The sequence below is a fragment of the Nerophis ophidion genome, linkage group LG22 (genome assembly GCF_033978795.1).
Source record: "Nerophis ophidion isolate RoL-2023_Sa linkage group LG22, RoL_Noph_v1.0, whole genome shotgun sequence".
In the NCBI taxonomy this organism is placed as follows: Eukaryota; Metazoa; Chordata; class Actinopteri; order Syngnathiformes; family Syngnathidae; genus Nerophis; species Nerophis ophidion.
The window spans coordinates 43,759,661-43,831,749 of NC_084632.1; the positions used below are offsets into that span (position 1 = coordinate 43,759,661).

The 72,089-nt window shown below is 40.0% G+C and overlaps 5 protein-coding genes across 10 annotated transcripts in view; 3 read left to right on the plus strand and 2 right to left on the minus strand.

Annotated features, from left to right (window-relative positions):
* The window catches only part of ptger3 (prostaglandin E receptor 3 (subtype EP3)), an 11,567-nt gene extending 342 nt beyond the window's left edge, over nt 1–11,225 (minus strand). The window contains exons 1-2 of the mRNA XM_061882880.1: nt 10,307–11,225; nt 1–86 (exon numbers count right to left, since the gene is read on the minus strand). The exon at nt 1–86 is cut by the window's left edge and continues 342 nt beyond it. Coding sequence (XP_061738864.1) covers nt 1–86; nt 10,307–11,161 — 941 coding nt within the window. The 5' untranslated portion in view covers nt 11,162–11,225. The remainder of the gene's footprint in view (nt 87–10,306) is intronic.
* Nucleotides 11,226–15,056: 3,831 nt separating this feature from the next.
* Nucleotides 15,057–28,345, minus strand: zranb2 (zinc finger, RAN-binding domain containing 2). The gene is made up of 10 exons (XM_061883969.1): nt 28,190–28,345; nt 24,857–24,909; nt 24,667–24,775; nt 23,902–23,984; nt 23,751–23,827; nt 20,726–20,875; nt 20,449–20,603; nt 16,094–16,153; nt 15,734–15,883; nt 15,057–15,576 (listed from the first exon to the last, which is right to left on the minus strand). The coding sequence occupies exons 1-10, from the start codon at nt 28,243–28,245 to the stop codon at nt 15,519–15,521; spliced, it is 951 nt and encodes a 316-aa protein (XP_061739953.1). The 5' UTR covers nt 28,246–28,345; the 3' UTR covers nt 15,057–15,518.
* A 6,888-nt stretch (nt 28,346–35,233) lies between these two features.
* Nucleotides 35,234–53,282, plus strand: LOC133540905 (hydroxylysine kinase-like). 4 transcript variants are annotated; one of them, XM_061883970.1, is made up of 6 exons: nt 35,261–35,407; nt 35,744–35,960; nt 36,037–36,344; nt 40,924–41,066; nt 47,723–47,903; nt 51,975–53,282. In XM_061883970.1, the coding sequence occupies exons 2-6, from the start codon at nt 35,821–35,823 to the stop codon at nt 52,436–52,438; spliced, it is 1,236 nt and encodes a 411-aa protein (XP_061739954.1). In that variant the 5' UTR covers nt 35,261–35,407; nt 35,744–35,820; the 3' UTR covers nt 52,439–53,282. The 4 variants fall into 4 exon arrangements, with proteins under 4 accessions (XP_061739957.1, XP_061739956.1, XP_061739954.1 ...); XM_061883971.1 differs by having other exon boundaries at nt 35,273–35,407; nt 35,754–35,960; XM_061883973.1 differs by lacking the exon at nt 35,744–35,960 and having other exon boundaries at nt 35,234–35,369.
* Nucleotides 53,283–59,709: 6,427 nt separating this feature from the next.
* The window catches only part of LOC133540906 (hydroxylysine kinase-like), a 14,374-nt gene continuing 1,994 nt past the window's right edge, over nt 59,710–72,089 (plus strand). For 2 of the 3 annotated variants that reach the window (XM_061883974.1, XM_061883975.1), the window contains exons 1-4: nt 59,710–59,816; nt 62,943–63,246; nt 64,712–64,854; nt 68,397–68,577. In XM_061883974.1, coding sequence (XP_061739958.1) covers nt 59,814–59,816; nt 62,943–63,246; nt 64,712–64,854; nt 68,397–68,577 — 631 coding nt within the window. In that variant the 5' untranslated portion in view covers nt 59,710–59,813. The remainder of the gene's footprint in view (nt 59,817–62,942; nt 63,247–64,711; nt 64,855–68,396; nt 68,578–72,089) is intronic. The other variant, XM_061883976.1, reaches the window with a different exon arrangement.
* The window catches only part of LOC133540908 (uncharacterized), a 3,945-nt gene continuing 1,222 nt past the window's right edge, over nt 69,367–72,089 (plus strand). The window contains exons 1-2 of the mRNA XM_061883977.1: nt 69,367–70,961; nt 71,014–72,089. The exon at nt 71,014–72,089 is cut by the window's right edge and continues 1,222 nt beyond it. Coding sequence (XP_061739961.1) covers nt 71,252–71,854 — 603 coding nt within the window. The 5' untranslated portion in view covers nt 69,367–70,961; nt 71,014–71,251 and the 3' untranslated portion in view covers nt 71,855–72,089. The remainder of the gene's footprint in view (nt 70,962–71,013) is intronic.

A 72,089-nucleotide genomic window follows, 5' to 3' on the forward strand; every position in this document is an offset into this window, starting at 1 on the left:
ACGTCTCGCATGGAGGACGACTCGGACGATGCTGAGTTGCACTCGTGAGAGGACACCTGGCTGGAGATCATCCTCAGCATCAGCACCTGGGGAGACACGTTTAGAGGAGTCAGTGTGAAGCTGAGGAGACACTATTAGAGTAGTCAGTGTGCAGCTGAGGAGGCACGTTTAGAGGAGTCAGTGTGCAGCTGAGGAGACACATTTAGAGGAGTCAGTGTGAAGCTGAGGAGGCACGTTTAGAGGAGTCAGTGTGCAGCTGAGGAGGCACGTTTAGAGTAGTCAGTGTGCAGCTGAGGAGACACTATTAGAGGAGTCAGTGTGCAGCTGAGGAGACACGTTTATAGTAGTCAGTGTGCAGCTGAGGAGACACTATTAGAGTAGTCAGTGTGCAGCTGAGGAGGCACGTTTAGAGGAGTCAGTGTGCAGCTGAGGAGGCACGTTTAGAGGAGTCAGTGTGAAGCTGAGGAGGCACGTTTAGAGGAGTCAGTGTGCAGCTGAGGAGACACATTTAGAGGAGTCAGTGTGAAGCTGAGGAGGCACGTTTAGAGGAGTCAGTGTGCAGCTGAGGAGACACTATTAGAGTAGTCAGTGTGCAGCTGAGGAGACACTATTAGAGTAGTCAGTGTGCAGCTGAGGAGGCACGTTTAGAGGAGTCAGTGTGCAGCTGAGGAGACACATTTAGAGGAGTCAGTGTGAAGCTGAGGAGGCACGTTTAGAGGAGTCAGTGTGCAGCTGAGGAGACACTATTAGAGTAGTCAGTGTGCAGCTGAGGAGACACTATTAGAGTAGTCAGTGTGCAGCTGAGGAGACACTATTAGAGGAGTCAGTGTGAAGCTGAGGAGACACTATTAGAGGAGTCAGTGTGCAGCTGAGGAGACACATTTAGAGGAGTCAGTGTGAAGCTGAGGAGGCACGTTTAGAGGAGTCAGTGTGAAGCTGAGGAGACACGTTTAGAGGAGTCAGTGTGCAGCTGAGGAGACACATTTAGAGGAGTCAGTGTGAAGCTGAGGAGGCACGTTTAGAGGAGTCAGTGTGAAGCTGAGGAGACACGTTTAGAGGAGTCAGTGTGCAGCTGAGGAGACACATTTAGAGGAGTCAGTGTGAAGCTGAGGAGGCACGTTTAGAGGAGTCAGTGTGAAGCTGAGGAGACACGTTTAGAGGAGTCAGTGTGCAGCTGAGGAGACACATTTAGAGGAGTCAGTGTGAAGCTGAGGAGGCACGTTTAGAGGAGTCAGTGTGCAGCTGAGGAGACACGTTTAGAGGAGTCAGTGTGAAGCTGAGGAGACACGTTTAGAGGAGTCAGTGTGCAGCTGAGGAGACACATTTAGAGGAGTCAGTGTGCAGCTGAGGAGACACTATTAGAGTAGTCAGTGTGCAGCTGAGGAGACACGTTTAGAGGAGTCAGTGTGCAGCTGAGGAGACACCATTAGAGTAGTCAGTGTGCAGCTGAGGAGACACTATTAGAGTAGTCAGTGTGCAGCTGAGGAGACACCATTAGAGTAGTCAGTGTGCAGCTGAGGAGACACTATTAGAGGAGTCAGTGTGCAGCTGAGGAGACACGTTTAGAGGAGTCAGTGTGAAGCTGAGGAGACACGTTTAGAGGAGTCAGTGTGCAGCTGAGGAGACACGTTTAGAGGAGTCAGTGTGAAGCTGAGGAGACACGTTTAGAGGAGTCAGTGTGCAGCTGAGGAGACACATTTAGAGGAGTCAGTGTGCAGCTGAGGAGACACTATTAGAGTAGTCAGTGTGCAGCTGAGGAGACACGTTTAGAGGAGTCAGTGTGCAGCTGAGGAGACACCATTAGAGTAGTCAGTGTGCAGCTGAGGAGACACTATTAGAGTAGTCAGTGTGCAGCTGAGGAGACACTATTAGAGGAGTCAGTGTGCAGCTGAGGAGACACAATTAGAGTAGTCAGTGTGCAGCTGAGGAGACACGTTTAGAGGAGTCAGTGTGCAGCTGAGGAGACACGTTTAGAGGAGTCAGTGTGCAGCTGAGGAGACACTATTAGAGTAGTCAGTGTGCAGCTGAGGAGACACAATTAGAGTAGTCAGTGTGCAGCTGAGGAGACACTATTCGAGTAGTCAGTGTGCAGCTGAGGAGACACGTTTAGAGGAGTCAGTGTGCAGCTGAGGAGACACATTTAGAGTAGTCAGTGTGCAGCTGAGGAGACACATTTAGAGTAGTCAGTGTGCAGCTGAAGAGACACTATTAGAATAGTCAGTGTGCAGCTGAGGAGACACTATTAGAGTAGTCAGTGTGCAGCTGAGGAGACACGTTTAGAGGAGTCAGTGTGCAGCTGAGGAGACACTATTAGAGTAGTCAGTGTGCAGCTGAGGAGACACTATTAGAGTAGTCAGTGTGCAGCTGAGGAGACACGTTTAGAGGAGTCAGTGTGCAGCTGAGGAGACACTATTAGAGTAGTCAGTGTGCAGCTGAGGAGACACTATTAGAGGAGTCAGTGTGCAGCTGAGGAGACACTATTAGAGTAGTCAGTGTGCAGCTGAGGAGACACGTTTAGAGGAGTCAGTGTGCAGCTGAGGAGACACTATTAGAGTAGTCAGTGTGCAGCTGAGGAGACACGTTTAGAGGAGTCAGTGTGCAGCTGAGGAGACACTATTAGAGTAGTCAGTGTGCAGCTGAGGAGACACTATTAGAGGAGTCAGTGTGCAGCTGAGGAGACACTATTAGAGTAGTCAGTGTGCAGCTGAGGAGACACTATTAGAGTAGTCAGTGTGCAGCTGAGGAGACACTATTAGAGTAGTCAGTGTGCAGCTGAGGAGACACGTTTAGAGGAGTCAGTGTGCAGCTGAGGAGACACTATTAGAGTAGTCAGTGTGCAGCTGAGGAGACACGTTTAGAGGAGTCAGTGTGCAGCTGAGGAGACACTATTAGAGTAGTCAGTGTGCAGCTGAGGAGACACTATTAGAGGAGTCAGTGTGCAGCTGAGGAGACACTATTAGAGTAGTCAGTGTGCAGCTGAGGAGACACGTTTAGAGGAGTCAGTGTGCAGCTGAGGAGACACTATTAGAGTAGTCAGTGTGCAGCTGAGGAGACACGTTTAGAGTAGTCAGTGTGCAGCTGAGGAGACACTATTAGAGTAGTCAGTGTGCAGCTGAGGAGACACTATTAGAGTAGTCAGTGTGCAGCTGAGGAGACACGTTTAGAGTAGTCAGTGTGCAGCTGAGGAGACACTATTAGAGTAGTCAGTGTGCAGCTAAGGAGACACTATTAGAGTAGTCAGTGTGCAGCCGAGGAGACACTATTAGAGTAGTCAGTGTGCAGCTGAGGAGACACTATTAGAGTAGTCAGTGTGCAGCTGAGGAGACACTATTAGAGGAGTCAGTGTGCAGTAGTCACTGATCAGATCAATGATTTAGAATATTACTACAATATCACCAAAAATTTAGAAACATCACTAAAATATTACAACAATATCACAAAAATGTAGAAAAATCACTAAAATATTACAACAATATCACAAAAATGTAGAAAAATCACTAAAATATGACTACATTATCACTAAAAATATAGAAAAATCACAAAAATATTACTACAATATCACTAAAAATATAGACACATCACTAAAATATTACTAAAATGTAGAAACGTCACAAGAAATATCACTAAAAATTACTACGTTATCACTAAAATGTAGAAACATTACTAAAATATTACTACAATATCACAAAAAATATAGAAACATCACTAAAATATTTCTTAAATATCACAAAAAATATAGACACATCACTAAAATATTAATAAAATGTAGAAACATTACTAAAACATTACTTTAATATCACTGAAAAAGTAAAAACATCACTAAAATCATCACAAAATATTACTACAATATCACACAAAAATGTACAAACATCACTAAAAAACATCACAAAAAATGTAGAAACGTCACTAAAAGCATCACTAAAATGTTACTAAAATATCACAAAAATTGGAGAAACATCACTTAAAGTATTACTAAAATATTACTACAATATCACAAAAAATGGAGAAACATCACAAAAAATATCACGAAAAATGTAGAAACGCCACTAAAACTATCACTAAAATATTACAACAATATCACTAAAATGTGGAAACATCACTAAACTATTACTACAATATCCCTGAAATGTGGAAATATTAAAATATCACTAAAACATTACTACAATATCACTAAAAATGTAGAAACATGACTAAAACTAAAACGAGTAAAACATCAATACAGTATGTGTATTACAATATTATATTTATAATTAAGATCAACAACTGTACTTCCTGAGGATAAAGTTGCAACATGGATAAAACATTCATAAACTCCCAAGTTGATGCAATGCAAGACACAAACGTCCACTGCAGAGGACATTGCTTCTGTTTGATTCCCGACGCGGTGGATAAGGTGCACATTTCTCAGCTCGTCTTGTGAACAATCTTTGTTTTTTACACACACATGGAGGCCTTTATTTGGGACTGTGTTGGATCAAGGAGGATTGTCTGCTCTTGTTACACACACACACACACACACACACACACACACACACACACACACACACACACACACACACACACACACACACACACACACACACACACACACACACACACACACACACACACACACACACACACACACACACACACACACACACACACACACACACACACACTATGTGTGTCTGGCTGTCATATTGTAACATTAGCATAATGAAACGTTACAGCAGATTTAGTACCTGGGACTAATTGAGCATCCGTCTTCCAAAATAGTCTACATTATTGTTGGTCCTCAAAATTCTACACACAATACCCCAGAATGACAATGTAAATATGTTTGCAAAGTTATTACAAATACAAAAGTAAGACATTATGTACACAAAAAGACCTATAGGGCCAAAATGAGCTGAGGAGCATCCTGTTTCCACTGATCATCCTTGAGATGTTCTTACAGCTTCATTGGAGTCCACCTGTGGTGAATTCAGTTGGTTGGACATACCTTGGAAAGGCCCACACCTGACTATAGATAAAGTCCACACCTGACAGTGCATGGCAGAGCACAAACCAAGAACGAAGTCCAAGGAATTGTCTGTAGACCTCCGACACAAGATGGTCTCCCGAGTCAGGGAGGTGACCAAGACCAATGGTCACTCCGTCAGAGCTACAGCATTCCTTTGTGGAGAGAGGAAAAACTTCCAGAAGGACAATCCACCAACAGGCCTGCGTGGTAGAGTGGCCAGACGGAAGCTAGTCTTAGGGAGCAGACTGGCCAACAGGCCCTAGTGAAACCCGTAGGACAGGCTAATCCCACACTAGCTACGCCAACATAGTTGTACACGTAACAATCTCAAGTTCCCCAACATATCTATTCCTCGATGTGAAGGAAATTATATAAGGCGCACTACACAAAACAAACGTAGCGTTAAATAATATTGCTACTACGGATGCCATTAACAAAAGTGGCGTGTGCATATAATATAATTATAATGGGGGATTTTAATATCCATATGTTTTGCATCGCATCAACTTGGGAGTTTATGAATGTTTTATCCATGTTGCAACTTTATCCTCAGAAAGTACAGTTGTTGTTTTTAATTATATATATAATATTGTAAAACAAATACTGTATTGATGTTTTACTCGTTTTAGTTTCAGTGATGTTTTTAGTGATGTTTCTACATTTTTAGTGATATTGTAATAATGTTTTAGTGATATTTTAGTGATATTTCCAAATTTTCGGGATATTGTAGTAATAGTTTAGTGATGTTTCTACATTTTAGTGATATTGTTGTAATATTTTAATGATACTTTTAGTGGCGTTTCTACATTTTTTAGTAATACTTTAAGTGATGTTTCTACATTTTTGTGATATTTCAGTAACATTTTAGTGATACTTTTAGTGACGTTTTTACATTTTTTGTGATGTTTTTTGTGATGTTTCTACATTTTTGTGTGGTATTGTAGTAATATTTTAGTGATACTTCTAGTGATGTTTGTACATTTTATGTGATTTTAGTTATTTTTAGTGATACTTTTAGTGATGTTTCTACATTTTTAGTGATATTACAGTAACATTTTAGTGATGTTTTTACATTTTAGTAAAATTTTAGTAACATTTTAGTGATGTGTCTATATTTTTAGTGATATTGATGTAAAATTTTAGTGATGTTTCTATATTTTTAGTGATATTGTAGTAATATTTTAGGAATGTTTCTCCATTTTAGTGATATTGTAGTAATTTTTTGTGATATTTTTTGTGATTTTTTTACATTTTAGTAATATTTTAGTGATGTGTTTATATTTTTAGTGATATTGTAGTAATATTTTAGTGATTTTTCTACATTTTTGGTGATATTGTAGTAATATTGTAGTAATATTTTAGTGATTTTTCCCAAAAATTTTGTGATATTGTATTAATATTTCAGCAATATTTTAGTTATACTTCCAGTGATTTTAAGTGATATTTTAGTAATATCTTTGTGATACTTTTAGTGATGTTTCTACATATGTATAATTGAAAGCTGTGGTCTTACACAAATAATAAATGAACCCACGCATCACAACGGTAATATGCTAGCTCTGTGTCTCCACCTCTAAAGTTACGGTACTCCCACATGTCTGATCAGTACCTTGTAAAAGTTGTAATTCATTGTCAACAAGCTAATAATAGTAACTGCTTTAGCATCGCTAACCCAACAAGGGACTCCTCCCAGTAGCTCCTCCTGCTCGGCAGATGACTTTCTGAATTTCTTTAATATGAAAATTGAAGTTATTAGGAAGGAGATTAAAGCTACAACTGAGTTCTATGAACACAGATAAGAATGTATGTACGACGGGTATTGCCCTCCGAAATAGTCTCTCTCTTTTTGATGAAATAACATTAGAAGAATTGTTCGATCCTGACCTTATGATAAACTACCGGCCAATGCTGCACCTTCCCTTTATCTCGAAAATCTTTGAAAAAAAATAGTTGCACAGCAGCTAAATGAACACTTAGCGTCTAACAATCTCTGAAGCCTTTCAGCTAATGACTCCACGGAGACAGCCCTCGTTAAAAATGACTAATGATCTTAACGACATTAAACAATGGATGTCCAGCAACTTCCTGCTTCTTAACGCTAAGAAAACGGAAATGTTGATTATCGGTCCTGTTAGACACCGACACCTGTTTCATAATACCACCTTAACAAAGTAAAGGAGTGATGTCATTGTTTACAAAGTTAGATGGTAATGTTATTGTTCATAAAGTGAGGGAGTGATGTTATACAGCAAATATTCATTCATACACCAAACATTCATTCATACAGAAAATATTCATTCATACACCAAACATTCATTTGTACACCAAAAAGTTGTTCATTCATAAACCAAACATTCATTCATACACCAAATTGGTATTCATTCAAACAGCAAACATTAATTCATACACCAAACATTTATTCATTTATACACATAAGAATAATTCATACACCAAATGTTCATTCATACAACACATGTTCATACATACACCAAACATTCACTCATACACCAAATATGCATTCATTCTTACGCCAAATGTTCATTCATACGCCAAACATTAATTCATACACCAAACATTTATTCATTCATACACATAAGACTCATTCATACACCAAACATGCATTCATTCATACACCAAATGTTCATTCATACAACAAATGTTCATTCATACACCAAACATTCATTCATACAGAAAATATTCATTCATACACCAAACATTCATTTGTACACCAAAAAGTCGTTCATTCATAAACCAAACATTCATTCATACACCAAATTGGTATTCATTCAAACAGCAAACATTAATTCATACACCAAACATTTATTCATTTATACACATAAGAATAATTCATACACTAAATGTTCATTCATACACCAAATGTTCATTCATACAACACATGTTCATACATACACCAAACATTCACTCATACACCAAATATGCATCCATTCTTACACCAAATGTTCATTCATACGCCAAACATTAATTCATACACCAAACATGTATTTATTCAAACACCAAACATTTATTCATTCATACACGTAAGACTCATTCATACACCAAACATGCATTCATTCATACACCAAATGTTCATTCATACAACAAATGTTCATTCATACACCAAACATTCACTAATACACCAAATATTTATTAATCCATACAGCAAACATTCATTCATACACCAAACATGCATTCATTCATACACCAAATGTTCATTCACACAACAAATGTTCATTCATACACCAAACATTCATTAATTCATACACCAAACATTCACTAATACACCAAATATTTATTAATCCATACAGCAAACATTCATTCATACACCAAACATGCATTCATTCATACACCAAATGTTCATTCACACAACAAATGTTCATTCATACACCAAACATTCATTCATTCATACACCAAACATTCACTAATACACCAAATATTTATTAATCCATACAGCAAACATTAATTCATACACCAAACATGCATTCATTCATACACCAAACATGCATTCATTCATACACCCGACAATCATTCATACACCAAAAATGCATTTATTCATACACCAAATGTTCATTTATGCACTAAACATTTTGTTAATTCCTTCTATAAAGTAATAATTCATGCATTCATCCAGCAGTGTGGGCTGCAATGGATGAGACGTGGGCATACTATCTTGCCAAGGACACAAGAGCAATGAATAGGACAGATGAGGTGGGATTCGAACCTGCGGTTATTGATCCACCTGAGTCACTGCTGCCCAAAGGTTGGATGGACATTTAATCAGCACGTCCATTATTCAAGCGATATAATGTGGCCAATTGCTTAGATTGGTTGTACTGTACATGTATTTACAGTTGGACTCAATGGATGATGTCATATTGTACTGGTAGCAGTACTACATGATGATGTCATATTGTACTGGTAGAAGTACTACATGATGATGTCATATTGTACTAGTAGCAGTACTACATGATGATGTCATATTGTACTGGTAGCAGTACTGCATGAAGATGACGTCATATTGAACTAGTAGCAGTAGTGCGTGACGATGTCATGATGCACTGGTAGCAGCACTGCATGAGGATGATGTCATATTGTACTAGTAGCAGTAGTGCGGGATGATGACGCCATCGTGTACTTGTGCAGTAGTGCATGAGGTCATAATGTACTTGTAGCAGTAATGCGTGATGTCACATTGTGGTTATGGCAGTGGTGCGTGCTGATGACGTCATATTGTACTGGTAGCAGTAGTGAGTGATGATGTCATAATATACTAGTAGCAGTACTGCATGAGGATGATGTCATATTGTACTAGTAGCAGTAGTGCGGGATGATGACGCCATCGTGTACTTGTGCAGTAGTGCATGAGGTCATAATGTACTTGTAGCAGTAATGCGTGATGTCACATTGTGGTTATGGCAGTGGTGCGTGCTGATGACGTCATATTGTACTGGTAGCAGTAGTGAGTGATGATGTCATAATATACTAGTAGCAGTACTGCATGAGGATGATGTCATATTGTACTAGTAGCAGTAGTGAGTGATGATGACGTCATATTGTACTAGTAACAGTACTGCATATTGATGTCGTATTCTACTAGTAGCAGTAGTGAATGATGATGTCATAATGTATTGGTAGCACTGCATGACGATGATGTCATATTGAACTAGTAGCGGTACTGCATGATGATGATGTCATATTGAACTAGTAGCAGTAGTGCGTGATGATGACGCCATCGTGTACTTGTGCAGTAGTGCATGACGTCATAATGTACTTGTAGCAGTAATGCGTGATGTCACATTGTGGTTATGGCAGTGGTGCGTGATGATGACGGTATAATGTACTTGTGCATGACGTCATAATGTACTAGTAGCAGTAGTGAGTGATGATGTCATACTGTATTGGTAGCAGCACTGCATGATGATGATGTCATATTGAACTAGTAGCAGTAGTGCGTGATGATGTCATAATGCACTGGTAGCAGTAATGCGTGCTGATGACAGTATAATGTACTTGTGCATGACGTCATAATGTACTAGTAGCAGTAGTGCGTGATGATGACGGTATAATGTACTTGTGCATGACGTCATAATGTACTTGTAGCAGTAATGCGTGATGTCACATTGTGGTTATGGCAGTGGTGCGTGCTGATGACGCCATCGTGTACTTGTAGCGGTAGTGCATGACGTCACATCGTACTTGTGCAGTGCATCGTGCGCTTGTAGCGGTAGCGCGTGCCGATGACGTCATAGCGTACCGCCAGCACTATGACGCGCCGGTGTGTAAGTGAAGTGCGTGCTGACGTACCAGCAGAGGAGACCAGCAGACCAGCAGGACGCACATGACGCCCAGCAGCTGGACCACAGTCTCCGTGGTGAGTCGCTCCCAGTGCTTGGAGGCCTGCGAAGATCCGGACTTGGTCTTGCAGCGGAGGATCAGACCTCTGATGGTCAGCAGGTTGCAGGAGAGCGTGACGAGCAGCGAGAAGACGCCCAGCAGGGCGAAGGTGAAGGAGAAGAAGATGTTCCCGGGCACCCGGCGGTCGCCGGTGCTGATGAAGCACCAGGTCCCGGGCCACTGGCGCGTGTACTGGCCCACCCCCGCCACGGGCAGCAGCGCGAAGAGCAGCACCAGACACCAGATGAGCGCCAGGGTCTGCTTGGTGAGGCTGCTCTTCATGTGCTTGGAGTACCAGTGCGGGCTGCCGATGGCCGCCGCTCGCTCCACCGCCATGGCGCTGGCCATGAAGAGCGCGCACAGGCCGAAGGTGGTCATGCACACGCCGAAGAAGGCGCACAGCTTCCCCGACGAGTCGATGCGCTCCCAGCGCAGGTCTGCCCGGTACACCGAGATGACGATGGGGCTGGTCAGGAGCTGGCCGAACAGGTCCGTCAGCGCCAAGGAGCCCACGCACAGCAAGAAGGACTTTTTCCTGCGGTTCTCCTTCCTCCTGTAGGACACGTAGACCAGGATGAGAGCCAGAGAGTTGCCCACCATGCCGGTCAGCATCATGGTGATGGGGAACACCACGGACACGGAGCCGCAGCCGGGCTCCCTCCCGCTGGCGTTCTGCGCCGCCGCCGCCGCCGCGGAGGTGTTGGAGCTCAGCCTGGGCGCCTGCAGCCCGTCCGGGAGCTCACACCTGCCCGACTCCCACGCCATCCCTCCGGACAGTCTGAGACGACGCGAGGAGACACGGCAGAAACACCCGGTGTGTGTGTGTGTGTGTGTGTGTGCGCGCGTGTAGGTAGCTAGCTTCTCCGCACACACACACACACACACACACACACACACACACACACACACACACACACACACACACACAATACCCGCGCGTAAAAGCGCCCCCCGGTCTTTTTACGCGCGGGAGGCAGGACTATCAGGGGAGGTCCCACTCCTCATTAAAGTCCTATTTTACACTATGAAGATAAAGGATGAATCAATAAAACACACAATGGATTATAGGCACACATTTTATAGTGGCCCACCACATATTTCTATATGGTTTGCCATATTTTATTGTGACTCCCCCACTTAATTCTATATGGTTTGCCATGACACATTATTGTGGCCCCTCACATAATTCTATATGGTTCGCCATATTTTATTGTGGCCCACCACATAATTCTATATGGCTTGCCATATTTTATTGTGGCCCACCACATAATTCTCTATGGTTTGCCATAACATTTTATAGCGGGCCCCCACATAATTATACATGGCTTGCCATAACATTTTATTGTGAACATAATTCTGTATGGTTTACCATATTTTATAGTCGCCCCCAACATATTTCTATATGCCTTGCCAGATCTTGTGGTGGCCCACCACATAATTCGGGCCACATAATTCTATATGGTTTGCCATAACATTTTATAGTGGCCCCCATATACTTTTATATGGTTTGCCATATTTTATTGTGGCCCACCACATAATTCTATATGGTTTGCCATATTTTATTGTGGCCCACCACATAATTCTATATGGTTTGTCATATTTTATCGTGGCCCACCACATAATTATATATGGTTTGCCATATTTTATTGTGGCCCACCACATAATTCTATATGGTTTGTCATATTTTATTGTGGCCCACCACATAATTCTATATGGTTTGCCATAACATTTAATTCAGCCCTCCACGTAATTCTATATAGCCCTGCCATAAGATTTTATTGTGCACATAATTCTATATGGTTTGCCATATTTTATAGTGGCCTGCCACATAATTGTATATGGTTTGGTCTAACATTTTATTGTGGCCCCCCACATAGTTCTATATGGCTTGCCATAACATTTTATGGTGGCCCCCCACATAATTCTCAATGGATTGCCATATTTAGTGTGGCCCCCAAATAATTCTACATGGCTTGCCATAATAATTTTTTATGTGCCCCCCCCCACATAATTCTATATGGTTGGCCATATTTTATTGTGGCCTTCCACACAATTCTATATGGTTTGCAATATATTATTGTGGCCCCCCACACAATTCTATAAGGTTCACCATATTTTATCGTGGCCTCCCACACAATTCTAAATGGTTTGCCATATTTTTTGTGGCCCCCCACATAATTGTATGTGGTTGGCCATAACATTTTATCATGGCCCACCAAATAGTTTTAGTATGAATTGCCATGACATTTCATGGTGGCCCCCCACATATTTCTACATGGTTAGCCATACTATTTTATTGTTAATATTACTTTACCAATATATAAATACAACATGTAACTGTGCCAATGCACTAATAATATATTCCCTTACTGTCCTACTTTTAAAAAATATAATTAAATACAATTCAAAAATAGTTCATTTTGGTCTTTTCGCCGCCAGGATTAATTTCATACAGATTGATATAAAGGGATAAGCGGTAGGAAACGGATGGATTGATGATATAACCATGGTTTTATGACTAAAAACTACTTCAGTAAACCATTGTTAAAGCACAAGCGCCACCTGGTGGTCTTACCTGTAATATCAAGTCATATCAATTACGTAAATTAAATTAATCTTTCTGACCAGCATCATTTAATAAAAGTGAAGGAATAAATGCAGGACAGCTTTGAGGGCAAAACTTAGATTTAAATGGAAACAAAAAGTAATTTGTGTTTACTTTTGTTCAATAGACAATTTATTTTGCTAAAAATGTTGTCTGTATTTTTCATGATCACCAGTTGATTGTCATCTGATTGAAACAATATTATATTCTACATGTAAAAACATGTGTATGATAAAGATTGAAACTACATGAAATAAGTTGTGTTTACGTTAGTGACTCACTAGAAACATTTTCAGGTTGATATTCCATCAAAGTTCAGCATCAGGACTCACAATCAGAGCGGATCTGAAGCCAAAAATAACCAATCAAAGTGTAGAGATGTTCTTTGGGACTTTCCTGCTTCAAACATTCATACAGCAAACATTCATTTGTACACCTTACATTCATTCATACACACACAGAACATGTATTCATTCATACACTAAACATTGATTCATAATAGAAAACATTAATTCATACACCAAACATTCAGTCGTATAACACACATTCATTCATATAGCAAACATTTAATTCATACACCAAATATTCATTCATACACTAAACATTCATTCATTCACCAAATATTCATTCATACACTTAACATTAATTCATACACCAAACATTAATTCATTCATACATACACAAAACATTCATATTCATTGAAACACCAAACATTAATTCATTCATACACCAAACCTTCATTCATTAAAGGATATCACCACATGGGCTCAGGGGCACTTCAGAAAACCACGGTCACTAAATAGAGTTTGTCGCTTCATCTGTAAGTGCAAGTTAAAGTTCTACTATGCAAAGCGAAAGCCATTTATCAACAACATCCAGAAACTCTGCGGCTTCTCTTGGCCCGAGATCATCTAAGATGGACTGATGCCAAGTCGAAAAGTGTTCTGTGGTCGGACGAGTCCACATTTCAAATTGTTTTTGGAAATATTCGACATCGTGTCATCCGGACCAAAGGGGAAGCGAACCATCCAGACAGTTATCGACGCAAAGTGTAAAAGCCAGCATGTGTGATGGTATGGGGGTGCATTAGTGCCCAAGGCATGGGTAACTTACACATCTGTGAAGGCACCATTAATGCTGAAAGGTACATACAGGTTTTGGAACAACATATGCTGCCATCTAAGCGCCGTCTTTTTCATGGAAGCCCCTGCTTATTTCAGCAAGACAATGCCAAGCCACATTCAACACGTTACAACAGCGTGGCTTCGTAAAAAAAAGAGTGCGGTTACTTTCCTGGCCCGCCTGCAGTCCAGACCTGTCTCCCATGGAAAATGTGTGGCGCATTATGAAGCGTAAAATAGGACAGCGGAGACCCCGGACTGTTGAAGGACTGAAGCTCTACATAAAACAAGAATGGGAAAGAATTCCACTTTCAAAGCTTCAACAATTAGTTTCCTCAGTTCCCAAACGTTTGAGTGTTGTTAAAAGAAAATGTGATGTAACACAGTGGTGAACATGCCCTTTCCCAACTACTTTGGCATGTGTTGCAGCCATTATTATTGGCAAAAAAAATAAAAGTTTATCAGTTTGAACTTCAAATATGTTGTCTTTGTAGCATATTCAACTGAATATGGGTTGAAAAGGATTTGCAAATCATTGTATTCTGTTTATATTTACATCTAACACAATTTCCCAACTCATATGGAAACGGGGTTTGTATTTGTTGTTTTCATTTTGGCAGAATAATGTTGCACATGCAAGTGCAACAAATATCTGATGTTCCAGTTATGAAAAAGAAACATCTGCTTGTCAGCTTGACTTACGGGTTCAAAGAAAGTTATTCTGTAAAAATTAACCACAGTTTCCTGCTCAAGACCTACAATGAAACATGAAACATAATGGAGGCAAATGGGAAAGTAAATATTTGAAGATCTGACACCAACAATCGCTTATTGACACAAAATACAACATTGTAAAAGGAGAATTTTTCTGTGAAAAAAAGTTTGGACATTTGTGTTCATCATAAATGCTCTTCAAATTAGAATTGACAAGAAGTAATGTTGACAAGACTTTTATTTACACACACGTTTCCTGGTAGAAAGCCTGACTGGGCACAATCTACTGTCAAAGTCTTGTAACACTAATAGTTGTGGCGTCCTCCAGTTTATGACCAGCGTTTGACAAATGGTAAACATCCAGGCCAATTAGGGTGAGATTTGTGCCATTGAGTGAGAACAAAAAGTTTGTAATACTTACCTTAAAAAGAGTAATTAATTTATCAGGCACTGTGGCTAAACCGCTAGTGTCTTTAAGGAGTTATGAATGCTCCTCAACAGGAGCACAGCCAGCATTTGCATTTTACGGCTGCGTGAATATCGCTAACTTCAGTCAAAGACAATTGAGAGCCAAGCAACTGAAAAGGAAACTAAATTAAAAAATGAACGGTGTACTTTATGCAGGATCTTCACGTGTTGACATGCACTTGGACTGAGGTTCTTCTCGTCGTCTTACAGTAAGTTATTTCTTTTTACAACTGGAGCCGGAGTGGGAAGACCCGGAGGAGCGGTTGCTGCGCCTGGAAGCACACAAACACCAGGGGAAGGTAGAAGTTAGCAGGTCCGTGCATACACGGCAAAGTCAGAGGAGCATGAAAACCAGAGGGACAAAGCCAGAAGCTTAAAGATGGCTAATCATAGTGAGTGCCACTGGGGTATTCCACTTTAAACCCAAACCTTTCGGACGAACGGGATCTCGAACGCCTCCGTTTTCTCCCTGCGGATGACGAGCGGGAGCGACTGCGCTTCTGTCCCACCTCAGGTGAGGAGGGAGGAGAGACGGGCTTCTTCCGGGGCGAGGAGCCCTTTCCAGACTTGGAGCTGGATCTTTTGGAGGGATAAACCAAGCAGAAAGGTCAGTGGGCAAGCTGGAAAGAACGTCACCAGGATGACAAGCTAGGACTTCTGAGCTCTTCCATTAGTATTTGAAGTATGGGCAACATTTCAAGTTAAAAGGTCATCAAACTAGCGTACAACAGTTTCAAGAGCCTGGGCATCACACTACACTCTCTGCAGGGAGAGAGTCACCTCATTCACCTGGAGCGGGACCTCGAACGAGATCCAGATCGGGAACTAGAGGAGCTTCTCGAACGGGACCTGAAAGACAAAAACACAAAAACTGTCCAATATTTTTTGAAGGTGGCTGCAAAGTTAAACCCCGGATTTCCACTGGATGCGTAACGGCGCCGGCAGCGGACTCTTTCCGTTTCTATTCAAGTCAATTCCAATTTTTTTTGTCCGTATGCAACCTGTAATCGGACTTTTTCATGTCAATTTCAATTTTTTTTCATTTCAGACCCAGGCCTCTTTTGTATGTGGATATGAAGCTGATCAGCATGTCGGTAGGAGTCATTATTGATCACAAAAACAGACGGTAGTGTTTACATTGGTCATATTCAAAGTCTTCATGTGTCTAGGGACATATTTCCTGAGGTTATAAACATAACATAAATTTAAAAAAAAAGGAAAAAAGATTTTTTGACGATAAAAAATATTGATGTAATCATAGTAGTATCGACTCGATACGCTATTGTACTTGGTATCATTACAGTGGATGTCAGGTGTAGATCCACCCATGGCGTTTGTTTACATTCAGGAATACTAGCTTGCTGTTAGCGGTGAGCTATTGTATCCTCCTACGGCGTGTTGTAAAACATGTTTAGCTATTCCTCGTCCTGCAGGGAGTATACTTGTAAGTAACTTACTTTGTCGCCATGGAGACTAGGATTAGTGATATAGAAGTAGCTAAAACACTGCAGACTGCGGATGGATTTTAGCTGCCGGCTAGCTCTTCCTAAGGGTGTTATAGCTTCACCTTTATCTTTAGTTTTCAAACCAAAATGTGTCCATTCTCCCTTTTCTGTCTACACACTGTCTGCTTGTAGGTAGTCTGTGTGCGCGCGCTGCCAAACATGCTCCTCTGTTCAAATAACCAGCAAAGTTATGACGTGATGTCATGCCCATTAAAAAAAATTAAACAAAATAATATATATATATATACATATATATGTACAGTTTTTGATTTATTAGTACCGCGATACCATCCTAGTACTGGTATACCGTACAACCCTAATAGACGGTTACAAAATAGTTGACAAATGAGCAGAAAACAGGCAGAAATCAAATGTTTAGGAAGTCAAGCCAATTATTCCACCACTCCTGTCTCAGGCAGCTTACCAACACGTTCTTCGGAGCAAATGTCCAAGTAAATGTACTACAAACGGCAAGAGACAAAATGCTGACTATTCCCTTTTATTCTTCTACACGCAAAAAATGAATTTGATTGCACAAAATCCCTGGAATTGCCACAAATTGGAGCCATGCTTACTTTCATAAGCACATGACGTCACGTCTGCATGCAGGTCAGATTGTGTCCACGTTGGAAATGACCTTTTTATGGACTATATCAAAACATACTGCAGTGTGAATATAGTCAATGTGCTGTTTCACATCTCTGCGCTTCTATATTTGTCAGTCGCAACAACACGGTGGGTCAATTTAGCTCTAATCTGCTTGTGCTGGACAGCTCGTCATGCACAGACACTAAACAAACTATCCTGTTTGCTTTCAAAATAAAATACTTTTCAAGCGAGCTTGTCAAAGGAGATAATTTCACCATGACACAAATGGAGGAGGACATGCTGATTCTGGAGGTCCAAAATGAAAGAATCACCGTTTTCTGCCGCAACGTATTCAGTGGAAATTTGGGGCAAGACCGAACAAACAATCTTGGGAAAAAAAAACTATTGTCTTTTGTGTAGATGTCTACTGATTTTCTTAACATTATTTCATTATTAAAGTTGTTCTAATGTGCAAAGTTTTTATTTGGGATGGAACAGTTAAATAAAAAGTGAAGTGTTCAGATGACTGAACAAGTTTCAGAGTGTGTGTTATGACAAAATTATGATTTGAGTAATCTGTTGTCTTACACCACAATTTGAGTGCAACAGTTTTTGTGCGCTGCTTTGTCATCATTGCATTGGTGTTGCTTTGTCCTAAAATAAGACACTTTTATGACCCTTACACCTTTTAGGAGCTGGCTGGAGATGTCTCCTTTCACACCCTAAGCCCCTCTCTTCAAGTATGACACAAAGATTGCTGTGACATTCGAAGATCATTAATTTAATCGTATTTGTCTTTTGGTCAAAAGGGGTTTCCTGTATGATTGAGGACCATGTTTAATCAAAACATTCCTGGTCACAATGAGATAGTATGTTTTGCTCATCTTCCTTCCCCCAGCCAGGACGTTTTACCCAACCGCTCCTCTTCCTCACATTACCAAAAGCAGATATAAACATCTCAAAGATTTCTTTGCCTCTCTCACCTCGTCTTCCTCTTCTTTCTTTCTGTAGCAGTGTCAATTTTCTCCTTTGCAATCTAATGTTTTTAGAGATCTCAATACTTAAAAAATATAATTTTTTTCTCTGGACAATTCATTTTTCCGAATAAGAAAAATTCTAAAACGGTGGTGTTTACAATTATGTTTGTTCTTTGTAGTCATGATCACACACGTCGCCATCATCAAATGATAGAGAAGCAGGAGAGTTCAGAGGCGTTTTTGCCATAGAAGTTGCAGTGGCAAGAAAGTTGGAGATGAAACTGCTAGTTTGGTGGCTTGGAATTACTGAGGAGCAAGGCTGCACGCTTCTACTGTGTAACTGAGTGCTGGACCACCACAGGGGAGAGCCAGCTGTCAGTAACACCCTACATGTCATCCAAGTGTGTCAAATGACAAGGAATAGAGTCACCAGCAAAACAACGTTCAATCCCTGCAGCTTTTAAGAGGGCTGACTGGGACAGGACTAACACTCCAACTAAAAGTAATAAAGACTGGTTGGCAAAGACTGCGATGAACGGAGAGGCACCTCAAGCTGAGGTGGAGGGTGTGGGATTGTAGCACATGGTAAAAAAGCAGATTATAAGATCTACATGCTGACGTTGCTTGTTTTGTGGTATACAAAGAAAAACTATTGTCGAAAAAGCCTGTCTTTCACTTTATGTTGACAGTAATTCATAACACATTTTTGTTTACACTAATTCCAGGTATTTTAACTTTTATTTTAGAAGATATATTTTGGAAGAAGCACAACTTATAAATGGTATCAGGCGTGTTACTAACAACAATGTGATTTTATGATTTATTTCTCTCCATGTCAGAAGTTATAAAAGCTTGACGACAGAAATTGCATTAGACTGCTTTCACGGCTTCAAAGTTAAGGATGACAGCGCCATCTGTTGCTTTTGCAGGTGATTGACGGCCAGTGAATGATCGTTTAAGACCATGCACACATTTCGATAACAACAAACGCGTTTCTAGCATTTTGTCATGTCATCTACACACTAACATATTTTTGTTCTGAACCCTTTGGAGTCCAAAGACGGATCTAGTGTTTAACGTACATTTGTGCTGAATTCTACAGCTTCACCTTAAAAACTTTTTAAATCTGTTTTCAAAGTACAGCCTCACATTTGTGACTGTGCAGTTATTTCCTTATTATGACACAATAGGACTAAGATGACCTAAAACACAGAAATAAACTTAGTAAAATTGTACATCTGTGTACAAAATGTCTAACATGTATCTTCTCAGGGCGCTCAATTGTCCGCAACTGGACCGCTAGGTTGGTCTTAGAAGACGTTTCGCCGCTCACCCGAGTAGGCTTCATCAGCTCGTGTCAGATCTAGTCAATCTAAGTCTATGCAATCGATTGAACGACCTGCGATGACAACGACCTGATGAATGAGAACCTTCATAGGTATGTCTAACATGTAATGAATGCTTCTTGTAATGGAATAGAAAAAGGTACATTTCCAAAAGTCAATCACAAATTTAACTATAAATAGTCAAATAGTTATTACAATTTACTCACTCATTTGGCAGATTTAAGCCTTCTATGCTGTCCTGCATTTATAAAAGTATATTTTCATATGCTCAGGAAATGTACAATATTGTTTTGTATTTAAAAAAACATGATTACGTTAGTAGACTTCTAAGCATTCTTTTGATTGTGTGCCTGGTGACCCAAAAACCTAACACCTCAATGATAACGATACTGAAGTTTCCCAGCTGTGAAGACAAGTGATGCTTTTAAAACCGACACACATATCAATGAACATGTCATATATGTAATATGCCACAACTCCATGAAGGAGCATCAGAATCTTTCCATCAGTAATGTGTTTTATGGATGTGTGTAACAGTGGAGTTGAATATTTACATGGCCTAAGAAGACATTCAATTATTCCTTTCCTTAAAAAAACCCAGGAGAATGATCATCGCACATTAAAGTGTCTGAAACATGACAAGTAGAAAATAAATATGTTGACCATTAAATCAGAAGGAAGTTGAACTGATACTGACATTTTGCCCGGATTGACCTGTACCCGTTTACCTGGACCTCGACCGAGAACTGGAGCTGGATGAGTGCGAGGACGAGCGGGAGCTCGCCGAGTGGCTGCCATCTTTCTTGGCCTGCTCCTTCTCCTCATCGCTGGCGTCTAGGTCATACTTGGACAGGTCGCCATCGTCGTCATCTTCGTCTTCGTCCTGGACACCAAGTGTTGGAAAAAAAACACATAAAAAATGTTGCATGCTCAAAAGAAATATTCATGCACTACTTTGCCTGAAACACTGTCAAGAAAATAATTATATGTGTGAGGTTTGCTTACATCCAGTTTGTACTTGGACAGGTCGCCATCTTCCTCGTCGTCATCCTCTTCTTCCACCTCCACTTTCTTTACCTCTACTTTCTTTTCACTCCCTTTTGAGGAAGACTTGCTGTCGTTCTTCCCACGATACTTCTTCTTTTTCCTCCCAAACTGTATAGTAAACATGTTTCACAAAGTGTTTCTTAGGCCCGGTTTACACTAAGATGAGGTTATCAGGGTAAATCCCACCTAACCTGATCCGTGTCCACACACAATGCCACCGTTTAAGACCCCCTCCCACCCTATGTCCGCCGGCGCAACGCGACCTAGTATGCCTGTGCGGAAAATGTACACGTCATAGTCGCCTCCAGTGTTGCTTTGTGTGCAAGTTCTTAAATTAAATGAAACTTATCTGAACAATATCCAGTGTTGTGGTATTTCAATGAACTGGAATCCAGTGTGCTAAAAGGTAAAGTACCAATGATTGTCTCGCACACGCACACACACGCACACACACGCACACACACACACACACACACACACACAGTGTGTGTATCCCAAATAGCTGCAATGGCTTTCTCTTAAGGTATTCATGTGTGATTTCCAGACGCGTCTGTACATGTAGAAGGAGAAACACGGCATGTCTGGATGTCTCGCCTTCATACTTCCTGTGGTTAGCTCAGAGTTACGAAACCGCTTTATTATGAAGCCGGCGTGTTCTTTCTGATGTCACTCTTTGTGTGAGACGCAATCTTTCTGACTTCACTTCCTCTTCGAACTCAGTTTGTAAACAATCAATGAGTCCATACAAAGCTAAGAGCCGGAGATTCAAGACATTTTTTCGAGGAGGACTTTAAACGCTTGTTTAGTGTGGCTGAAATGGGGCTTAGGCTAAATAATCATTTGTTTAAGGGGTTAAACGACTTAGGATAGACATTGCCTTTGGGTGTTGACTTGTAGGGGTGGGAATCTTCGGGAACCAAAGGACTTGATCCAATTTTAAATTGAATCATGAATCAAACTTATTCTTGCAATGTGTTAATTGGTATAATCAATTAAAATGTCATAACAGGTTGCAGGATAAAAAAAAGCTCCTTTTTGTTGCGAGGAGATGGCCTAAAATGTTATTAAAATATTTATTCCTACTAAAGACAAAAAAAAGCATTTTTTCCACCCAAAACGATTATTGAAAATAATCGATTTAGAAGGACGTGATACACAAAGCACACATTTTTTTCTTTATTATTAAAATAACACTAAAACTTTAACAAATAACCACAGGAAAAAAGACAAACATTTAAAACACTCAAAAATTATTTGGGGATAGGTTGATTGGCAGCATTAAATGATCCCTAGTGTGTGAATGTTGTCTGTCTATCTGTGTTGGCCCTGTGATAATGTGGTGACTTGTCCAGGGTATACACCGCCTTCCGCCCGATTGTAGCTGAAATAGGCTACAGCGCCCCCCGCGAGACCGAAGGGAATGAGCGTTAGACAATGGATGGATGGATGGCTCAAGTAGCCAGAACAATATTTTATAATATTTCTTCCGCCTAGAAAGTGTACTGAGAGGATACTTAGTCATCTAATATAATTTCTAACTACAACCTGAATACAAGTGTGTGCAAGTACTTTTTGAACACATTGAAATATACTCTGATCATTTTGGTGACAATAACTGTGATATGACATGCTCAAATTGTTGCATCCCAAAAAGCAACAGATGCACGATAGCAGCACAGTGTATGAATGCAAACTAGGGTTGTCCCTATACCAATATTTTGGTAACAGTACCGGTACCAAAATGTATTTTTATAAGTTTCTAAATAAAGGGGACCACAAAAAATTGCATTATTGGCTTTATTTGAACAAAAAATCTTAGGTTACATGAAAAATATGTTTTTATTGCAACTTAGTCCTTAAATAAAATGTTGAACATACAAAACAACTTGTCTTTTAGTAGTAAGTAAACAAACAAAGACTTCTTATTAGTCTGCTGACGTATGCAGTACCTTATTGTGTCATTTATTATTCTATTATTTTGTAAACATTATGAAGGACAAACTGTAAAAAATAATTACTAATCTACTTGTTCATTTACTGTTAATATCTGCTTATTTTCTGTTTTAACATGTTCTATCTTCACTTCTGTTCAAATGTAATAATCACTTATTCTTCTCTTCTTTGATCCTTGACTTCAGTTTTGGATGATACCACACATTTAGGTATCAATCCGAGAGCAAGTAGTTACAGGATCATACATTGGTCATAATTTAAGTCGTCATGTGCCAAGGGACGTATTTACCGAGTATATAAATATAATATGAATTTTTTTAAAAAATGAAAAAAGATTTTGTGATGCAAAAAATATCAATGTAATCATAGAAACGACTACATATGCTCCTGTACTTAGTATCATTACAGTGGATGTCTGGTGTAGATCCACTCATGGCATTTGTGTACATTCTGGGGTGCTAGCTTGCTCTTAGCGGTGCGCTATTGTATGTTGCTACGGTGTGTAGTGAAGCATGTTTAGCTATTTCTCGTCCTCCGGTGATAAGAAACTTACTTTTTTTGTCGCCATGCAGGGCAGGATTAATGAATTAGAAGTAGCCAAAACACTGTTGGCCGCTAGCTAGCCATGTCTTGAAGCAGCTCTTCCTGAGGGCATTTCTGTGTTATAACTTCACCTTTACCTTGATTTTTATGCGTCCATTTTCCCTTTTCTGTCTACACACCGCGTCTGCTTGTAAGTACTCTGTGCGCGCGCTGCCGAACATGCTCCTCTGCTTGCAAAACCAGCAATGTCATGACGTGATGACAATGCACCGTCATGTCCATTAAAACAGTACTTTTTAGAGGCGGTATAGTTCCGAATAGGATGACTTTGTAGTCAAGTTTGTAACAATCCGGCTTCAAAACATTTGTCAAGGTGAACCCAGGCTAACTTACGATGGAAAGTCATGACTGGAATTGAGATTGTAAAAGACGGCTCCTCAAATAAAGAGAAACGTGACAAACATGGTTATTATAAAGTAGTACACACCTCATCGTATTCGCCATCAGACTCCTCTCGCTCAATGTACTCCACATTTTCTCTTTCATTAAAACCTCCACCATAGCCTGGAAGCACGTGGGGGAGAAAATGAGAAGAACTGTGTCGCAGAATAAAAATGATGACACCTGGGAAACATTACCCGTTCTCTCTTCAAGCTTGGCATATTTTGGAGTGTTACACATGTTGCACTCTGACCTCCGTGCCCAGTTCACGTTACCACATCTGCATGGGGAGGAGAGGAGGGGGAAATAAACAATTATTATTATGTAATTCATAGGCCTGGGCTGATAACACAATCTGCTCTAAGATATTTTGACCTACAAATGAATGCCGATAAATGACATCCAAATTAATTACTGATGTACAGATACTACATAACAATAATGCAGGTATACACTTACAAACACAGTAATATTCTTCGTATGTTTTAACATTGCAATTGGAATGTAAGCTTCTAAATATCCAAGTTCCATTTTAACTTAACATTTTCGAATTATTTTCATAAATGCAAATTGGGTGATCGCTTCATTTCACTTCCAGTTTATGTGACGTCATGCAAGTTAAATTTGTTGATCGGACAATTGTCTGTTTCAACTTGAGTTTATATCGATCACTTTATGCAAAGACAACACCGCCTTTGTGTTATAATCCGTGAGTTGTTTACACAGTAATGTCTTTACACAAGTTTAAACATTACGGCATCTTGTTTTCATGTTAGCATTTAAACTAGCTAGCACACTAGCGCTAGTTGGTTCATTATTACCGTTTTAATGCATGTAGCTGCTGAAACCTATTCAAAGACTGAAAGAGTGACTGCTCCTGCAGCCCGTATTAAGACCTGGCAAAGTTATTGATCTATGGAATATCGGCCCAGGTCTGGTGAAGCATCCCACTTGGGACTTACGTTTTGCACTGCCAATCATTAGCGCTGAAAAGACCTCGACTCTTCTCGGCCAGAGTCTTCCCGATCTCCGTTCCTCCTGCTTTCATCATCTTGGCCTCTGTGGTTTTGTCTGCACGAAAACAAAAATCGAACGTGTTAGGCTGCATTTCTTGGATTACCTGTGGAGAATTGATGGCTGTATGTGTCTCACCTCTGCCACATCTATTACAACTTGTTCTTCTTGCAAAGTTGACATTTCCACACCTGGTCAAGCAGAAGATGCATGGATGTAAACACCTTCTATGTGGAATCACACACAAGGGCGACTTTGTGCACACCAAGGAGTAATATGACTTTCATTCACTGAGAGGAAGGAGGAAACGGGGAAATACATAGTGCAGTTGTCTGTCACACCAGTGTTGGCGTTATTGCACTTTTTGTCTTTTTACGCATTGAAATAAAAAAGGACACGCAATTCCAGAAGCCTCTGGAATTTTACTTCCCGTTTGCTTTGTTTTTAAAATTTGATCGGTAATCGCTTTCCGCTGTTTTGTTTATATTTCCATCCATCTTCTTCCGCTTATCCGAGGTCGGGTCGTGGGGGCAACAGCCTAAGCAGGGAAACCCAGACTTCCCTCTCCCCAGCCCATTCGTCTAGCTCTTCCCGGGGGATCCCGAGGCGTTCCCAGGCCAGCCGGGAGACATAATCTTCCCAACGTGTCCTGGGTCTTCTCCGTGGCCTCCTACCGGTTGGACGTGCCCTAGGGAGGCGTTCGGGTGGCATCCTGACCAGATGCCTGAACCACCTCACCTGGCTCCTCTCGATGTGAAGGAGCAGCGGCTTTACTTTGAGTTCCTCCCGGATGGCAGAGCTTCTCACCCTATCTCTAAGGGAGAGCCCCGCCACACGGCGGAGGAAACTCATTTGGGCCGCTTGTACTCGTGATCTTATCCTTTCGGTCATGACCCAAAGCTCATGACCATAGGGGAGGATGGGAACGTAGATCGACCGTTAATTGAGAGCTTTGCCTTCCGGCTCAGCTCCTTCTTCACCACAACGGATCGGTACGATGTCCGCATTACTGAAGACGCCGCACCGATCCGCCTGTCGAGCTCACGATCCACTCTTCCCCCACTCGTGAACAAGACTCCTAGGTACTTGAACTGCTCCACTTGGGGCAGGGTCTCCAGGCATTCCACCCTTTTCCGGGCGAGAATTGTTTATATTTACCATATCAAATTTCCGTTCCCGTTTATTGCGTTTTTATTGGTCGTAAATTTCGATTTGCCGAAAGTTCCATCAATGACAAATACGGCCTCAGTTTGCACTGGGCAAATTTACCGCGAGGGGCTGTCAAAAGAAAGGCCCTAAGGTGAGTGTAAAAACCCTTTTTAACTTCATCCTGTGCCGTGTCTCCAGTAATTGACATGTTTTGGTCTTTGTGAGTCCATGGAAACTTCACTTTTGTCTCACCCTAAGGTGACATTGACCCAGGGATGGAGACAGGCTAGCTAACCAGCAACCGACCAGACTTCTCCACCCCAAAAACATACTTTACAGGTCAACAAACGGGGCGAATATGTGCCTTTTGAAGTGTTAATGTGCGAGGAGTGTTGAAAACGAGTCTTGTGGAGAAGTGGCTGACAAGTTAGCAAGTGTTGCTCGCATCGCTGACATCGCCATCATTGTTTACTGAAGCCTAGCGCTGACACTTTTTGAAATTAACACACCTACAACTTAAGTGAAAATAAAGAAAACAACTACTGGGAGTGGTAGTTCAATCCAAATATTGATACTATCTATAGCCATTGGATTTTACATAATTTTGTATTCATATGATCACACTGTTGATGCCTATAGTTATGTTGTATCATATTGTTGACAAACAAAAATACACATGAATGCAGAAGTGTTAAGCTCATATTAGCTCAGGGGCCGATTGGATGAAAATCTGTGCACACGCGGGTCGGACTGTAAATAATCATTGCATTTACAACTAAAAACAACTTCAGATTTTTTCCTCAGTCTTACTTTGGCCAAACATGGAACAAACACATTCCGAAAATATTACAATAAAAATATAGAAAATATTACCGGCAGCGGTAAAGTTTAGATCCAAAGAGGAAAGAAGAATGTGAATGATTGTTTATAACTGAATAGATGTACATATGCATAAAAATGTGTTTTCTTTTGTATTATTTTTTATTGAATGAAGTAACGTTTATTACAGGGGTCTCAAACTCAATTAACCTGGGGGCCACTGGGCCGCAAGAAAAAATTTCTTAAAAAAACCCGAACATACACTTTTTAATGAATTCACCTTCTTTGAATGGCTTTCCCGCCCTAGCAACATACTTGCCAACTCTCACGATCTTACCGGGAAACACCTGAATATCAGTGGGCCTCCCGACAATCTCCTGGGGCAATCATTCTACCGGTTTTCACCCGGACTATAATAAGGGCGTGCCGTGAAGGGGGGGTGTGGGGTATTTTAGCCCGGAAGAGTTAGGGCTGCATGGAATTCTGGGTATTTGTTCTGTGGTGTTTGTGTTGTGTTACGGTGAGGATGTTCTCCCAAAATGTGTTTGTCATTCTTGTTTGGTGTGGGTTCACCGTGTGGCGCATATTCGTAACACTGTTAAAGTTGTTTATACGGCCACCCCCAGTGTGACCTGTGTGGCTGTTGATCAATTATGTCTTGCAGTCTATGTCTTGCAGCCGCTTACTGCGTCTACAGAAGTCAAGTACAACATGTGGCTGGCCTGGCACGCTGTTTGTACAGGTTGTAGAGGACGCTAATTGCAGTACCTCCACGGTGCCCCCTTAATAATGTTGATTGGGTGAATTACGGGAAAATGATTACCCCTGGAAGGACGCTGACGAAAGTCACCCGGAAAAATCAAGGATTTATAGGGATGACGGAAAAATTGAGGGTATATATGTATGACGCTGTAAAGCGCCTTTCCCATTAAACTCGCGGGCCGCACCAACATTACATTTTCAGATCAAGGTGCGGGCTGCAAAAAAAACGGCCCACGGGCCGCGTGTTTGAGACCCCTGGTTTATGATAGCCTTTTTCCAAAACACAATATATAACAGGATAATGCATGCATTTCTCAATAGTTTTCAAAACACTTACAAAATAAATTGGACCCCAAAAAAATGTAGTGAGATCCCATTTTTATGACTTGATGGGGCCCCCAGGGACCCCATTTTGAACATTTCTAGCGCAATTTCGAGCTAACGTTAGCTAGCCTGCTAGCTAGCGGTCACAGACTGGTTCCGTCCTTAATCCTTCAATATTTCCCACATACACGTGATGTTTTAAATTGGGCGTCCTCGTCTACAACATATTAGGTGCAATAAAACAAACAACATATGTGTAACAATACAAAGAATGACGATGCTAGCTATGCTATGCTAACGGCGCAGGGCCTAGCGAGCTGAAGAAAGTTGCCCTGTTAGCACCATCAGCTACATCCAGATATACTCGGCCCTGGAGCGAACAAACACACTTTGTTATTCTCGTGTATTCTAACTTACTTTTTATCAGGACATATCCAGTCCCCGTCGCTGACTCGGAAGCTCTTGGTCGACATTACGTTGCGTGTCTGCGTGGAGCGAGCTGGCTAACTGGCTAACTGGCTAGCTGGACGTGTTCAACACCCAATGGTGCCTTCAAGGACTGTGCGCCATCTCAGAGTCTGTCGGGCTTTTCACGGAGTCCACATGCACTTTATAAACACGCAGCGTGACGTGATGTCAGTGCACTGCCTATTTAACAGACACATGAACTCGATTCTTTTAAATATAGGCACAGCGGGAGTGTACAAATGTGTATTCCCCAAATCGTTGGGAAAAGTCTAACAACACGTAAACGCACCGTTACAGGCATTGGTCATACAACAATATGTCAATAAAACGATATTGTTTTGCTATTTGGATATACATTTACATTTGCACTTTATAAAGAAAATATAACATACATTTTACGTTTGCAACTTCATTATACTATTTATTAAAGGCCTACTGAAATGAGATTTTCTTATTTAAACGGGGATAGCAGGTCCATTCTATTTGTCATACTTGATAATTTCGCGATAGTGCCATATTTTTGCTGAAGGGATTTAGTAGAGAACATCGACGATAAAGTTCGCAACCTTTTGTCGCTAATAAAAAAGCCTTGCCTGTACCGGAAGTAGCAGACAATGTGTTACCTGACGTCACGGGTTGTAGAGCTCCTCACATCCTCACATTGTTTACAATCATGGCCACCAGCAGCTAGAGCGATTCGGACAGAGAAAGCGACAATTTCCCCATTAATTTGAGCGAGGATGAAAGATTTGTGAATGAGGATAGTGAGAGTGAAGGACAAAAATAAATAAATAAATAAATAAAGTATAAAAAAAAAAGAAAAAAAAAGAGGCAACGGCAGTGGGAGCGATTCAGATGTTATTAGACACATTTACTAGGATAACTATGGAAAATCCCTTATCTGCTTATTGTGTTACTAGTGTTTTAGTGAGATTATATGGTACCTGAAAGTCGGAGGGGTGTGGCCACGGGTGTTGTGACCGCCAGTGTCTCTTAGTGAAGCCACGCTGCTGCAGGAGCACGCTAGCTCCGCTCATGTCTACGGTAAGAGCCGACTTATTACCACAATTTTCTCACCGAAACCTGCCGGTTGACGTGTGGTCGGGAAACATGTTCGCTTGAAAGCTTCGTTCCATACTTAAGCTTCACCTTCGGGAATTTTAAACAAGAAAACACCGGCTGTGTTTGTGTTGCTAAATGCAGCTGCAATACACCGCTTCCCACCTCCATCTTTGTACTTTGACTTCTCCATTATTAATTGAACAAATTGCAAAAGATTCAGCAACACAGATGTCAAGAATACTGTGTAATTATGTAATTAAAGCAGACTACTTATAGCTTGGATCGGGCTGGAAAAAAATGTCCGCTACAACCGGTGACGTCAAACGCGCGCGTAATCATACCGCGACATTTTCAACAGGATACTTCGTGTGAAATTTAAAACTGCAATTTAGTAAACTAAAAAGGCCGTATTGGCATGTGTTGCAATGTTAATATTTCATCATTGATATATAAACTATCAGACTGCGTGGTGGCTAGTAGTGGCTTTCAGTAGGCCTTAAGTTTTATATTCATAAATGTATGTTTCTCAATACCCGACCTGTTTTTGGTGCCTTTAAAGGCCTACTGAAAGGCACTACTACCGACCATCAATGATGAAATATTAACATTGCAGCACATGCCAATACGGCCTTTTTAGTTTACTAAATTGCAATTTTAAATTTCGCGCGAAGTATCCTGTTGAAAACGTCGCGGTATGATGACTCGTATGATGACGCGTGCGGGTGATGTCACGGATTGTAGCGGACATTTGGATCCAGCACCCATCCCAGCTATAAGTCGTCTGCTTTAAATTGCATAATTCCACAGTATTCTGGACATCTGTGTTGCTGAATCTTTTGCAATTTCTTCTATTAATAATGGAGACGTCAAAGAAGAAAGCTGTAGGTGGGAAGCGGTGTATAGCAGCCGCCTTTAGCAACACAAACACAGCCGGTGTTTCCTTGTTTCCATTCCCGAAAGTTGACGGTGAAGCTTTACTACGGAACAGAGCGGTCAAGAGAACATGGTTCAACCACATGTCAACCGGCAGAAAATGGTAGTATTAAAAAAATAATTAGAACTTTACTTTAAAACGCTCTCTATCGCTAACAACCAAAAAGCTGTGAAAACAATGATGCTGTGTTCCAAATTTGGATTCTTTTTGGAACTTGTGTGAGCCTATGGCTTTACATTTTGTCACACACACACACACACACACACACACACACACACACACACACACACACACACACACACACACACACACACACACACAAACACACACACACACACACACACACATTTTTATATATATATATATTTTGCATTCTATTTTAGTTACTTTATTGCGTTTACAACCCCGTTATTATTATTTCTTTGCTTGTATGTAAATGAAATGTTGCATATTATAAATAAGGTTTTATAAAAAAAATATACAAAAATTAAATGATATTTTTCTTTTTAATTTATTGAGATTGCTCAAAAAGTATTGTACACTAAAAGAGGTTAGTAATGTGTCTAGAATGACGTAAACCCTTTCAAATGCAGTAATATTATTTGTGTATTTTGACGTTGCAACAGGAATGTAAGCTTTTAAATATCCAAGTTAAATAAAACAATACACATAAAATACTCTGTTAGCAAAATGTTTGCTCTTGAATAAAAATCACCACCAAAAGCAATTTAGTAATGTTTCATCAAAGAGTAAAATGCATTTCTAAGGGTAATACATAAAACAAATGGATAGATGTTGATAGTCCAACTCATACTGACTGGTATACACATATATTAAATACTGACTGGTATACACACATAATACATACTGCCTGGTATACACACATAATACACACTGACTGGTATAAACACATAATACATACTGACTGGTATACACACATAATACATACTGACTGGTATACACACATAATACATACTGACTGGTATACACACATAATACATACTGACTGGTATACACACATAATACATACTGACTGGTATACACACATAATACATACTGACTGGTATACACACATAATACATACTGACTGGTATACACACATAATACATACTGACTGGTATACACGCATAATACACACTGTCTGGTATACACACATAATACATACTGAATGGTATACACACATATATTAAATACTGACTGGTATACACACATAATACACACTGACTGGTATACACACATATATTAAATACTGACTGGCATACACGCATAATACACACTGTCTGGTATACACACATAATACATACTGACTGGTATACACACATAATACATACTGACTGGTATACACACATAATACATACTGACTGGTATACACACATAATAGATACTGACTGGTATACACACATAATACATACTGACTGGTATACACACATAATACATACTGACTGGTATACACACCCAATACATACTGACTGGTATACACACATAATACATACTGACTGGTATACACACATAATACATACTGAATGGTATACACACATATATTAAATACTGACTGGTATACACACATAATACATACTGCCTGGTATACACACATAATACCTACTGACTGGTATACACACACAATACATACTGACTGGTATACACACATAATACATACTGACTGGTATACACACACAATACATACTGACTGGTATACACACATAATACATACTGACTGGTATACACACATAATACACACTGACTGGTACACACACACAATACATACTGACTGGTATACACACATAATACATACTGACTGGTATACACACATAATACATACTGAATGGTATACACACATATATTAAATACTGACTGGTATACACACATAATACACACTGACTGGTATACACACATAATAGATACTGACTGGTATACACGCATAATACACACTGTCTGGTATACACACCTAATACATACTGACTGGTATACACACATAATACATACTGACTGGTATACACACATAATACATACTGACTGGTATACACGCATAATACACACTGTCTGGTATACACACATAATACATACTGAATGGTATACACACATATATTAAATACTGACTGGTATACACACATAATACACACTGACTGGTATACACACATATATTAAATACTGACTGGCATACACGCATAATACACACTGTCTGGTATACACACATAATACATACTGACTGGTATACACACATAATACATACTGACTGGTATACACACATAATACATACTGACTGGTATACACACATAATAGATACTGACTGGTATACACACATAATACATACTGACTGGTATACACACATAATACATACTGACTGGTATACACACCCAATACATACTGACTGGTATACACACATAATACATACTGACTGGTATACACACATAACACATACTGAATGGTATACACACATATATTAAATACTGACTGGTATACACACATAATAGATACTGACTGGTATACACACATAATACATACTGACTGGTATACACATAATACATACTGACTGGTATACACACATAATACATACTGACTGGTATACACACACAATAGATACTGACTGGTATACACACATAATACATACTGACTGGTATACACACATAATACATACTGACTGGTATACACACATAATAGATACTGACTGGTATACACACATAATACATACTGACTGGTATACACACACAATAGATACTGACTGGTATACACACATAATAGATACTGACTGGTATACACACATAATACATACTGACTGGTATACACACGTAATACATACTGACTGGTATACACACATAATACAGTATGACCGGTATACACACATAATACATACTGACTGGTATACACACATAATACAGTATGACTGGTATACACACATAATACATACTGACTGGTATACACACATAATACAGTATGACTGGTATACACACATAATACATACTGACTGGTATACACACACAACACGTACTGACTGGTATACACACACAATACATACTGACTGGTATACACACACAATACACACTGACTGGTATACACACATAATACATACTGACTGGTATACACAAGCTATGGAGATGATATCAGTCAAAAAACTGCATTCAGTGTAGATAATGAGTCATATAATGGAATATGGGATCCATTATCAAAATGTGTTTTAACTATTAAATAAACCTAAAAGATGACTTCTTTTATCATTGTGGTAAATATTGGACAACATGTGCTGTCAAGTTTATGAGATGTGATGCAAGTGTAAGTCACTGTCACACTATTGTTCATTTTTAAAATGTTTTTATTTTTTATTTTTTTTATAAATGGCTGTGAGTATTTTAAATCCAGGCACACCTGAAGTGTACAAATGTCTATTCCCCCAAAATAGAGGAGAAATGTCTTAAAAACATCAAACACGTGCCGTCACAGTCATTGGTCATACAACAACATTCGAATAAAACAATATTTTGACTTTTTAATTTATTGAGATTGCTCAAAAAGTATTTTACACCAATAGCGTTAATAATGAGTCGAGAATGAACATGAAACATTTGAACATTTTCTTCTCTACAACTTCCACACATGGCCACTAGATGTCAAGTGATGCTCAGATATACACAATCTATTTTTCTCAAATGTATTTTATTCATCCATTCAGTCAGTTAGCCAACCATTGCACTTCCAGAAAAGCAGATAGTTTATCATATCTTTATGATTCAAATGTCAACCATCATGTCATGAAGTCGGAAACAATTGCACAAACATAACACAAACACACACAGTGATAGAAAGAGTTGTGCCAATTATGTAAAAGATAACAGCACGGTGAATTTAACAATATCCAACAACATAAGCAGAATATACACAGCATAAATGATAATGAAATGCCAATGTTAAACAAAATTAAATTAAATTGATTTAATTTCTTATGTGGGTTTATTGTTAGGCAGCTTCATTAACGTCTTCCCAGCGCGGTAACAACACACAACAACAGCAGTCACGTTTTCGTCTACCGTAAAGCAGTTCGTCTGCCGTAAACAGCAATGTTGTGACACTCTTAAACAGGACAATACTGCCATTTACTGTACATGCATATGGTTAGAAAAAATAGTGACAAGGAATAGAACAGGGATGGTCAATTCAACCCTTAACTCAACAATGAGTAGATGAGTGTTATGTGTGTGTATCTGTATAAATAAATGAACACTGAAATTAAAGTATTTATTTTATTTATATATATATATATATATATATATATATAATATATATATATATATATATATATATATAGCTAGAATTCACTGAAAGTTAAGTATTTCTCATATATATATATATATACTTATATATATATATATATATATATAACCACGCCCCCAATCACGCCCCGCCCCCGAATCCATATCCAACAATTGCGAGAACGACTTTTTATTGTCAATGTCGGCTGCTGAGTTTTATTTTTTTATATTTCCTGCCGATGGTGTGCCTCTGGGTTTTTCCAACGAAAAAATTGTGCCCTGGCTCAGAAAAGGTTGAAAATCACTGCATCAGGCTGCTAAGCACGCTATACTTATTTCTACCAGTTGGTTGTAGTTGGTTTTAGTCTTTGTTTTCTGTACTGACAATAACATATGATTGCCATTTGTTGTGATATTGTACACAGGCATGACCTACGTCTTCCTGAAAATTGCCTCATTTCTGTGTACAATTCCTGTTTCCATTGAAAAGGATTTGCAAATCATTGTATTCTGTTTATATTTACATCTAACACAATTTCCCAACTCATACGGAAACGGGGTTTGTAAAATGTGTTGGTTAGAGATTTGTTATAAAAAGAACGCTTGTCTATTCAACTGTTCTGGTCCCAGCACCTCAACCCTTAGTAAAAGGCGGTGGAAGTTTGAAGTTCCTTGGAGTAGCCCAGTCCATCCAGCTGGATTTGGCTGCGTATCTGGCAACCTCAGTCAGGGAGAGAGGGAGGGGACTACAGAGTTCTGACCGTGGTTTCTGGCTCATGTAACATTTTTATAGTGAGAGTCAAGTTGTGCGGGCCAGGCTTTGAAGTGTGGTGTAGGACACACCTTGTGGGCGATGCCTGACGTGAGCGGGGAGATCTTTCTGGATCAGCAGGTCAGTCCAGATTCGGCTTGAACACATACATAACCGTGGTGAGTTGACACGTTTTCACATTTTCTACATTTGTCTGTTTTTTTGTGGTGATGATTGCTGATTTAGCTCTTCATTGTTGGCACGACTTTGTACATACCTGAGTAATAATAATGGCTTACTCCCTTTTGTAACTGTTTTGAGACGTAAACACCAGTCCCAAATATCGTGACTTCTAATTAACTGTCTCTTCAAAACGTATTTTGTAGACGGTTGAAGTTTGAATGTTAGCACCAGAAGGAAAGAACCCTTCGGGCAGGGTTGTCCACACTCAGACCAGTTTTTCATATTTGGTAATAGCCGCTCATGTTTGTGAGTCATGTTTCTTTGACTCAAAGTACTTTGCAGTCGGGATTTACACCAGCGTGGGTGGCTCTGGGAGCAAAGTGGGAACAGTGTCTTGCCCAAGGACACAATGGCAGTGATCAGGATGGCAAAAGCTGAATTTCAACCGAGAGCCCTCAAGTTCCTGGTTGCCGTCAGAGCCACACCGCTCCAGGGGGCTTTGCTGACAAACAGGACTGGACTTGCTACATTCCACACACCAAACAAGAAGTGCGTCCATAATTAGGCGCATCTGGGCTGAGTCCTGGTATTATACCGTGTCTTCTTTGTGGTGTGTTCTTGGTAGCAACATGTCGGGGAAGAGCACCAAGCCCAACCTCAGCCAGTCCCAGGCCGCGGAACTGGTGAAGAAACGCTACAACCTGACTGCCTCTGAAGTCAACGTTCTGCCCGCCTGGGAAGACCAGAACCTCCACGTGGTGACTGAGGAAGGGGGGCAGTTTGTTCTGAAGATCATGAACTCCGAGGACAGTAAGAAGCCCGACCTTGCTGAGGTGCAGACTTATGCCATGAACTTCCTGCGGGAGAAGGGACTTCCTACCCAGAATACCCTGAAAACAACCACAGGACAGATCATGTTCCTGGAAGACATCGGTAGGCCACTTACCTTTCCTTTCTATAGTCCTCTGAGCCAACCGGGGCAACCAGGACTCTCCATTTGGGTCTATTGTGGGCAAAGTGTTGAGTTTGTGCCGGAGTCATGTTCCATTCTTTAGGGTCCTGGACGAATACTTCCAGCCACGGACACGGACCTGTGGGCCGTGTCTACTGGGGATTAAAAACAATGATGACGTGGCCATACCAGCGCAGCCGCCTGATTGGTCACTCACCACTTCATGGGCTTTCAGTGCTAAAGTATGTGGGCCTCAAAACTACTGTGCACTTGTTGTTTACCTACTACTACTAGGTAGGCAAATCACAACATGAAACTACTACTAGTTAGGCAACTCACAACAAGAAACTACTACTAGTTAGGCAACTCACAACATGAAACTACTACTAGTTAGGCAAGTCACAACAAGAAACTACTACTAGTTCGGAAACTCACAACATGAAACTACTACTAGTTAGGCAACTCACAACATGAAACTACTACTAGTTAGGAAACTCACAACATGAAACTACTACTAGTTAGGAAACTCACAACATGAAACTACTACTGGTTAGGAAACACAACATGAAACTACTACTAGTTAGGCAAATCACAACATGAAACTACTACTAGTTAGGCAAATCACAACATGAAACTACTACTGGTTAGGAAACACAACATGAAACTACTACTAGTTAGGCAAATCACAACATGAAACTACTACTAGTTAGGCAACGCACAACATGAAACTACTACTAGTTAGGCAAATCACAACAAGAAACTACTACTAGTTAGGCAAATCACAACATGAAACTACTACCAGTTAGGCAACTCACAACATGAAACTACTACTAGTTAGGCAAATCACAACAAGAAAATACTACTAGTTAGGAAACTCACAACATGAAACTACTACCAGTTAGGCAACTCACAACATGAAACTACTACTGGTTAGGAAACACAACATGAAACTACTACTAGTTAGGCAAATCACAACATGAAACTACTACTAGTTAGGAAACACAACATGAAACTACTACTAGTTAGGCCACTCACAACATGAAACTACTACTAGTTAGGAAACTCACAACATGAAACTACTACTAGTTAGGCCACTCACAACATGAAACTACTACTAGTTAGGAAACTCACAACATGAAACTACTACTAGATAGGCAACTCACAACATGAAACTACTACTAGTTAGGCAAATCACAACAAGAAACTACTACTAGTTCGGAAACTCACAACATGAAACTACTACTAGTTAGGCCACTCACAACATGAAACTACTACTAGTTAGGAAACTCACAACATGAAACTACTACTGGTTAGGAAACACAACATGAAACTACTACTAGTTAGGCAAATCACAACATGAAACTACTACTGGTTAGGAAACACAACATGAAACTACTACTAGTTAGGCAAATCGCAACATGAAACTACTACTAGTTAGGCAACGCACAACATGAAACTACTACTAGTTAGGCAAATCACAACAAGAAACTACTACTAGTTAGGCAAATCACAACATGAAACTACTACCAGTTAGGCAACTCACAACATGAAACTACTACTAGTTAGGCAAATCACAACAAGAAACTACTACTAGTTAGGAAACTCACAACATGAAACTACTACCAGTTAGGCAACTCACAACATGAAACTACTACTGGTTAGGAAACACAACATGAAACTACTACTAGTTAGGCAAATCACAACATGAAACTACTACTAGTTAGGCAAATCACAACATGAAACTACTACTGGTTAGGAAACACAACATGAAACTACTACTAGTTAGGCAAATCACAACATGAAACTACTACTGGTTAGGAAACACAACATGAAACTACTACTAGTTAGGCAAATCACAACATGAAACTACTACTAGTTAGGCAACGCACAACATGAAACTACTACTAGTTAGGCAAATCACAACAAGAAACTACTACTAGTTAGGCAAATCACAACATGAAACTACTACCAGTTAGGCAACTCACAACATGAAACTACTACTAGTTAGGCAAATCACAACAAGAAACTACTACTAGTTAGGAAACTCACAACATGAAACTACTACCAGTTAGGCAACTCACAACATGAAACTACTACTGGTTAGGAAACACAACATGAAACTACTACTAGTTAGGCAAATCACAACATGAAACGACTACTAGTTAGGCAACTCACAACATGAAACAACAACAAGCTAGGGAGCTTACGACATTAAAACTACTACTAGTTAGGAAACTCACAACATGAAACTACTACTAGTTAGGCAACTCACAACATGAAACTACTACAAATTAGGCAAATCACAACAAGAAACTACTACTAGTTAGGCAAATCACAACATGAAACTACTACCAGTTAGGCAACTCACAACATGAAACTACTACTAGTTAGGCAAATCACAACAAGAAAATACTACTAGTTAGGAAACTCACAACATGAAACTACTACCAGTTAGGCAACTCACAACATGAAACTACTACTGGTTAGGAAACACAACATGAAACTACTACTAGTTAGGCAAATCACAACATGAAACTACTACTAGTTAGGCAACTCACAACATGAAACAACAACAAGCTAGGGAGCTTACGACATTAAAACTACTACTAGTTAGGAAACTCACAACATGAAACTACTACTAGTTAGGCAACTCACAACATGAAACTACTACAAATTAGGCAAATCACAACAAGAAACTACTACTTGTTACGAAACTCACAACAAGAAACTAGTACTAGTTAGGAAACTCACAACATGAAACTACTACTAGTTATGCAACACACACCATGAAACTACTACTAGTTAGGCAACTCACAACATGAAACTACTACTATTTAGGAAACTCACAACATGAAACTACTACTAGTTAGGCAACTCAAAACACGAAACTACTACTAGTTTGGCAACACACAACATGAAACTACTACTAGTTATGCAACACACAACAAGAAACTACTACTAGTTATGCAACACACAACATGAAACTACTACTAGTTATGCAACACACAACATGAAACTACTACTAGTTAGGAAACTCACAACATGAAACTACTACTAGTTAGGCAACTCAAAACACGAAACTACTACTAGTTAGACAAATCACAACATGAAACAACAACTAGCTAGGGAGCTTACAACAGTAAAACTACTACTAGTTGGGTAACTCACAACATGAAACTACTATTAGTTAGGCAACTCACATTAATTACTATCAAGTGTAGTGTCACTATCATAAAGTGAAGTGTCACTAACACAAGTGTAGTATCAGTATCATCAAGTGTAGTGTCACTGTTATAAAGTTTAGTGTCACTATCATTAAGTGTAGTATCAGTATCATCAAGTGTAGTCACTATTATAAGGTGTAGTGTTACTCTCATAAAGTGTAGTATCAGTATCATCAAGTGTAGTGTCACTATTATAAAGTGTAAGGTCACTATCATAAAGTGTAGTATCAGTATCATTAAGTGTAATCACTATTATAAAGTGTAGTGTCAATATCATAAAGGTTCAAATGTTCCTCTCAGACAACAAACAACACCAACACCAATACAAAAGACATCACAAAGTCTTTGATACTAACAAACAAACAAGTAAAAAACAATTTATATTGTATCTAGTAAGGAATTATGAATACATGAATTATGACACAAACAAACAAGTAAAGAACAAATCATGTTATTTCTGGTAAGGAATGATCAACACATGAATTATGACACAAACAAACAAGTAAACAACAATTAGTGTTATTTCCTGTAAGGAATTATGAATACATGAATCATGACGCAAACAAACAAGTAAACAACAATAAATGTTACAGTATATTTTGTAAGGAATGATGAATAAATGAATTATGACACAAACAAACAAGTAAACAACAATTAATGTTATCTCTTGTAAGGAATGATGAATACATTAATTATGATACACACAAACAAGTAAACAACAATAAATATTGTATCTGGTAAGGAATGATGAATAAATGAATTATGATACAAACAAACAAGTAAACAAATATAATGTTAAACTATTGTAAGGAATAATGAATACATGAATTATGATACAAACAAACAAGCAAAAAACAATTATTGTTATATCGTGTAAGGTATTATGAATACATTAATTATGATAAAAACAAAAAAGTAAACAAAAATGAAGGTTATATCTTGTAAGGAATAATGCATACATTAATTATGATACAAACAAACAAGTAAACTAAAATAATGTTACATCTGGCAAGCAATTATGAACACATGAATTATGACACAAACAAACAAAGAAGTAAACAACAATTAACATTATATCTTGTAAGGAATGATGAATACATTAATGATGACACAAACAAACAGGTATATAACAAATAATGGTATTTCTTGTAAGGAATGATGAATACATGAATACATGACACAAGCACACTTGGTATTTGAATAAAGTGCAAGCAACAAAAGGAAACATGTTCTGTTCACATTTTTTAAAACATTTTTTCACATTTTTTAAACATTGAAGACATCTTCAGAAAAGCTAGACAAAGTCTTCTAATTGTAGATTTGTTGTGTTTGGCAGATTGTGGCCACGGTCTACAGAAGTTCCTGGTGCGCCTCTTGACTTATTTGCCAGGGATCCAGATCGCCAATGCTCCTCTCTCGCCACAACTGCTCTATGATGTCGGCCAATCAGCAGCCAGGATGGACCTGGTCCTCAAAGAGGTAACTAACTCACTAGTTAAAGATGATGATGGTTGACTTGTCACAATAGTAACTGATGTTACAATGTTGGATGGTTGACTTGTCACACTAGTAACTGTTGTTACAAGGTTGGATGGTTTACTTGTCACACTAGTAACTGATGTTACAATGTTGGATGGTTGACTTGTCACACTAGTAACTGTTGTTACAAGGTTGGATGGTTTACTTGTCACACTAGTAACTGATGTTACAATGTTGGATGGTTTACTTGTCACACTAGTAACTGTTGTTACAATGTTGGATGGTTTACTTGTCACACTAGTAACTGTTGTTACAATGTTGGATGGTTTACTTGTCACACTAGTAACTGTTGTTACAAGGTTGGATGGTTTACTTAACACTAGTAACTGTTGTTACAATGTTGGATGGTTTACTTGTCACACTAGTAACTGTTGTTACAACGTTGGATGGTTTACTTGTCACACTAGTAACTGTTGTTACAAGGTTGGATGGTTTACTTGTCACACTAATAACTGTTGTTACAACGTTGGATGGTTTACTTGTCACACTAGTAACTGATGTTACAATGTTGGATGGTTTACTTGTCACACTAGTAACTGTTGTTACAATGTTGGATGGTTTACTTGTCACACTAGTAACTGTTGTTACAATGTTGGATGGTTTACTTGTCACACTAGTAACTGTTGTTACAAGGTTGGATGGTTTACTTAACACTAGTAACTGTTGTTACAATGTTGGATGGTTTACTTGTCACACTAGTAACTGTTGTTACAACGTTGGATGGTTTACTTGTCACACTAGTAACTGTTGTTACAATGTTGGATGGTTTACTTGTCACACTAGTAACTGTTGTTACAATGTTGGATGGTTTACTTGTCACACTAATAACTGTTGTTACAATGTTGGATGGTTGACTTGTCACACTAGTAACTGTTGTTACAATGTTGGATGGTTTACTTGTCCCACTAGTACATGTTGTTACAATGTTGGATGGTTGACTTGTCACACTAGTAACTGTTGTTACAATGTTGGATGGTTGACTTGTCACACTAGTAACTGTTGTTACAAGGTTGGATGGTTTACTTGTCACACTAGTAACTGATGTTACAAGGTTGGATGGTTTACTTGTCACACTAGTAACTGTTGTTACAATGTTGGATGGTTGACTTGTCACACTAGTAACTGTTGTTACAATGTTGGATGGTTGACTTGTCACACTAGTGACTGATGTTACAATGTTGGATGGTTGACTTGTCACACTAGTAACTGATGTTACAATGTTGGATGGTTTACTTGTCACACTAGTAACTGATGTTACAATGTTGGATGGTTTACTTGTCACACTAGTAACTGATGTTACAATGTTGGATGGTTTACTTGTCACACTAGTAACTGATGTTACAATGTTGGATGGTTGACTTGTCACACTAGTAACTGTTGTTACAATGTTGGATGGTTGACTTGTCACACTAGTGACTGATGTTACAATGTTGGATGGTTGACTTGTCACACTAGTAACTGTTGTTACAATGTTGGATGGTTGACTTGTCACACTAGTGACTGATGTTACAATGTTGGATGGTTGACTTGTCACACTAGTAACTGTTGTTACAAGGTTGGATGGTTGACTTGTCACACTAGTAACTGTTGTTACAATGTTGGATGGTTGACTTGTCACACTAGTAACTGTTGTTACAATGTTGGATGGTTGACTTGTCACACTAGTGACTGATGTTACAATGTTGGATGGTTGACTTGTCACACTAGTAACTGATGTTACAATGTTGGATGGTTTACTTGTCACACTAGTAACTGATGTTACAATGTTGGATGGTTGACTTGTCACACTAGTAACTGTTGTTACAATGTTGGATGGTTGACTTGTCACACTAGTGACTGATGTTACAATGTTGGATGGTTGACTTGTCACACTAGTAACTGTTGTTACAAGGTTGGATGGTTGACTTGTCACACTAGTAACTGTTGTTACAATGTTGGATGGTTGACTTGTCACACTAGTAACTGTTGTTACAATGTTGGATGGTTGACTTGTCACACTAGTGACTGATGTTACAATGTTGGATGGTTGACTTGTCACACTAGTAACTGTTGTTACAAGGTTGGATGGTTGACTTGTCACACTAGTAACTGTTGTTACAATGTTGGATGGTTGACTTGTCACACTAGTAACTGTTGTTACAATGTTGGATGGTTGACTTGTCACACTAGTAACTGTTGTTACAATGTTGGATGGTTGACTTGTCACACTAGTAACTGTTGTTACAATGTTGGATGGTTTACTTAACACTAGTAAATGTTGTTACAATGTTGGATGGTTTACTTGTCACACTAGTAACTGTTGTTACAACGTTGGATGGTTTACTTGTCACACTAGTAACTGTTGTTACAATGTTGGATGGTTTACTTAACACTAGTAACTGTTGTTACAATGTTGGATGGTTTACTTGTCACACTAGTAACTGTTGTTACAAGGTTGGATGGTTTACTTGTCACACTAATAACTGTTGTTACAATGTTGGATGGTTGACTTGTCACACTAGTACATGTTGTTACAATGTTGGATGGTTTACTTGTCACACTAGTAACTGTTGTTACAATGTTGGATGGTTTACTTAACACTAGTAACTGTTGTTACAATGTTGGATGGTTTACTTGTCACACTAGTAACTGTTGTTACAAGGTTGGATGGTTTACTTGTCACACTAATAACTGTTGTTACAATGTTGGATGGTTCACTTGTCACACTAGTAACTGTTGTTACAATGTTGGATGGTTTACTTGTCACACTAGTAACTGTTGTTACAATGTTGGATAGTTTACTTGTCACACTAGTAACTGTTGTTACAATGTTGGATAGTTGACTTGTCACACTAGTAACTGTTGTTACAATGTTGGATGGTTTACTTGTCACACTAGTAACTGTTGTTACAATGTTGGATGGTTTACTTAACACTAGTAAATGTTGTTACAATGTTGGATGGTTTACTTGTCACACTAGTAACTGTTGTTACAACGTTGGATGGTTTACTTGTCACACTAGTAACTGTTGTTACAATGTTGGATGGTTTACTTAACACTAGTAACTGTTGTTACAATGTTGGATGGTTTACTTGTCACACTAGTAACTGTTGTTACAATGTTGGATAGTTGACTTGTCACACTAGTAACTGTTGTTACAATGTTGGATGGTTTACTTGTCACACTACAATGTGGTGGACATACTTAAATGGGCATTGTAATCTATGTTGTCTGCCTCTTCCTCCCCTACTACTAGTTATTAAACTCAAAACATGAAAATACTACTAGTTAGGTAACTCACAACATACAGCAACTACTAGTTATGTAACTCACAATATCAAACTACCACTAGTTAGGGAACTCAAGACATGCAACTACTACTAGATGGACAACTTACAACATGAAACTACTCACTACATGAAACTACTACTAGTTAGGCTATTCACAACATGAAACTACAACTAGTTAGAAAAAATCACAACATCAGACTACTACTAGTTAGAAAAAATCACAACATCAGACTACTACTAGTTAGGCAGCTCACAACATGAAACTTCTACTAGCTAGGGAACTCAAGACATACAACTACTACTACTAGTTAGGCAATTCAGAAAATACAGCTACTACTAGTTATGCAACTCACAACATGAGACTACTACTAATTAGGCAATTCACAGCATGAAACTACTACTAGTCAGGCAACTCACAACATGAAAATACTACTAGTTAGGCAAGGCACACCATGAAACTACTACTAGTTAGGCAACTCACACCATGAAACTACCACTAGGTAGGCAACTCACAACATGAAACTACTACTAGTTAGGCAATCACACCATGAAACTACCTCTAGTTAGGCAACTCACACCAAGAAATTACTAGTAGTTAGGCAAACGCACCATGAAACTACTACTAGTTAGGCAATCACACCATGAAACTACTACTAGTTAGGCAATCACACCAAGAAACTACTGGTAGTTAGGCAATCACACCATGAAACTACTACTAGTTAGGCAACTAACACCATGAAACTACTACTAGTTAGGCAACTAACACCATTAAACTACTACTAGTTAGGCAACTCACACCATGAAACTACTACTAGTTAGGCAATCACACATGAAACTACTACTAGTTAGGCAACTCACACCAAGAAATTACTAGTAGTTAGGAAATCACACCATGAAACTACTGCTAGTTAGGCAACTCACAGCATGATACTACTACTAGTTAGGCAATCACACCATGAAACTACTACTAGTTAGGCAACTCACACCAAGAAATTACTAGCAGTTAGGAAATCACACCATGAAACTACTGCTAGTTAGGCAACTCACACCATGAAACTACTACTAGTTAGGCAATCACACCATGAAACTACTACTAGTTAGACAACTCACACCATGAAACTACTACTAGTTAGGCAATTCATACCATGAAACTACTACTAGTTAGGCAATCACGCCATTAAACTACTACTAGTTAGGCAACTTGCACCATGAAACTACTACTAGTTAGGCAATCACACATGAAACTACTACTAGTTAGGCAACTCACACCAAGAAATTACTAGTAGTTAGGAAATCACACCATGAAACTACTGCTAGTTAGGCAACTCACACCATGAAACTAATACTAGTTAGGCAATCACACCATGAAACTACTACTAGTTAGGAAACTCACACCAAGAAATTACTAGCAGTTAGGAAATCACACCATGAAACTACTGCTAGTTAGGCAACTCACACCATGAAACTACTACTAGTTAGGCAATCACACCATGAAACTACTACTAGTTAGGCAACTCACACCAATAAATTACTAGTAGTTAGGCAATCACACCATGAAACTACTACTAGTTAGGCAATCACACCATGAAACTACTACTAGTTAGGCAATCACACCAAGAAACTACTGGTAGTTAGGCAATCACACCATGAAACTACTACTAGTTAGGCAACTAACACCATGAAGCTACTACTAGTTAGGCAACTAACACCATGAAAGTACTACTAGGTAGGCAACTCACACCATCAAACTATTACTAGTTAGGCAACTCACACCATCAAACTACTACTAGTTAGGCAACTCACACCATGAAACTACTACTAGTTAGGCAACTCATACCATGAAACTACTACTAGTTAGGCTATCACACCATTAAACTACTACTAGTTAGGCAACTCACACCATGAAACTACTACTAGTTAGGCAATCACACATGAAACTACTACTAGTTAGGCAACTCACACCAAGAAATTACTAGTAGTTAGGAAATCACACCATGAAACTACTACTAGTTAGGCAATCACACCATTAAACTACTACTAGTTAGGCAACTCACACCATGAAACTACTACTAGTTAGACAATCACACATTAAACTACTACTAGTTAGGCAACTCACACCAAGAAATTACTAGTAGTTAGGCAATCACACATGAAACTACTACTAGTTAGACAATCACACATGAAACTACTACTAGTTAGACAATCACACATGAAACTACTACTAGTTAGGCAACTCACACCAAGAAATTACTAGTAGTTAGGCAATCACACCATGAAACTACTGCTAGTTAGGCAATCACACCATTAAACTACTACTAGTTATGCAACTCACACCATGAAACTACTACTAGTTAGGCAACTCATACCATGAAACTACTACTAGTTAGGCAACTCACACCATGAAACTACTACTAGTTAGGCAACTCATACCATGAAACTACTACTAGTTAGGCTATCACACCATTAAACTACTACTAGTTAGGCAACTCACACCATGAAACTACTACTAGTTAGGCAATCACACATGAAACTACTACTAGTTAGGCAACTCACACCAAGAAATTACTAGTAGTTAGGAAATCACACCATGAAACTACTGCTAGTTAGGCAATCACACCATTAAACTACTACTAGTTAGGCAACTCACACCATGAAACTACTACTAGTTAGACAATCACACATTAAACTACTACTAGTTAGGCAACTCACACCAAGAAATTACTAGTAGTTAGGCAATCACACATGAAACTACTACTAGTTAGGCAATCACACATGAAACTACTACTAGTTAGGCAACTCACACCAAGAAACTACTACTAGTTAGGCCACCCCTACCTCCCTTGTGTTATATCCTGAGAGACTGTCGGGTGTATTTTTCCCCCTTAGTGCTGTCCACCTGCTCTGATGGCTATAGAATAAAGACTTTTAAATAAATAAATGATAAATGGGTTGTACTTGTATAGCGCTTTTCTACCTTCAAGGTACTCAAAGCGCTTTGACACTACTTCCACATTTACCCATTCACACACACATTCACACACTGATGGAGGGAGCTGCCATGCAAGGCGCCAACCAACTTTTGTGTTTCTTTGTCCTCAGCTTCCACTCGACTGTTAGCTGTGGAACTTCTACCAAGTAAATGACAATTCCGATTGAGAAACTAGCAGTTGTGTTGGTCTTGAAGATAGATAAGATACATTCTACTTTAGCAAAGTGGAGGAGTCCATGGGCACAGGTGGACTTAAACCACCAACCCCGAAGCCTCTTGCTGCCTTGCAAGTAGTCAAAGCTGCTCTCTAAGTATTTGACTCTCCATGTTTGTCCAAGATGAAGCATCCTCAGGCGTCAGCGTTGCAGAGGGACCACTTGACTTGGAGTCTGTCCAACGTTCTTCTCCTGGAGAAGTACATGAAGGTTGTGGATGGACTTCCTCTCCAGGCGGGCGTGAGGATGGTCCTCCATCAGTACAAGACCTGCGTGGCCCCCAAATACTCCGCTTTCCGCAAGTGTAAGTATCATCTTCATCCTGCATGTATCGCATGTCAATTGCTGCCAAGAAATACATTGATATCGTTTTTGTTCTTCAACTTTGTGAACACTGAAAGCGTTTTGGTCCGATTCAAAATATTCAACTAATGTACAAACCCCGTTTCCATAAGAGATGGGAAATGGTGTTGGATGTAAATATAAACAGAATACAATGATTTGCAAATCCTTTTCAAGCCATATTCAGTTGAATATGCTACAAAGACAACATATTTCATGTTCAAACTCATAAACATTTTTTTTTCTCGCAAATAATCATTACATTTATAATTTGATGCCAGCAACACGTGACAAAGAAGTTGGGAAAGGTGGCAATAAATACTGATAAAGTTGAGGAATGCTCATCAAACACTTATATGGAACATCCCACAGGTGTGCAGGCGAATTGGGAACAGGTGGGTGCCATGATTGGCTATAAAAACAGCTTCCCAAAAAATGCTCAGTCTTTCACAAGAAAGGATGGGGCGAGGTACACCCCTTTGTCCACAACTGTGTGAGCAAATAGTCAAACAGTTTAAGAACAACCTTTCTCAAAGTGCAATTGCAAGAAATTTAGGGATTTCAACATCTACGCTCCATAATATCATCAAAAGGTTCACAGAATCTGGAGAAATCACTCCACGTAAGCGGCATGGCCGGAAACCAACATTGAATGACCGTGACCTTCCATCCCTCAGACGGCATTGTATCAAAAACTGACATCAATCTCTAAAGGATATCACCACATGGGCTCAGGAACACTTCAGAAAACCACTGTCACTAAATAAAGTTTGTCGCTACATCTGTAAGTGCAAGTTAAAGCTCTACTATGCAAAGCCAAAGCCATTTATCAACAACATCCAGAAACGCCGCCAGCTTCTCTGGGCCCGAGATCATCTAAGATGGACTGATGCAAAGTGGAAAAGTGTTCTGTGGTCTGACGGGTCCACATTTCAAATTGTTTTTGGAAATATTTGACATTTGTGTCCTCGGGAACAAAGAGGAAAAGAACCATCTGGATTGTTATCGACGCAAAGTGTAAAAGCCAGCATGTGTGATGGTATGGGGGTGCATTAGTGCCCAAGGCATGGCTAACTTACACATCTGTGAAGGCACCATTAATGCTGAAAGGTACATACAGCTTTTGGAGCAACATATATTGTCATCCAAGCAATGGTATCATGGACGCCCCTGCTTATTTCAGCAAGACAATGCCAAGCCACGTGTTATAACAGCGTGGCTTTATAGTAAAAGAGTGAGGGTACTACACTGGCCTGCTTGTAGTCCAGACCTGTCTCCCACTGAACATTTTGAAGCATAAAATACGACAACAGAGACCCCAAACTGTTGAACACCAAGCAAGAATGGGAAAGAATTCCACTTTCAAAGCTTAAAAAATGTGTCTCCTCAGTTCCCAAACGTTTATTGAGTGTTGTTAAAAGAAAAAGTGATGTAACACAGTGGTGAACATGCCCTTTCCCAACTACTTTGGCACGTGTTGCAGCCATGAAATTCTAAGATAATTATTATTGGCAAAAAAAATCAAGTTTATGAGTTTGAACATCAAATATGTTGTCTTTGTAGCATATTCAACTGAATATGGCTTGAAAAGGATTTGCAAATCATTGTATTCTGTTTATATTTACATCTAACACAATTTCCCAACTCATATGGAAACGGGGTTTGTATATATGTCCATCCATTTTCTACCGCTTATTCACTTTGGTGTCGCATGGGGCATTGGTGCCTATCTCAGCTACAATCGGGCGGATTTTCTACACCTATTTTTTGATTGCAAAAAAACAAGAAAAATCCCAATGCAAATAATTTGATATTGAATAGTTGTTAACTATAACTGATATTTAAATATATATATATATATATATATATATATATATATATATATATATATATATATATATATATATATATATATATATATGTACACACATACATACATAAGTGGGGCAAATAATTATTTAGTCAGCCAGCGATTGTGCAAGTTCTCCCACTTCAAATGATGACAGAGGTCTGTCATTTTCATCATAGGTACACTTCAACTGGGAGAGACAGAATGTGGGGGAAAAAATCCAGGAATTCACATTGTAGGAATTTTAAAGAATTTATTTGTAAATGATGGTGGAAAATAAGTATTTGGTCAAGCATTCAAAGCTCTCACTGATGGAAGGAGGTTTTGGCTCCAAATCTCAGGATACATGGCCCCATTCATTCTTTCCTTAACACGGATCAATCGTCCAAAATGGATACATGGATGATACAGCAGAGGATTGGGAGAATGTCATGTGGTCAGATGAAACCAAAATAGAACTTTTTGGTATAAACTCAACTCGTTGGGTTTGGAGGAAGAAGAATACTGAGTTGCATCCCAAGAACACCATACCTACTGTGAAGCATGGGGGTGGAAACATCATGCTTTGGGGCTGTTTTTCTGCTAAGGGGACAGGACGATTGATCCGTGTTAAGGAAAGGTTAAATGGGGCCATGTATCGTGAGATTTGGAGCCAAAACCTCCTTCCATCTGTGAGAGCTTTGAATGATTGACCAAATACTTATTTTCCACCATCATTTACAAATAAATTCTTTAAAATTCCTACAATGTGAATTCCTGGATTTTTTTCCACATTCTGTCTCTCACAGTTGAAGTGTACCTATGATGAAAATGACAGACCTTTGTCATCATTTTAAGTGGGAGAACTTGCACAATCGCTGGCTGACTAAATACTTTTTTGCCCCACTGTATATACATACATATATACTGTATATACCTTTATATATATATATATATATATATATATATATATAATTACATGTATATATAAATATAAATACATATATATATATACACAACTCATATGGAAACGGGGTTTGTATATATATATATATATACTGTGTGTGTGTGTATATATCTATATATCTATATATATATCTATATATATATATATATATATATATATATATATATATATATATATATATATTGCTGTGTATTGTGGCCTAAACAGCTACATTTGTGTTCCATCTGACATCACATGGACAAAAATAAGACCTTCTGGAGGAAAATCCTGTGGTCAGATGAAACAAAAATAGAGCTGTTTGGCCACAATACCCAGCAATATGTTTGGAGGAGAAAAGGTGAGGCCTTTAATCCCAGGAACCCCATGCCTACTGTCAAGAATGGTGGCGGAAGTATTATGCCTGTTTTGCTGCCAATGGAACATGTGCTTTAAATGGGACAATGAAAAAGGAGGATTAGCTCCATATTCTTCAGGATAAACTAAAATCATCAGGAGGGGAGGTTGGGTCTTGGGCCAACAGGACAATGATCCCCAACACAAGTCAAAAGTGGTAAAGGAATGGCTAAATCAGGCTAGAATGAAGGTTTCAGACTGGCCTTCCCAAAGTCCTGATTTAAACGTGAGGACAACGCTGAAGAAACAAGTCCATGTCAGAAAAGCAACACATTTAGCTGAACTGCAGCAATTTTGTGGTGGAAAATGTGCACAGAAGCTTGTGGATGGCTAGCAAAAGCACCTTATTGCAGTGAAACTTGCCAAGGGACATGTAAGCAAATATTAACATTGCTGTATGTATACTTTTCATTGCTCACATTTTCAGTAGAGACATAATAAATTCATAAAAGAAGCAAACTTCATGAATGTTTTTTGTGAGCAACAAGTATGTGCTCCAATCACTACATCACAAAAAATATAAGATTTGTAGAAATGACTGGAAACTCAAGACAGCCATGACATCATGTTCTTTACAAGTGTATGTAAACTTATATATATATACAGTATATATATATATATATACAGTATATATATATATATATTTTTTTTTTTTTCCCATTAATCTCTTAAGTGAAAGACATGTGAGGAATGGAATCAAAAATGTCCCCGACTAACATGGATGTGAAACCAGGATGACCGAGACCAAAAGTACATGTGGGACGACTATTAATGTACTGAAACTTCAAATGAGTGGTCAATGCTTCAAGTAATGTGTGACGCACCTTTTTTCTTTGTCTGCGCAGGTGTGATACACGGCGACCTAAACCATCTCAATGTGCTGGTCCAAGCCGAGGACAGCAATGCTCACAAGATTTCCGGGATCATAGATTTTGGGGAGATCCACTCTGGCTATTACGTGCACGAGCTGGCCATCACCATCATGTACATGATGCTGGAGCACCCCAAACCCATTGAGGTGGGCGGAGCTATCTTAGCCGGCTGGGAAAGTATCTTTCCTCTCAACAAGACGGAGAAAGATTGTCTGTTTTGGTTGGTTCTGTCCCGTTTCTGCCAGTCCTTGGTGCTCTCCAGGTACACGGTGACCCAGCAGCCTGAAAATGAGGAATATCTGATGTCCACCTCCAAGAACGGCGTTCGGATTTTACTGGAACTTTTAAAGGTGGGGAAGGGGCAGGTGGAGAAGGTGTGGTTCCAAACGGCTGCTGACCTCAATCACAAAAAGACAGAAATAGAACCAAGTAATTAAATGAGTCATGTCTGACCTGCACACACTTGAATGGACTCCGTAATATCTCTTCATCTTTTTACCGACTAGAAAATGCACAGAACTTTGTAATAGAGACAAACGTGTCACAAATATTATCGTCCATATTTCTAAATAAATGAAGAAAATGGTCTAACATTACAAGCATTGCAAAAAGTTTTTGGGACAGGATAGGTCTTTATTGTCATTGCACAAGTACAACGAAACTTTGTTTACAGCACAAACCCGTTCGAGATGAGACAAACAAACAGTGTGCAGGATTACAGAACAGGAACGCTGATGGGTCGCCACAGGGCGCCCCGTAAAAGATGGGGAAAAGGTCAACGCTGGGGGAGGATGAGTAAAAAAATACAACCCAGACTTGGCTCCTAAGGGGGCCCAGTCTGGAGTGGGGAAAAACCCCTCCATAGCAAAGCACATATACATATTACAACGTACATCTCCAGATATCTAGCTACAGAGGGGAGGGAGTGGGGGGCCATGGTGGCGGGCCGCAGCTCTCAGGTGCTGCACCTCCTTCCATCACCCCTATGGGATTTGTGTCAGGGGCGTTGGATTGGGAGTTGGGTATGTGTGTGTGGCGTATATTTTTTTGTGGATGAATGTATGTGTGTAAGCCTGCAGTGTGTCTCTGTTCCGCGGCCTTGATGTCGTGCAGCCAATAAGTCCAAAGTCAACCACAACAGGTGTGTGTCCATGAGAGACAAGAAGGGAGTTTGTTGTGTCTTCGCCGCACTGTCCTTCGGGAGAGTCTCCAAGCCAGGGAACATTCCAAGTTAGAATGTTTTGTATGCCAGTGAAAATAAAATTTACTTTTCACTCTAAATTGTCTATGATTGGTCCTCAAAATCCTGCGGGGTAGACAGTCCAATATGATCCAAATCACAAGAGTGTCCACAGTTCTTCCCGCTTCCTCCAATCATTTGTGGCAGCTTTGGGGTTGTCAGGCTTGTCCCTGACAGTTTGACTTCTGCGTTTGTCTTTGTTTCCTGTCTTTCGTTCCTGTCCTTATTTTGGTTATTTCCAGATTGTCTCCCTGAGTGCTTTTTCCCCTCAGCTGTGGCTGATTGGCACTTGGCCACACCTGGTGTCAATCAGCCAGATGCTATTTAGACCTGCTTTGTCCTTGACTCTGCGCTGGATTATTGTTGTGTCGTGTTGTTGTTTGCTGTATGCTGTAAACTATTCCCTGGATCCTGACTCCAGTTCCTGCTTCCTGGTTTGTGGTTTGTGTTTTCCTTTTCTTATTTTTGAACATTAAAACCATGTTTTCTTTTCCCAAGCCTGCTTTCTCTGCATCTTGGGGTTCGTCAACAACAAGTCCTGACAGGGGTACTTTGAAGACTACCAGCAACACAAGAGGGCGCTGCTCCTTTCGGCTGCCTCTCCACGCTCTCGTCACAAAATTTGTGTATTTGGGTTAATTTGTGTGTTTTTTTTTTGGTTTGTTTTACTTCGACCAACGGCACAACAATTGTTTACGACCGACACACTCTTTTGGACATAAATTCAAAAACAACTCACCAACTTCAACGAAGCTCGGACCTCTTGAAGGAACTACCGGCAGAATTGAGAGTCCATGGCAACGCCGGTAACAACAACAAAGGACAATGGCGGACACACAATCGATACCGTGGCAGCCGAGGGGGAGTAGGGAACCGTGTCAGAAGACGTGCGAGCCGGACACCTCTCCCTTCTATCTTGCTCTCCAACGTCCAGTCAATTGAGAACAAGCTGGACGACATCAGGGCGAGGATTAAGTTCCAGCGGGACATCAGAGACTGCAACGTCCTGTGTTTCACTGAGACCTGGCTCACACCGGAGGTTCCAGACCACACCATCAGCCTCGAGCCCTTTTCCGTGTACCAGAGCGATAGGAACGAGTCTTCGGGGAAATCGAGAGGCGGAGGCCTGTGTTTTATGGTGAATAAACACTGGTGTGGACCGAGGAGTGTGGAGAAGATAGCGGAACACTGCTCACCGGACCTGGAGTTTCTCATCATCAAGTATGCAAGTTTTATCTAACAAGGGAGCTAACATGAGTCATACTCATCGGAGTAAACATTCCATCCCAGGCCAACGTTGAGGCTGCGCTTTCGGAGCTCTACGACCAGGTAAACAAACTCCAGACAGCTCATGTTGATGTTGCTATTGCGGTTGCTGGGGACTTTAATCAGGCAAAATTTAAAACGGTATTACTAACGTTTTACCAACACGTGACCTGTCCTACCCGAGGTGATAATATATTAGACCACTGCTACTCGCAGTTTAAATGCGACTTTCAATCACAGTCTTTATCAACCTTCGGTAAATCAGATCATCCGCCACCTTGCTCGTGCTGGTTTATAAACAAAGTTTGAAGTGCGCCCCGGTGGTGACGCAAGAAGTCAAGCGTTGGTCTGAGAACTCAGAACTATGTGAGAATGCTGTTCATAGACTATAGTTCAGCATTCAACACCACAGTCCCATCCAAACTCGTCATCAAGCTCAAGGACATGGGCTTGAACTCAACCCTCTGTCAGTGGGTCCTGGATTTCCTGACAGGTAGACCACAAGTGGTGAGAGCAGGGATCTGCACCTCATCACCCATTGTCCTCAACACCGGTGCCCCCCAGGGCTGTGTTCTGAGCCCCTTTCTCTGTTCACTCTACACACATGACTGTGTGGCTAAAAAAACACAACCAACTCATCCATCCATCCATCCATCCATCATCTTCCGCTTATCCGAGGTTGGGTCGCGGGGGCAGCAGCCTAAGCAGGGAAGCCCAGACTTCCCTATCTCCAGCCACTTCGTCTAGCTCTTCCCGGGGGATCCCGAGGCCTTCCCAGGCCAGCTGGGAGACATAGTCTTTCCAACGTGTCCTGGGTCTTCCCCGTGGCCTCCTACCAGCTGGACGTGCCCTAAACACATCCCTAGGGAGGCGTTCGGGCGGCATCCTGACCAGATGCCCGAACCACCTCATCTGGCTCCTCTCGATGTGGAGGAGCAGCGGCTTTACGTTGAGTTCCTCCCGGATGACAGAGCTTCTCACCCTATCTCTAAGGGAGAGGAAACTCATTTCGACCGCTTGTACCCGTGATCTTATCCTTTCGGTCACGACCCAAAGCTCATGACCATAGGTGAGGATGGGAACGTAGATCGACCGGTAAATTGAGAGCTTTGCCTTCCGGCTCAGCTCCTTCTTCACCACAACGGATCGATACAACGTCCGCATTACTGAAGACGCCGCACCGATCCGCCTGTCGATCTCGCGATCCACTCTTCCCTCACTCGTGAACAAGACTCCTAGGTACTTGAACTCCTCCACTTGGGGCAGGGTCTCCTCCCCAACCCGGAGATGGCACTCCACCCTTTTCCGGGCGAGAACCATGGACTCGGACTTGGAGGTGCTGATTCTCATTCCGGTCGCTTCACACTCGGCTGCGAACCGATCCAGTGAGAGCTGAAGATCCCGGCCAGATGAAGCCATCAGGACTACATCATCTGCAAAAAGCAGAGACCTAATCCCGTGGCCACCAGACCGGAACCCCTCAACGCCTTGACTGCGCCTAGAAATTCTGTCCATAAAAGTTATGAACAGAATCGGTGACAAAGGACAGCCTTGGCGGAGTCCAACCTTCACTGGAAACGTGTCCGACTTACTGCCAGCAATGCGGACCAAGCTCTGGCACTGATCATACAGGGAGTGGACTGCCACAATAAGACAGTCCGATACCCCATACTCTCTGAGCACTCCCCACAGGACTTCCCGAGGGACACGGTCGAATGCCTTCTCCAAGTCCACAAAGCACATGTAGACTGGTTGGGCAAACTCCCATGCACCCTCAAGAACCCTGCCCAGAGTATAGAGCTGGTCCACAGTTCCACGACCAACTCCATTGTGAAATTTGCTGACGACAGCTGTGGTGGGCCTGATCTCCGGAAACGATGAGATGGCCTACCTGAGTGAAGTGAAGAACTTGGCACTGTGGTGTCAGGAGAAACACTTCGTCCTGAACGTCAGCAAGACCGAGGAGATCATAGACTAATAAGACTCCGGCTTATTAGTGATTCCTAGAGCTCAAAAAAAGTCTGCGGGCTATAGAGCGTTTTCCGTTCGGGCTCCAGTACTCTGGAATGCCCTCCCGGTAACAGTTCGAGATGCTACCTCAGTAGAAGCATTTAAGTCTCATCTTAAAACTCATCTGTATACTCTAGCCTTTAAATAGACCTTTTTAGACCAGTTGATCTGCCGCTTCTTTTCTTTCTCCTATGTCCCCCCCTCCCTTGTGGAGGGGGTCCGGTCCGATGACCATGGATGAAGTACTGACTGTCCAGAGTCGAGACCCAGGATGGACCGCTCGTCGGGACCCAGGATGGACCGCTCGCCTGTATCGGTTGGGGACATCTCTACGCTGCTGATCCGCTTGAGATGGTTTCCTGTGGACGGGACTCTCACTGCTGTCTTGGAGCCACTATGGATTGAACTTTCACAGTATCATGTTAGACCCGCTCGACATCCATTGCTTTCGGTCCCCTAGAGGGGGGGGGTTGCCCACATCTGAGGTCCTCTCCAAGGTTTCTCATAGTCAGCATTGTCGCTGGCGTCCCACTGAATGTGAATTCTCCCTGCCCACTGGGTGTGAGTTTTCCTTGCCCTTTTGTGGGTTCTTCCGAGGATGTTGTAGTCGTAATGATTTGTGCAGTCCTTTGAGACATTTGTGATTTGGGGCTATATAAATAAACATTGATTGATTGATAGTGGATTTTAGGAGAGAGGGGGCAAGGAACTACAGTTGACTCAGCATAGACGGGACACCGGTCGAGAGAGTGACCAACTTCAAATACCTCGGAGTGACAATATCAGAAGGAAGTTTTTTTTGGTCAAAAACAACACAATATATGGATTTTTTTTTTTTTACCTCAAGAGTCTCTCAGTCATAACAACATTGAAAATAAGTCATATACTAATTTAAAAAATGTATACCGTATTTCCTTGAATTGCCGCCGGGGCGCTAATTAATTTAAAACCTCTTCTCACTCCTGCGCTTACCAAAGGCATGTGGTAAAAGTAAGCATGCGCTTAGGGACGGCGTGGTGCAGTGGGAGAGTGGCCGTGCGCAACCCGAGCGTCCCTGGTTCAATCCCCACCTAGTACCAACCTCGTCACGTCCGTTGTGTCCTGAGCAAGACACTTCACCCTTGCTCCTGATGGGTGCTGGTTAGCGCCTTGCATGGCAGCTCCCTCCATCAGTGTGTGAATGTGTGTGTGAATGTGGAAGTAGTGTCAAAGTGCTTTGAGTACCTTGAAGGTAGAAAAGCGCTATACAAGTACAACCCAAGTTTGAGCTAAACCACAAGATCCTCAGAAAGTTCTACTCATGCACAACAGAGAGTGTCATGACTGGAAACATCACCTCCTGGTATGGGAATAGCCCCGCACACGACCGCAACAGACTGCAGAGAGTGGCCAGATCAGCCGAGCACACCATCGGAGGTGTGCTCCCAACCATTTGCAACATCTACACCAGGCGGTGTAGATCCAAGGCCAAGAGGATTGTGAGAGACTCTAGCCACCCAAGCAACTGCCTCCTCTCACTGCTGCAGTCAGGCAAGCGCTACCGGAGTCTCAAGGTCAACACGGAGAGACTCAGGAGGAGCTTCTATCCCCAAGCCATCAGACTGCTCAACACCACCACTGATTAACACTTTATCACAATTGCACAAAACCGCACACACAAGATCACTTTACTTGCCACTGTAATTACCGGACTACAGTACTCTTCATTCAATGACTGTGTAAAAAATAATGTAAAATCGAGAGTATACAGAAGTCATACTCTTCTATTACCTTTGTTCATACTACTGTCACTACTCAACTGCCAAAGAACTGTAGATACCTTCATATTTGTTGCTTCCTATACTGTATATACTGTATATACTAACCCATAACCCTAACCCTTGCAAAGGGCAGAGATGGCATCGCCACCACTCGTCGACTGGTGCTGAAGAAAGGTGCAGGGGCCGACCTTAAGGTTGTACAGGTACAACTATATAATCTTTTGCAATTTGTTCAATGAATAATGGAGACGTCAAAGAAGAAAGCTGTAGGTGGGGAGTGGTGTATTGCGACACAAACACAGCCGGTGTTTCCTTGTTTCATTGTTTACATTCCTGAAAGATGACGGTGAAGCTTTACTATGGAACAGAGCGGTCAAGCGAATATGGTTCCCTATCACGGAAGGTTTCGGTGAGAAAATCGTGGTAGAAACTCGGCTCTTACCGTAGACATGAGCGGAGAGCTTGTGTCGTTCCTCCTGCACCTGTCAAAGAGGCAGCTGCGGACTCTCTTGCCTCCTCCCACCGGAGGATGCTTCCACCGTGGAGGAAGCATCGGCTGCCTTCGCCTCGTCGAGAAACGTGGCTTCCCTCAGAGACACTGGCGGTCACCACACCCGTGGCCACACCCCTCCGACTTTCAGGTACGACCATATAATCTCACTAAAACACTAGTAACACAATAAGCAGATAAGGGATTTTCAAGAATTATCCTAGTAAATGTGTCTAATAACATTTGAATCGCTCTGCCGTCTAACTTTTATTTTTTCTAATCCTTCACTCTCACTTTCCTCATCCACAAATCTTTCATTCTCGCTCATATTAATGGGGAAATTGTCGCTTTGTCGGACCGAATCGCTCTAGCTGCTGGTGGCCATGATTGTAAACAATGTTCAGATGTGAGGAGCTCCACAACCCGTGACATCACGCACACATCGTCTGCTACTTCCGGTACAGGCAAGGCTTTTTTATTAGTGACCAAAAGTTGTGAACTTTATGGTGGATGTTCTCTACTAAATCCTTTCAGCAAAAATATGGCAATATGGCAAAATGATGAAGTATGACACATAGAATGGACCTGCTATCCCCGTTTAAATAAGAACTTCTCATTTCAGTAGGCCTTTAAAAGGAAAGGCCAGGTAACACACTGGTAAAAATGCTCGTGTTGCTGCCATGAAATTCTAAGTTCATGATTATTTGAAAAAAAAAAATAAAGTTTGTCAGTGTAAACACAAAATATCTTGTCTTTGCCATCGATTCACTTGAATATAAGTTGAAAAGGATTTGCAAATCACTGTATTCTCTTTTTATTTATCATTCACATAACGTGACAACTTCACTGCTTTTGTACCAACATATTTGTGTGGAGTCTGCACACAAGAATATTTGGAATATTTAAAAACATGATGAGTGCAAACAAAAAAACAGTCTGCCACGGATGTACAGGATATGTACCTCATACCTTATTGCTCACTATAAAAAGGCAGCGCCTTCTTGTTTTGCAAGTTTATTTGGTTGGTAACACATCCATGCTGAGGTATGGTGAGTTGAAACTTTCTATATTTACTCCATCTGTGTGTGTGTATGTATATATATATATATATATATATATATATATATATATATATATATATATATATATATATATATATATATATATATATATGAATTAATGTTTGCTAATATAGTGCTTTATTGTTGGCATGGTTAACTCTTTAGTCAGAAACTGCATTTAATACTATTGAGTATTACTCACTTTTGGAACGATTTAAGAAGTAAAAACATCAAACATTTAAAGGGCAACTGCACTGTTTTACATTACAAATAACAATGCTATAAAAAGGAACATATTTGTGGTTGTCTGGCATAGAATTGGGAATTTCCAAAAAAGGGCATCTTCTGATATCTCTTTTTAACATATTGCACAGTATATTGGTACTAGTATAGTTGTTGTTAAAAGGAAAGGCCATGTAACACACTGGTAAAAATGCCTGTGACAAATAAAGTTCAGGAATATTTGTTAAAAAAAAATAAGTTTGTCAATCTGAACATAAAATATCTTGTCTTTGCCGTCTATTCAATTGAATATAAGTTGAAAGGATATATATATATATATATATATATATATATATAAATGTTTGCTAATAGAGCGTTTTATTGTTGGCATGGTTAACTCTTTAGTCAGAAACTGCATTTAATACAATTAAGTATTACTCACTTTTGGAATGATTTGAGAACTAAAAACATCAAAAATTTCAAGGGCAACTGCACTGTTTTACATTACAAATAACAATGCAATAAAAAATAACATTGGTGTTCTTGTCTAGCGTAGAATTGGGAATTTCCAAAAAAGGGCATCTTCTGATATCTCTTTTTAACATATTGCACAGTATATTGGTACTAGTATAGTTGTTGTTAAAAGGAAAGGCCATGTAACACACTGGTAAAAATGCCTGTGACAACTAAAGTTCATGATTATTTGTTAAAGAATAATATAAGTTTGTCAGTCTGAACATGAAATATCTTGTCTTTGCCGTCTATTCAATTGAATATAAGTTGAAAGGATATATGTATATATACATACACACATATATATATATATATATATATATATATATATATATATATATATATATATATATATATATATATATATATACATACATTTATATATATATATATATATATATATATATATGAATGTTTGCTAATATAGTGCTTTATTGTTGGCATGGTTAACTCTTTGGTCAGAAACTGCATTTAATACTATTAAGTATTACTCACTTTTGGAATGATTTGAGAAGTAAAAACATCAAAAATTTAAATGGCAACTGCACTGTTTTACATTACAAATAACAATGCTATAAAAAAGAACATATGTGTTCTTGTCTAGCGTAGAATTGGGAATTTCCAAAAAAGGGTATCTTCTGATATCTCTTTTTAACATATTGCACAGTATATTGGTACTAGTATAGTTGTTAAAAGGAAAGGCCATGTAACACACTGGTAAAAATGCCTGTGACAAATAAAGTTCCGGAATATTTGTTAAAAAAAAATAAGTTTGTCAATCTGAACATAAAATATCTTGTCTTTGCCGTCTATTCAATTGAATATAAGTTGAAAGGATATATATATATATATATATATATATATATATATATATATATATATATATATATATATATATATACATATATATAAATGTTTGCTAATAGAGCGTTTTATTGTTGGCATGGTTAACTCTTTAGTCAGAAACTGCATTTAATACAATTAAGTATTACTCACTTTTGGAATGATTTGAGAAGTAAAAACATCAAACATTTAAATGGCAACTGCACTGTTTTACATTACAAATAACAATGCTATAAAAAAGAACATATGTTATTGTCTAGCATAGAATTGAACATTTCCAAAAAAGGGCATCTTCTGATATCTCTTTTTAACATATTGCACAGTATATTGGTACTAGTATAGTTGTTGTTAAAAGGAAAGGCCATGTAACACACTGGTAAAAATGCCTGTGACAACTAAAGTTCATGAATATTTGTTAAAAAAAATATAAGTTTGTCAGTCTGAACATGAAATATCTTGTCTTTGCCGTCTATTCAATTGAATATAAGTTGAACGGATATATGTATATATACATACACACATATATATATATTTATATATATACATACATTTATATATATATATATATATATAAACATATATATGAATGTTTGCTAATATAGCGCTTTATTGTTGACATGGTTAACTCTTTAGTCAGAAACTGCATTTAATACTATTAAGTATTACTCACTTTTGGAATGATTTGAGAAGTAAAAACATCAAAAATTTCAAGGGCAACTGCACTGTTTTACATTACAAATAACAATGCAATAAAAAATAACATTGGTCTTCTTGTCTAGCATAGATTTGGAAATATCCAAAAAAGGGCATCTTCTGATATCTCTTTTTGACATATTGCCAGGTATATTGGTACTAGTATAGTTGTTGTTAAAAGGAAAGGCCATGTAACACACTGGTAAAAATGCCCGTGACAACTAAAGTTCATGAATATTTGTTAAAAAAAATATAAGTTTGTCAGTCTGAACATGAAATATCTTGTCTTTGCCGTCTATTCAATTGAATATAAGTTGAAAGGATATATATATATATATATATATATATATATATATATATATATATATGTTTGCTAATATAGTGCTTTATTGTTGGCATGGTTAACTCTTTGGTCAGAAACTGCATTTAATACAATTAAGTATTACTCACTTTTGGAATGATTTGAGACATAAAAACATCAAAAAATTTAAGGGCAACTGCACTGTTTTACATTACAAATAACAATGCAATAAAAAGGAACATATTTGTGGTTGTCTAGCATAGAATTGGGAATTTCCAAAAAAGGGCAAATTCTGATATGTCTTTTTAACATATCTTTATAGTTCTTTGACTGTGAATGTTAGCAGCTTGCAATGTTGTTTCATAAAAGTAAAGAAAGATGACGCATTGATAGTTTGTTGGTATTGTACCAAATGAATTTAGAGCAGAAGTCAGACTTGTTATTAAAGCAGCCAAGCAGCCAAAGCAATCAGTCAGAGCTGGCACGGGTCCATGTCTAATTATTATGTACATATTCCTATGAACGTCTTCTTTTCCTTCAAGATGTCAGCCAAGAATGCCATACCCAACATCAGCCAGGCTCAGGCCGCGGACCTGGTGAAGAGACGCTACGCCCTGTCTCCCTCTGAAGTCCACTGTCTGCCCAGCTGGGACGACCAGAACCTCCACCTTGTGACACTGGATGGTGGACACTTTGTGCTGAAGATCATGAACTCCAAGGCCAATAAGAACCCCGCCATGACTGAAGTGCAGACGTATGCCATGAACTTTCTGCAGGAGAAGGGACTTCCTACACAGAAAGTACTGAAAACCATCACAGGACAGGTCATGTTCCTGGAAGACATCGGTAGGACACCGGTTACTCACGACTTCATTGCCTTTGAATTGATGAGTATGGAAATGTCTGCACGTCAGAAGGAGAATTCAGGCCCGTTTGAACGTACTTGGAGGTTTAAGACAGGCCAGACATTGTGGACACCAGGAAACCTCACTCCTTGACACCTTAAAAACTTGTGCTGGACTCTGAGTTGACAGCTTAGGCTCATAGCTTGGTGCCTTGCACTCTAAACCCTCGGTCTGCAGACTTAAGTTCGAGTCCCGGGCGAAACAAAAGCAAGGGCTTGGACCAGGAAGGCTACCGAGGCAACTCACAACATAAAACTGATGACCTTTAGAAATAAAATAAAAAAAACAATTTAACCCCAAAGCATCTCCCGCCAGAGACAAGGAAATATGAATAAAAATATAATAATAAAAGGAAAGACGTGCCTCTAAATCAGGGGTCACCAAGGCGGGCACCAGGTCGCCCGTAAGGACCAGATGAGTCGCCCGCTGGCCTGTTCTAAAAATAGCTCAAATAGCAGCACTTACCAGTGAGCTGCCTCTATTTTTTAAATTGTATTTATTTACTAGCAAGCTGGTCTCGCTTTGCTTGACATTTTTAATTCTAAGAGAGACAAAACTCAAATAGAATTTGAAAATCCAAGAAAATATTTTATAGATTTGGTCTTCACTTGTTTAAATAAATTCATTTATTTTTTTTACTTTGCTTCTTTTAACTTTCAGAAAGATAATTTTAGAAAAAAAAAAATACAACCTTAAAAATAATTTTAGGGTTTTTAAACACATATACCTTTTTACCTTTTAAATTCCTTCCTCTTCTTTCCTGACAAATTAAATCAATGTTCAAGTACATTTATTTTTTTATTGTAAAGAATAATAAATACATTTTAATATAATTCTTCATTTTAGCTTGTTTATTCGAGAAAAAATATTTGTGAAATATTTCTTCAAACTTATTATGATTAAAATCCATCCATCCATCCATCATCTTCCGCTTATCCGAGGTCGGGTCGCGGGGGCAACAGCCTAAGCAGGGAAACCCAGACTTCCCTCTCCCCAGCCACTTCGTCTAGCTCTTCCCGGGGGATCCCGAGGCGTTCCCAGGCCAAATCTAAAATAAAAAAAATATTCTGGCAAATCTAGAAAATCTCGAAAATCAAATTTAAATCTTGTTTCAAAGTCTTTTGAATTTATTTTAAAATTTTTGTTCTAGAAAATTTAGAAGAAATAAAGGGTTAGGGTTAGGGTTAGGTTGTGGTCTACAACTTGGTGAATCCAATCCAATCCACTTGATTTATAGAGGAGCAGCTGAACAATGCAGAAGTATAGAATGTAAAGAAGGTGTAGAATGTAAAGAAGGTGTAGAATGTAAAGAAGGTGTAGAATGACTTGTACACACAACATGATGTCAAGATACAGGAGTGGAGGTAGACAATCTCTTCCAATTGTTGACTTGTTGTCTTTGGCAGATTGTGGCCATGGTCTACAGAAGTTCCTGGTGCGCCTGTTGACTTATTTGCCAGGCATCCAGATCGCCAAGGCACCTCTCTCGCCAGAACTGCTCCATGACTTGGGCCAGACTGCAGCCAGGATGGACCTGGTCCTCAAAGAGGTACAACTAACTCCATTGTTAAAGACCATGATTGTCCACTTGTCAGACGGACAAAAGTTGGATGGTTGTCTTCAAATAAGGTTCTTGCAGCCTGGCTGTGTCATGAGTATGTTGGTAAAACCTCACTCACTGGCGACCTCAAGAGCAGTGCTGGCTATCGGGTCGATAGCTCCATAGCTAGCACGTTCGTCTCTCATGCGGGAGACCCAGGTTGGAGTCTTGGGTGCAGGGACCAATCCAGCTGGTGTCAGGGACTGCTGTCGGCCTAGCGCAGGATTACATGACCTTGATGTCAAAAAGACAAAGAGTGCAACTGGGAAGTGCACATGCAGGGAAAACAGGAAGCAGGAAACAGGAAACAGGAACCAGGAAACAAGATAACAGGAGGCAGGACACAGGCAACAGGATACAGGAAACAGGAAGCAGGAAACAAGATAACAGGAGGCAGGACACAGGCAACAGGATACAGGCAACAGGAAGCAGGAAACAGGAAACAGCCAACAGGAACCAGAAAAAATGATAACAGGAGGCAGGACACAGGCAAGAGGATACAGGAAACAGGAAGCAGGAAACAAGATAACAGGAGGCAGGACACAGGCAACAGGAAGCAGGAAACAGGAAACAGCCAACAGGAACCAGAAAACAAGATAACAGGAGGCAGGACACAGGCAACAGGATACAGGAAACAGGAAGCAGGAAACAGGAAACAAGATAACAGAAGGCAGGACACAGGCAACAGGATACAGGAAACAGGAAGCAGAAAACAAGATAACAGGAGGCAGGACACAGGCAACAGGATACAGGAAACAGGAAGCAGGAAACAGGAAACAGCCAACAGAAAACAGGAAACAAGATAACAGAAGGCAGGACACAGGCAACAGGATACAGGAAACAGGAAGCAGGAAACACGAAACAGCCAACAGGAAGCAGGAAACAAGATAACAGGAGGCAGGACACAGGCAACAGGATACAGAAAACAGGAAGCAGGAAACAAGATAACAGGAGGCAGGACACAGGCAACAGGATACAGGAAACAGGAAGCAGGAAACAGGAAACAGCCAACAGGAAGCAGGAAACAAGATAACAGGAGGCAGGACACAGGCAACAGGATACAGGAAACAGGAAGCAGGAAACAGGAAACAGCCAACAGGAAGCAAGAAACAAGATAACAGGAGGCAGGACACAGGCAACAGGATACAGGAAACAGGAAGCAGGAAACAGGAAACAGTCAACAGGAACCAGAAAACAAGATAACAGGAGGCAGGACACAGGCAAGAGGATACAGGAAACAGGAACCAGGAAACAAGATAACAGGAGGCAGGACACAGGCAACAGGATACAGGAAACAGGAAGCAGGAAACAGGAAACAGCCAACAGGAACCAGGAAACAAGATAACAGGAGGCAGGACACAGGCAACAGGATACAGGAAACAGGAAGCAGGAAACAGGAAACAGCCAACAGGAAGCAAGAAACAAGATAACAGGAGGCAGGACACAGGCAACAGGATACAGGAAACAGGAAGCAGGAAACAGGAAACAGCCAACAGGAAGCAGGAAACAAGATAACAGGAGGCAGGACACAGGCAACAGGATACAGGAAACAGGAAGCAGGAAACAGGAAACAGCCAACAGGAAGCAGGAAACAAGATAACAGGAGGCAGGACACAGGCAACAGGATACAATCCCCGAGCCCTGACTGGAGGTCGAGGCAGGCAGTCTGATTGGCAACTGCAAGCAGGTGTGCCAGGCTGCCAATCAGGGACAGGTGAGGGAAGTATGCAGGACATGGAGCCAAAATAAGAGCGCTGACAGAAAAGAAACAAACCCAAAGCTAACCAAACACACCTGACAGCCAGGTTAGCCTTGCAGGCAGTTTGGGATCCCTCTGGACCCTCCATTTTAGAATCTGAGGTCAGGTGAGAATGTGTGATGTCACAGATTGACGGACATCCTTATTTGGGCTTTCCAGCACCCGCCGTCCACCAGACTCCTCCTCTTTGGCGTCAGCCCAGAAGACTGTTGGGGTCTCTGCTCTTATTCCTTCTGGTTTCATGCCCTCCCACCTGATCTGGTGTCTCCACAAGACTTCCCAATTTGACGGACTACGGCTTTTTAGGGCGAGCGAGGAGAAAAACACAAACGTTTCCAAGAGAGATCCACATGAGCAGATTTGCAAGGATCGACATTTTTGCCTTGTTGAGTAAAGAAGGTTCTAAGCAGACCTTCAAATGCAAAACAAAGAAATGCGACTGAGACAAAAATTACTAGATACTACATATATACTTACATCATGTATATATTACATGTTATTATGAATGTTACTAGATACTACATATATACTTACATCATGTATATATTACATGTTATTATGAATGTTACTAGATACTACATATATACTTACATCATGTATATATTACATGTTATTATGAATGTTACTAGATACTACATATATACTTACATCATGTATATATTACATGTTATTATGAATGTTACTAGATACTACATATATACTTAATTCTTGTATATATTACATGTTATTATGAATGTTACTAGATACTACATATATACTTACATCATGTATATATTACATGTTATTATGAATGTTACTAGATACTACATATATACTTACATCATGTATATATTACATGTTATTATGAATGTTACTAGATACTACATATATACTTACATCATGTATATATTACATGTTATTATGAATGTTACTACATGACATATATACTTAATTCCCCTTATATATTACATGTTATTATGAATGTTACTAGATACTACATATATACTTACATCATGTATATATTACATGTTATTATGAATGTTACTAGATACTACATATATACTTACATCATGTATATATTACATGTTATTATGAATGTTACTAGATACTACATATATACTTACATCATGTATATATTACATGTTATTATGAATGTTACTACATGACATATATACTTACATCATGTAAATGTTACATGTTATTATGAATGTTACTAGATACCACATATTTACTTACAGCGTGTGTATAAAACATTGATGGAGGTTTTGGATGTTTTTGGGTATTGGATTGGCGGGATATAGCTGACTTTTGCTAACATTTATTTACGACTTAGAATCCATAAATATAGAAAATCGTGCGTGTTCTTGTCTTACATAGGATTGTGAATGAATGAGGAAAAAAGTGCAGTTCACCTGCAAAGGGTCTGTTTGCACCATTTATACAGATCCCTAGAGGGTGCTAACTCTACATTACATCCCGCCCTCGTACGACTTCTAGGACGTGATTAGGTGACTGCGTACGGACGTAACACGTGCATGCATGTTAGCCTGAGCTGTTGTTAGCTAATGACAGCAATTTGGATGGTTAGAAGGAGCTAGCATGTATTCTCTAACCAGCTATCATATATTCTCTAACATGACATGAACATGAAAACTGTTCAATGTTGTTGTCGACATGAGTGAGGTCTGAAACTGATGAAACATGTTTTAAGACCGAGAACATCTTACTGAGTACTAAACTATTTTGTTCCAAGATGGAACATCCTCAACTCTCAGCGTTGCAGAGAGACGACTTCAAATGGAACTTGTCAAATTTTCTTCTCCTGGAGGAGCACATGAACGTTCTAGATGGACATCCTCTCCAGGCGGGTGTGAGGACGGTTCTCCATCAGTACAAGACCTACGTGGGCCCTAAATACTCTGCTTTCCGCAAGTGTAAGTATCATGTTCCAAACCCTAGCCTAACCCTCTAACCTTAACCTTTAACCCCCTAACCCCAATCCTAAACCTAATCCCTCCAACCCCAACCCAACCCTAACTCAACTCTAACCCCATAAAACTCCAACACTAACCTTTGAACCCCCTGACCCTAATTCTAACCCTCTACCACGAACTCTCTAACCCAACCCAACGCTAACCCTGACCTAACCCTCTAACTCCAACCCCTAACCTTTAACCCACTAGCCCCAATCCTAAACCTAACCCTCTAACCCGAACCCCCCAACCCAACCCCCTAACTCTCTCACACTAACCCTCCAACCCAACCCTAACCCCAAGCCCAGCCTAACCCTCAAACCCCAACCCCTAACCTTTAACCCCCTAACACCAATCCTAAACCTGACCCTCTAACCTTAACCCCCTAACACCAATCCTAAACCCCCTCTAACCTTAACCCCCTAACCCAACCCTAACCCTCTAACACTAACCTTCTAAACCTTCTAACCATAATCCAACCCAACCCCAACCCTAAACCTAACCCCTAACCCTAACCCATTCATCCTGGATGTTCAAACTAACAAAAATGATCTGATTTCCCACAACTTCCGTAAAATTAAACCCGTTCCAAACTCAAAATCCTCCTTGCTAATGTTAGTAATTTGCTATCATGCTAACATTAGCATCTTAGGTAATGTTTGCTGTTACATCATATTGTCAGAGTCACATGTGTTCCTACTGTTCTCATTTGAACTGTTAGCATTTGCATGAAAACATGCAACTTATTTTTGTCTCCACAGGTGTGATACACAGCAATTTATTTTTGTCTCCACAGGTGTGATACACAGCAACTTAAGTGTCAAAAAGTCAGACATTTTTTGTCAAGAAGTCTGGATTTTTTCTAGGTGTCAAAAAGTCAGGATTTTTTCAGTGTCAAAAAAAATTGATAGTTTTTTTCTAAGTCTCAAAAAGTCGGAAATTTCTTTGTCAAAAAGTCATGATTTCTTCTAAGTCTCAAAAAGTCTACATTTTTTTCCAAGTGTCAAAAAGTCGGACATTTTTTTGTCAAAAAGTCAAGATTTTTTGTGAGTTTCAAAAAGTCAGGATTTTTTCAAAGTGTCAAAAAGTCAGGATTTTGTTCGTCAAAAAGTCTGAATTTTTTTCAAAGTGTCAAAAAGTCGAGATTTTTTGAAAGTGTCAAAGTCGAGATTTTTTTAAAAAGTGTCAAAAAGTCAGGATTTCTTCAAAGTGTCAAAAAGTCGCACATTTTTCCAAATGTCAAAAAGTCAAGATTTTTTGTAATCGTCAAAAAGTCAGAAACATTTTTGTCAAAAAGTTTGGATTTTTTTCTAAGTGTCAAAAAGTCAGAGATGTTTTTGTCAAAAATTTGGGATATTTTCCAAGTGTCAAAAAGTCAGCATTTTTTGTAAGTGTCCAAAAGTCGGGATTTTTCTTTTGTCAAAAATTCTGGATTTTTTCTACAGTGTCAAAAAGTCTGACATTTTTAGTAAAAATGTCTGAATTTTTTTGTAAGTGTCAACAAGTCGGGATTTGTTCTCAGTGTCAAAAAGTCGGACATTTTATTGTCAAAAAATGGGGATGAAAGTGTCAAAAAATCCTGACTTTTTGACACTTACAAAAAATGTCAGACTTTTTGACAATTATTATTTTAGTCTCCACAGGTGTGAAACATTTTTTGTCCTCACAGGTGTGATAAATTTTAGTCTCCACAGGTGTGATACATTTTAGTCTCCACAGGTGCGATACATTTTTGTCTCCACAGGTGTGATACATTTTTGTCTCCACAGGTGTGATACATTTTAGTCTCCACAGGTGCGATACATTTTTGTCTCCACAGGTGTGATACATTTTTGTCACCACAGGGTTGATACATTTTTGTCTCCACAGGTGTGATACATTTTAGTCTCCACAGGTGCGATACATTTTTGTCTCCACAGGTGTGATACATTTTTGTCTCCACAGGTGTGATACATTTTAGTCTCCACAGGTGTGATACATTTTTGTCTCCACAGGTGTGATACATCTTAGTCTCCACACGGGTGATACATTTTTGTCTCCACAGGTGTGATACATTTTAGTCTCCACAGGGGTGATACATTTTAGTCTCCACAGGTGTGATACATGTTTGTCTCCACAGGTGTGATACATTTTTGTCTCCACAGGTGTGATACATTTTTGTCTCCACAGGTGTGATACATGTTTGTCTCCACAGGTGTGATACATTTTAGTCTCCACAGGGGTGATACATTTTAGTCTCCACAGGTGTGATACATTTTAGTCTCCACAGGTGTGATACATTTTTGTCTCTACAGGTGTGATACATTTTTGTCCTCACAGGTGTGATACATTTTTTGTCCCCACAGGTGTGATACATTTTTTGTCCCCACAGGTGTGATACATTTTTTGTGTCCACAGGTGTGATACATTTTTTGTGTCCACAGGTGTGATACATTGTGATACACCATGTTCAAACATAAGGGTGTCCATATGTGCACTCGGCACCAGGACATCGTAGGCCGCAGTTCCATGATTGACTTTGTAGTTGTGTCATCGGATTTGCGGCCTCATTATTTTGGACACTCGGGTAAAGAGAGGGGCGGAGCTTTATACCCATAACCCCCTGGTGGTGAGTTGGCTGCGATGGTGGGGGAGGATGCCAGACAGACCTGGAAGGCCCAAACGCGTTTTGAGGGTCTGCTGGGAACGTCTGGCAGAGTCTCCTGTCAGAGAAAGTTTCAATTCCCAACTCTGGAAGAACTTTGAACATGTCACGAGGGAGGTGCTGGATATTGAGTCCGAGTGGACCATGTTCTGCAACTCTATTGTCAAGGCGGCTGATTGGAGTTGTGCCCGCAAGGTAGTTGGTGCCTGTCGGGGCGGTAATCCTAAAACCCGTTGGGGGACACCGGCGGTGAGGGATGCCGTCAAGCTGAAGAAGGAGTCCTATCGGGTTCTTTTGGCTCATAGGACTCCGGAGGCAGTGGACAGGTACCGACAGGCCAAGCGGTGTGCGGATTCAGCGGTTGCGGAGGCAAAAACTCGGACATGGGAGGAGTTCGGGGAAGCCATGGAAAACGACTTCCGGACGGCTTCGAAGCGAGTCTGGACCACCATCCGCCGCCTCAGGAAGGGGAAGCAGTGCACTGTCAACACCGTGTATGGTGCGGATGGTGTTCTGCTGACCTCGGCCGTTGATGTTGTGGATCAATGGAGGGAATACTTTGAAGACATCCTCAATCCGCCCAGAGTTCCTTAAGGCTCTGGATGCTGTGGGGCTGTCTTGGTTGACAGGACTTTGCAGCATTGCGTGGACATCGGGGGCGGTACCTCTGGATTGGCAGACCGGGGTGGTGGTTCCTCTTTTAAAGAAGATAAACCGGAGGGTGTGTTCCAACTATCGTGGGATCACACTCTTCAGCCTTCTCGGTAAGGTCTATTCAGGTGTACTGGAGAGGAGGCTGCGCCGGATAGTCGAACCTCGGACAGTGTGG

Excerpts from the sequence above, each read along its gene's own strand:
- zranb2 (XM_061883969.1), bottom strand. The coding sequence starts at position 28,245 with ATGTCGACCAAGAGCTTCCGAGTCAGCGACGGGGACTGGATATGTCCT. Across the intron at positions 23,985-24,666 it reads AATGATTGGCAGTGCAAAAC|ATGTGGTAACGTGAACTGGG; the intron begins GTAAGTCCCAAG and ends CTCCCCATGCAG. Across the intron at positions 20,876-23,750 it reads CTGATGGCGAATACGATGAG|TTTGGGAGGAAAAAGAAGAA; the intron begins GTGTGTACTACT and ends TTTACTATACAG.
- LOC133540905 (XM_061883970.1), top strand. The coding sequence starts at position 35,821 with ATGGCAGTGATCAGGATGGCAAAAGCTGAATTTCAACCGAGAGCCCTC. Across the intron at positions 35,961-36,036 it reads TTCCACACACCAAACAAGAA|CAACATGTCGGGGAAGAGCA; the intron begins GTGCGTCCATAA and ends TGTTCTTGGTAG. Across the intron at positions 36,345-40,923 it reads CATGTTCCTGGAAGACATCG|ATTGTGGCCACGGTCTACAG; the intron begins GTAGGCCACTTA and ends TGTGTTTGGCAG.